General features: G+C 34.3%; 1 protein-coding gene across 1 annotated transcript; it reads left to right on the forward strand.

Moving 5' to 3' along the window:
• Positions 1 to 9,077: 9,077 nt before the first annotated feature.
• LOC128866131 (uncharacterized) lies at positions 9,078 to 39,627 on the forward strand. The gene is made up of 3 exons (XM_054106638.1): positions 9,078 to 9,203; positions 13,424 to 13,527; positions 39,355 to 39,627. The coding sequence occupies exons 2-3, from the start codon at positions 13,504 to 13,506 to the stop codon at positions 39,610 to 39,612; spliced, it is 282 nt and encodes a 93-aa protein (XP_053962613.1). The 5' UTR covers positions 9,078 to 9,203; positions 13,424 to 13,503; the 3' UTR covers positions 39,613 to 39,627.
• Positions 39,628 to 72,089: the final 32,462 nt, after the last annotated feature.

The raw sequence follows: 72,089 nt of genomic DNA on the forward strand, positions 1-72,089 counted from the left end.
AATTCTAAAGGGAATAAAATAAAAGTAATATTTTCTAAAAGAGAAGGGCAGCCAAAGAAACCAGTTATGATGTTAATGACAAATGAGCCCGTTCACATGGTTTTCTGTCCTCAAGTGTAGAAAGACTATTTAGCTGACAACGAGAATAGTAGGGAGGATGGTTCCATGTGTAGAAGTCCACGCAAGTGGGGAAAGTTACTGATCGCCATTCACTAGGGAGTGGCCAGGACGATTCTTCTACATATGGTTCAAACAGCTCACAACGGCCGGGATTAGCCCACGTATCCTCGGGTAGCTTCCGAACACCCGTTCGGGAGTGAGCTATCGTGAGAAGGCGAAGCATTCCAGGATAGCTGGCTGTGCGCTGGGTTTGGGACCCGCCACTTAAAAATCGCCCCCAATGAAAAGTGTAAAAAAGCCTCGGATGCGAACTTCCAACACTGTTGTCGACCCCTGCAAACGAAATAAGGAATATGATTTGAGGGCATGCACCTGGAATGTCCGGTCCCTTAATGGGGAAGGTGCCTCTGCCCGGCTGGTTGATGTCCTCGTGAGAGTAAAGGCTGACATCACTGCCATCCAAGAGATGCGATGGACGGGGCAAGGTAAGAAAACCATAGGACCTTGCGACGTCTACTACAGCTGCCATGTAAAGGAGCGCAAATTCGGTGTCGGATTTGGTGTGGGAGAGAGACTTCGTCGCCAAGTACTGTCGTTCACTCCGGTGGACGAGCGTCTCGCAATAATCCGCATCAAAGCCCGTTTTTTTAACATATCGCTAATTTGCGCCCACGCCCCGACGGAAGAGAAGGACGATGCGACCAAAGATTCTTTCTATGAGCGCTTGGAACGTTCCTATGAGCGCTGCCCCCGCCACGACATAAAAATCGTGCTTGGCGACTTCAACGCCAGGGTGGGCAAGGAGGGAATTTTTGGTCCCACAGTCAGAAAATTCAGCCTGCACAACGAAACATCCGGTAACGGACAGAGGCTGATCGACTTCGCCTGTGCTCGAAACATGGTAGTCTGCAGCACCAGATTCCAGCATAAGAAGATACACCAAGCTACCTGGCTGTCTCCTGATCCGAAAATGCGAAACCAGATCGATCATGTTGTGATAGATGGAAGACACGCTTCTAGTGTATTAGATGTACGTACGATCCGAGGACCCAACATCGACTCGGATCATTCCCTTGTTGCAGCCAAACTGCGCACCCGCCTCTGTGCAGCAAAAAACGTACATCTACCTACGCAAAGAATGTTCGACATCGAAAAGCTGCAATCACAACAGACAGCCAGAAGATTCGCCACTCGACTCTCACTCCTGCTCTCGGAGAGCACTGCCCAACACACCGGTATCCACGAACAATGGAGCAACTTTTCTCGTTCTTTACGTACCGCCGCCGAAGAAGAAATCGGATTCCGGCGAGCCCGAAAAAACAGTTTGTACGACGAGGAATGTCACGCTGCCGCAGAAAGAAAGGATGCTGCCTATAGAGCCACGCTGCGATCGGGCGCAACGCGAACCATGTGGGATCGCTACAAAGAGCTGAAAAAGGAAGAGAGACGTATTATACGAGATGCTGGCCAATAGGAACAACGCCCGAAAATTCTACCAGAAAGTTCGGCGGCTTCCAGAAGGTTTTAAGACCGGGGCGTTTTCCTGTAAGAACAAAGACGGCGACCTGGTGACTGACGTACAGAGCAATCTTAAATTATGGGGGGAACACTTCTCGAGCCTGTTAAACGGTGACAGCTGCGCATGTCATAGAGAATGTGAAGATCCCGATACCCCAATCGTTGACGACGGAATTGTCGTTCCGTTACCCGACCATGACGAGGTGAGAATAGCAATATCACGGCTAAAGAACAACAAAGCCGCGGGCGCCGACGGACTGCCGGGTGAGCTATTCAAACATGGCGTCGAGGAGCTGGTAAGGTGCATGCATCAGCTCCTATGCAAAATATGGTCGGATGACAGCATGCCTGCCGATTGGAATTTAAGTGTGCTCTGCCCAATCCATAAGAAGGACGATCCTGCAATTTGTGCCAATTACCGCGGGATTAGTCTTCTAAATATCGCCTATAAGGTTCTAGCGAGCGTATTGTGTGAAAGGCTGAAGCCCACCGTCAACCAACTGATTGGACCTTATCAGTGTGGCTTCAGACCTGGAAAGTCTACCATCGACCAAATATTCGCAATACGCTAAATCTTGGAAAAGACCCATGAAAGGAGAATCGACACACACCATCTTTTCGTCGACTTCAAAGCTGCATCCGACAGTACGGAAAGGAGTTACCTGTATGCCGCGATGTCTGAATTTGGTATCCCCGCAAAACTAATACGGCTATGTAAGATGACGTTGCTCAACACCAGTAGCGCGGTCAGAATTGGGAAGGACCTCTCCGAGCCGTCTGATACCAGACGAGGTTTCAGACAGGGTGACTTCTTTAACCTGATGTTGGAGAGCATTGTACGAGCCGCAGAACTTAATCGCTCATGCACAATATTTTACAAGAGCGTACAATTGTTGGCGTATGCCGATGATATCGATATCATCGGCCTTAACAACCGCGCTGTTAAAGAGGCAAAGCGAATGGGTTTGGTGGTGAACGAGGACAAAACGAAGTACCTCCTGTCTTCAAACAAACAGTCGGCGCACTCGCGTATCGGCACTCACGTCACTGTAGACAGTTATACTTTCGAGGTTGTAAAAGACTTCGTCTATTTAGGAACCAGCATTAACACCGATAACAATGTCAGCCTTGAAATCCAACGTAGAATCTCTGTTGCCAACAAGTGCTACTTTGGACTAAGTAGGCAACTGAGCAGTAAAGTCCTCTCTCGACGAACAAAACTAACACTCTACAAGACTCTCATCATGCCCGTCCTAACGTATGGCGCAGAAGCTTGGACGATGAAAACATCCGATGAAGCGACGCTTGGAGTGTTCGAGAGAAAGATTCTGCGTAAGATTTTTGGACCTTTGCACGTTGGCAACAGCGAATATCGCAGACGATGGAACGATGAGCAGTATGAGCTTTACGACGACATAGACATAGCGCAGCAAATAAAGATCCAGCGGCTTCGTTGGCTGGGTCATGTCGTCCGAATGGATACAAACGCTCCGGCTTTGAAAGTATTCGATGCGGTACCAGCTGATGGTAGTAGAGGAAGAGGAAGGCCTCCTCTGCGTTGGCAAGCTCAGGTGGAGAAGGACTTGGCTTCACTTGGTGTGTCCAATTGGCGCCGGTTAGCACGAGAAAGAAACGACTGGCGCGCTTTGTTAATCTCGGCCAAAATCGCGTAAGCGGTTATCGCGCCAATTAAGAAAAAGAGAAGTGGTAAAGAAAAATTTAGTGAATGGAGAGCAAATTAAAAAAAGAAATTTTTTGAGCTCGCACAGAGCGGTTAGATAAAATTTTAGTGCAAGGCCTCCAAATAAGCGCTGCATATTCCAGTCTTGACCTAAGCAGTGCACAAAATAAAGATTTCGGTGTGTAGGGACTCGCAAAGGTCTGACAGTTTTGGCGGACCAAAGCTAACTTCGAATACGAGCGCGAAAAAATATAGTCGAGATGATTATTAAACGTCAGCTTGGAATCAAACACAATGCCAGGATTTATCATTTGGTTCACTGATTGTAAGACAGAGCCCGCAGTACATAAGAAGTATGCAAAGTGTTGGTATGCCTACTAAAAGTTGTATGAAAATTTATTCATATTAAGTAGCTCCATTGGTTTAGAGCTCGAAAATTTAAGGTATTTTCAGGATTTTTTTTACAAAAAAAATTAAAAACGATATTTGCATTTTTTTCGGCTTTTTTTAATATCTTTTACATACAAAATGAAAAAAAATTAACTTCTTTTACATACAAAAATAAAAAAAAATGTTTTTTTCATTCTAATAATTTTAAAAATGGCGCTGAAGTTGACCTTCCCGAAAAATTGGGCCTGGACGATGTTGTCCATTTTGGCTCTTCTATTTATTTTAAACACAGAATAAAAAAAAAAAAATTGGCAAAATGGCGCGGTTTTGAATTTTACACTCTAAAAATCGGGTTTTTTCAATTTTTTAAACAAAAAAATACGAAATAATTGAAATAATAATATGATTCTAGTACGGGCGATAGCCATTGATGTTGTGAACAACATATTAAGATTTCAGTCGATTCGGCTGAATTGTTTTTTTTTTTACACCACCAGGCCGAAAAAAGTCGTTTCGAGATAAATGAGCTTAAGGTTTGAGGTACAGGAGCGCGCGGACCGCTCTCTACATAGTTAATGGGCTGTAGAAGCTATAATATTGGGAATTTCCGAATGAAAATTTCACAGTATATTCTTAAGATACTCGTACTATACGTTTGAAATATCGAAAAAACAAAAAATCGATATTTTCACATTTTTAGACCACCGGGTCTCCTTAAGCGTCAACTGATTTTTGCAGCACCATTTATTGACTCTATTTAAGTGGTATTGCAGATAGGCTGAGTGGTGCAAATCTGTGATGGTTGCAAATATTTTTAGGTCATCAGTAAGTAGAAATTGTCAAAATTGAAACATAAACTAATATCATTATTGAAAAGGAGCCCACAAAAAATAGGTGCCCGAGGTTGTTACCATGGGGGACACCTGAGAACGCGATAATTTGTGTTTAAACAACTTTATCAACAGCTGCAAAGCAGCGTCCATCAGTCAAGTGAGATTTAATCCAGGACAAGAATGTTGAATGCAAACCAAACAAGGTCAATTTCAGCAGAGCAAACGATGTGATATTTTGTCAAAAGCTTTCGAGAAGTCAGTGTTGGTAGTATTCACCTGAGATTTATTTTCAAAAGCAAAAATCACCCGATTGTTCAACGTTGGGAGATGGGCGACGAACCCATATTGGCTTATAGAAATGAAATTTGTAACGGCCAAAGACAATTTACATTTTACAACAATTTCAAATAATTAAGAAACCGAAGTTTTTTGTGAAATTAATATAGTTGTGTGAAATAATTCAAAATTTTACACTTTTTCCTTATAAATCATTGTGACAGCAAACAACCGTATACATATGTAAAAAAAATTATTTTTGAATGTATATATAGGGTTATTCAATAGGTGCGCTTCAACTTTTTTTCTGATAGGGACGGCGAACGACGCAATAGATAAGATAGATAAGATAAGAGTTTATTAAGTAGAAAACGTTACAATATGTATGTTATCGCACAATTTACAGAATATGATATAAATCTTAATTCTACATCATTATATTTGTATATTTATCACAGGTTTGGTTTTTTAAACGATTTTTTCTTTTTTTCGAAGGAAAAAACTACTATGAAAAACCTCCGCTATACATCTTATAAGCTAGGGTTGTCTGTACGCATTTAAGTACCAGGGCCTAATTGAACATTAAGAAAGTTCAGTTATTAGTAGATTGTCCGAAAAACTGGAACGAATTTTGAATCTTTTAGTCAAATTTTGTATTTGATCTGACAAAATCTTAGTTTTTGATTCATCATGAAGCTTTCTGGTGGAGAAATGCCATGGGAGTCGTAGCATCATTTTGAGTACCTTATTTTGGCAGATTTGCAGTTTCTTAACATGTGACTTTGCGATACTACTCCAGGCTGGACATGCATATAATATTATTGGCTGAAATATAGACTTATAAATTATTAGCTTATTTTCATCACTTAAGCCTGAGCGTCTATTTATTAGGGGATATAACATTTTAATCGCCAAATTTACTTTCTCCTGTATGTACTTTACATGATCGCAAAAATATACTTTTTTATCAAAAATCACCCCCAGATATCGTACGGTATTGGCCCACGGGATATCATAACTACCTAATTTCAAACCTGTACGACGCAATACTTTTTATTTTTCGCTTGTCGTTTGTAAACTTCATTAGTATACATTTCATGGAACGCTACACACTTGAGCAACGATTGCAAATCGTGCAAATTTTTTATGAAAATAATCGTTCTGTTGCTGCTACTTTAAGAGCATTACGGCCATTTTACGGTCCATTTAACAAGCCGTCCCGTTTTGGGGTTATGTGAAGTCATTGGTCTACAGTAACAAGCCGGCGACGATTTGTAAGCTCAGAGACAATATTGAACGCGAAATTGCTGGAATTTCGGCCGATTTATGCAAAAGAGTGGTCGAAAATTGGGTTCAACGATTGGACTTCGTAAAACGTGCACGCGGTGGTCATGCAAAAGCAATCGAATTTCATACTTAAATGTATATGTTCAAACTCGATAATAAAAAAAAATTAGTTAAAAAAGTCAAACCGTTTGTGTTTTATTCAAAACAGTTCAAAAGTTCTTACTGAAAAACCCTATATAATAAATGCTCCACTAAGTTTATGTGAATAAATAAAAGTTTAAAACAATATACAACTATAGATCAGTTTTTAATAAAACTTATTTATTACTCATTTGCTGCAAGAATTTCATAACCAAAACAAAAAAAATTAAGATAAATAGGCAGAAATGGTCCAAGCTCTTTTTTTATGTTATATAAAAAATTCATGTCGATATCAACAAAGAGTATCTCATTGGGTGAAAATATGTTTGTCTTTACTTTTACTGAGGCAGGCATAGTAAATCTAAAATTTTGAGATCCTTTTTTCGGCATGACTCTTTGGATGGACACTCTCGACGATAATAAAATATATTTTGATGAATATCTTTCTGATAAAAATAATTGGTACTCTCAATTATGGTACTCAACTTTTTATTGTATTTTGGATGAATTCAAAAAAATTTAGTTGCTGGTCTACTCCCGAAGTTTCGGGATCATACAAAAATCACTCTCTAAATATCGGCATGACTTCTAGTGCCACTTTTCATGTAATATTTTAACGTTTATTTTATTAAATACTTTTTTCAATATTTTCACATTTATTTTATTAAAATTAGTGGGCGGAATTTTTGGAACTTTGAAATCCTTTTTCCCAGAAAAATGCAGGTTGACTTTTTGGATATCTTGACGATAATAAAATATAAATTAATGCCTAATTTTCTATTAATTATTATTTTTAGTAATTGCAGAAATCCAGTTTTTATTTAATTTTTAATTAATTCGAAAACAAGTAATTTCGGGACTAGTCGGGATCATAAAAAAATCACCCCCAAAATATAAGCATGACTTCTTCGTTTAATATAATATTTTGACGTTTCATTTTATTGGCGATAATAAAATATATATGAATGAATAATTTTCTAATAAAAATTATTTTTAGTTGTTGCTGTTTTTATTGAAGTTTTAAATAATTCGAAAAAAATTATTTCGGGACTAGTACAAAATATCGGCATGACTTCTAGCGCCTCTTTTAATATAATATTTTAGTATTTTATTTCATTAAAATTTATGTGTGGAATGTTTGGAACTTTGAAATCCTTTTCCGAACTTTGTAAAAAAAATTATTTTTATTTATTTTATTTATTTTTTTGCGGAAATCTAGTTTTTATTGAATCATTAATTACACGTCGTCGTAACCACGAAGCTATTGCCGCTATAGTAAATGTTGCCGGGAACTCTAATTTGTCACTCACACGACCTTTCCCTGAACTCAGGCTCTGCCTATACACTTGATCAAAAATCTTGAGGAAAGATCCAACTCGTAAGGGAATGGAAGTCATTGGTCCATCGATTGCGTCGTATATTCAGGGAATGGAGTGCAAATCAATTGGAAGTTGAATCGAATATCTATGGTGAAATCGTCTTTAGCGATGAAGTAAATTTCTGACTTAATGAATATACGCAAGCTGTATTTGCAGCGAAAGTAATCGATATGAGATCTATTCTTCTTCTTTCTTAACATGACAGTCTTGGGGAACCACTTTTCTGAGACCCATTACATGCCGATAATCTATTTTATTTTTAGCGATCGAGTCACCTATAAAAATTGGCCACCTCGGTATTGAATTGAGAACTTTCAACTGCTTTTTGTAATGGTGCGTCAAACGACTAGTTTGAGCTGATAAATCAACTACAACTGAAGCCTTATTTAGAGCCAGCAATTGGGACTATTAGCGCGGTAAAGCCGATTATACTCCAAAAGGTTGTGCTAAACTAAACCGACCGAGTTGTACATATTTAGAGGACGCAGTCTATGCAGCCATATGACTGAAGTTATATGTACGAGTAAGTGAATAAAAAATTGCATGAAATTTGTAAGCTTATGAAGTAATTTAATGAATTTATTGAGTTTTATTTGAAAAAAATCGATGCCATAAAAATCCACTCACGGTTTAATAACAAAAATTATTATAATATTTGTAATGTTTTTGTAAATTTTATTTAACGTAATATGGTAACATTTTTCTTGCTTCTCTACAAAGAACGTCATTTAGTTAACTAAAAATTTAACTAAATTTAAAATTTAAATTAACTAAATTCCATTTATTAAATTCAACTAAATTTCAAACGGTACCGAAATTTATCCCGGTCATCAATCCTGAAATTTCGAGATTTCACTAAAAATATTTCAAAATTCTGCACCTAGCACGCACATATGCATACCCACATTATGCGGAATATTATAAAGACTGGTCAACGAAGAAAGTGCGAGCATATCTCGCTAATGGAATCTGTGCCGACGTGAGTGGAGACAATTTTCTTATTTATTTCGAATCCACTACATACATTAAAGCAAACATTACAAAAATAAAATATCGTAATTTTTCACAAAACGAAAGCTATATGGCGAATATAATTTTGAAATATTTATCGAAATCACACTGAGTTACAACAACAACAAAATTATAAATTGTAGCAAATCGTAGCACTCAACTGGTTCGCTGGCATTCGATTCGAAATGATCACGATAGTGGCGACAAGAACAAAAATGAACTAAGATACAAAATCCAGCGTAGGTAGGGAAGCTAGCGGTCCGAAGCGAGTGACAGCGTGAGGCAAAGACGTGCAGGCCACCACCGCTAATGACGTCTATGCGGCAGATTTCGAAATAGCATCGCTTGCGCTACACTCGCGCCGTCTTGGCCCGCGCCGTCTTTGTCCTCCCATTTACCGCCTTCGCTGGCGCAGCGCAGCCATGGCACGTCCGCTGGCCGCTATGCTTTGGCAGTTGGACGACGCGACTCATAACGTGATAATCGGGCGGCCGGCCGAACTGCAAAACGCCGAAACTTTCGGAAATTCATTTTTAGTGGAAATATTTAATTGAAACCAATTTTTAAGTAGGTGCAAACTATTTATTGTGAAAAAATTTTATTGTAGATTTAATACAAAAAAAAAAAATACAAATAAAAAAATTACAGAAACAAAGCTAACAATTGTGGTAAAAATAATTTTAAATTGTTTTCTAAGTTGAAAAGTGTCCAAAAATAAATCGAGTCGGAAGCTGGTGACCACAAAAAAGATCTGGAATTTTCCAACTGAAATATGAGACAGCTAATTTTATTTTCAGTCGTACTTTGTTGAAAAGTTGAGAGAATAAAAAATGTTTTTTACGCTGTCTATTATTAAAAAAATAAAGATATAAACAAAACCTTATGCCAACTTAAGAAATGTAGTACACAATAAACTTGTAAATAATTAAAACAGGCTAAGTGAATAAATCTCTGAAATAAATGACATGAAGCAAAAATAATCAACAAGTACCGAAATTGTATTCTCAATTAGTATTTTGGAAAAATAACATAGTTTTCTTGATATTCAGTGGTGCTGATTGTATTTATTGATAATTAAAAAAACAACATATTTTCATAAGAAAAAGACTAAGGATTTGAAATTTAAGCAAGAATTTTGCAATGTTAACCTATTTTTTTTTTAATTTCGTGTTCCAATTTCAAAATTTTTTCAAATACCTATGTGAATTATGGAGTAATTTTCAAATTACAGAAAAAGTTTATTTAGTAAAAGATTAAAACTTCATAATTTTAGTCTATTTACTTTTAAATTTAATACCCTCAAATACATTTTTTTGATATCATATATAAGCATTTAAGTTTGCTTCAGGGATTTTGAAATTTGAATAATAAAAAATTCTAAATTTAAAACGTGGACAAATTTTTTTAGTCCAAAATTTATTATTCATTATAATTTTTCAGTTTAATCAAAAAATTAACTCAAAGATAAATCGTTCAATGTTTTTTTATGTATTTTTTAATGTATTACTTTTCAAAAATTTTTCATATAGCTATACATAGAAAATTACTTGATTTTAAAAAGTTAAAAATTTTTTTTAAATTTGAAACGCTTACATTTTTTTTAAATCTCAAACATAATAGTTAAGTTTTTCACTTTAATCAAAATAATTAACTCAAATTTAAGAGGTTGAACATTTTTCATTTTAAATTTGTTACTTTTTTATTTAGATAAACCTTTTTTTTTTTTTTTTGTTTTTTTGTCGGGACAACTAGCAAGTGCAGCACTCAGACATTAATTGAGTCCATTGTACTACTCTTGGATTCCCTTTTAATTTTCTTTAAATCTACCCGATCTCCGAAGAAATCTGAGTAGATCTTGTGGTGCCAAGGAGCCAAGATGGTCGCTTCTTAACACATTAGTGCCAAAGACCTCTTACTTGATTCGAGCGAAGGCGAGGCAGACGCACAGGAAGTGGTCCGCCGTCTCGTCCTCCTCTTCACAAGCTGGACAGAGTACACTGTCTGAGATGCCCAACCTTTACATGTGCTTTGCCCACAGAAAGTGGCCCGTCATCAGTCCTACCAGCCGTCTGCACTCCCCTCTGCTTAATGACAGAAGGGTTTGCGACAGTCGATCGGACATGACAGGTAACATCAGTTTTGTCCATCTGCAGCCTCTCTCAGCCTGCCAAGCTCGCTTGTGAGCAGTAGTTACCCATTTGCTAACCGTGGCCGTGATGGCCGCAGAGGGGAGTGGCAAAGCGGGCTCTGGGCCATCTTAGCTAAGGAGTCAGAGGTCTCGTTACCCGCAATACCCACGTGTCCCGGGACCCATGTTAGCATCAGGCTATTATGTCTGCCGACATAGTTCAGCCTGGATTTACAGGACTTCACTACCCCTGATGTGGTTTGAGGGCTGTCTAAGGCCATAAGCGCTGCTTGGCTGTCGCTGCAGACACATATAGATCTGCTTCTCCATCGTTTTTCCACAACAAAGTTCATCGCTTCTTGAACTGCATACACCTCCGCTTGAAACACAGATGCATGCATTCCAAGAGCAAAGTGCAGTTCTGTCCCGCTGGATTCCACGTAGACTCCAGCGGGACAGAACTGCACTTTGCTCTTTAGATACATGCAATGCTTACAATTCTTTTATTAATAATTAACACGAAAAATTTAAAACGTTGAAAAACGAATTAAAATTTTAAATTTAAATTTTTTTTTTATTTAAAATGTTGAGAATTTTTTTTGGAATCTAAAACTCATTATTTATTATATTTTTTCGCTTCAATCAAAATAATTAATTCAAACTTAAAAAGTATATTTTTTTCAATTTAAGAAGTCACGAAATTTTTTTTAAACCTAAATTTATTATTTATTATAATTTCTCAGTTGAATCAGAATAATTAGTTGAAGCTTAAAAAGCGAATTTTTTTAATTTAAAAAAAATGCGAATTTTTTTTTATAATTTTAATTTTAATCAGAATAATAAAATCAAACTTACGTTAGGTTAGGTTGACCTGGCTGGCTGAAAGCCATCTCATAGACCTATTGATCCTTAGTGTTACCAGATGGAGCTAGACCTTTACGTTTATTTGTAGTAGACATCTTGTAATACGTCTGCGTCTTTTGCGAATCTAAGTAAACTTTGGAGCTCTATCCCCGAGAGGCATTCCAACTTCTCATATTTCAAAGCTCCTAAGCTTTGTAATCTTTTTCTAGCTAATGCAGGGCAAGAACATAGAAGGTGTTCTAGCGTTTTCCTCTCTTCCAGTTCATTGCAAAAGCTGCAGATATCGTTGCTTGCAATTCCCGTCTTGTATGCGTGCCGCTAGCAAATTGTGGCCTGCCAGCATACCTACGATAGTTCTGTTTTCTTTTCTGGACAGAGCTAGTACGAATCGGATATATTTATCTGCGTTCTGTGTGCACATGATTTTCGCGGTTTTGCAAGTGGCTAGATTATTCTACCTCTATCCGTATTTTCATGTCCGCAGCGATGTCTTTGTATGCCGTATTTAAAGGTTTCTGTATGTCGTTTTCTTGTTCGGATTGTCTGTAAACAGCGCTTTTGGCAATCTCATCTACAATTTCGTTTCCTGCAATGCCCTTATGTCCGGGTACCCAATAGATATGCAACCGTCTGCCTGCAGCTAATCTCTCTATCGCTTCCCTGCTTTTTAGAACATTTTTAGATGAAATTTCATATGAGTTAATTGCTTTTATCACAGCTTGGCTGTCAACGTATATATTTATTTTGGAGTTGCTTGATGTATTTGTAACTGCTATTTCTGCAACCTTTCCTACCGCAAAGACTTCTTCTTGAAAGATACTACAGTGGTCAGAAAGCTTGAATGGCTGCCTGATGCCTAGCTCTGCGCAATAGATCTCTGCCCCTACTCCGTCTAACATTTTCGAGCCATCGGTAAATATATTAAGAGTATTTGGGTTAGGTTTCATTCCATTTTTTCATCCCTCTTCTTCTATTGTTCTTCGGAATTTCTTCATCCAATAACTAATGCCTATTGAGCTATGTCCGAATGTTTTACAGGTAAATTCGCCTGCCGCGCTGAGTCTTACGGCCGATTGAGCTGCTAAGCATTCCGCCGCAATCAAATCTTAAATCAAACTTAAAAAGTTTAATTTTTTTTATGTATAAAAAGTTGCGCTCTTTTTATCAATTTTTTTTATTTATTATAATTTTCCATTTAATCATACATTAATAATACAAATTTAAAAATTTTTTAATTTTTTTAAACCCAAAAACAATTTATTTAAAATGTTTTAATTTACACTTGATTTACCTATATTTTATTAATAGAAAACAATAACCACACACACTCTAATGAATTTATTTATTATTATTTTTTATTACTTTTTTTAATAAATATACCAAAAATGCTTATATCTAAATACAAGCAAAGCGTACCAGTGGCCAGTTCATGCGACTAAGTTTTGATTGATTAGTTAAAAATGTCATTTTTAAATACTATTTATGACATTTTTTATTTTTTTATTAAAATTTGAGTATTGAGTATGGCCGCGCATATAAATATAAATAAGTAAATATTGAGCATATCTTCAAAAGGAAAACATTTAGTGCAAAATTTCTAACAAAGCTCGAGAAATAATTCTCATATAACAAAAAAATATTCCAAAGAAAAACGAAAATAAGTACAATACAATATATAAAAATAAATTAAAAATTAATATCTGTTAATACAAAATTCAGCAAAAAGATTTCATCGAATTAGTCAATTTAATAAATCCTTAATTAACTGAAAATTTTCTCCGTTCAAAAATTCAAGGACTTGAGCTGTTCTCGAAGCCAATAGTTAATTACGTTGTCATTGCTGCGGGCATAATTTGTTAGTCGGAGACAGCCAAAATGCAAGTTTTCGATAATACTATGGTAAGTTTTAGCAATTTCTAACTCAATTTTTATTTTATTTTTCCATTTAAGTATAAAGTGATATTCTTGGTTTCATCTTAAATGATATTCTCGGTTTTAGTTATTCTCCTAACTGAGATTAGTCAAGTTTGTAGTGTCAGCTAGTGTTTGAAAAGCGTGCCAAATATGAGTCTCTTGATACTGCTTCACTCTCAATGACACACTTCACTCACTTATGAGCCTTCAAACCAGCTGATGCCTTCAAATTTGCTGAGAACCGATTATCGATGAATTTAGCCGCATCTTGGCATTTTGTGCATCGTTGATTTTATATACTTCATTGTAATCTATTATAGAGTTGGAAATGTTTCACACTTAATCTTATTTGTTTTTTATTTATTTATTACACATTTATCTTTACTAGACAAAGAGTGAAAATTCTGAGGATTGAATTTGCTTTTTATTTCGATAAGGTTTTATACAAATTCTTTGCTACAATTTAACTTAAAAACTATTCACCAATCTGGTACACTAATCTTAATAGCGGCCTCCGTAGCCGAATGGGTTGGTACGTGACTACCATTCGGAATTCACAGAGAGATCATAGGTTCGAACCTCGGTGAAACATCAAAATTAAGAAACAAAATTTCTAATCGAGGTGGTCCCTTGGCAGGCAATGGCAATTCTCCGAGTGTATTTCTGTCACGAAAAATCTCCTCATAAAAATATCTGCCGTTCGGAGTCGGCTCGAAACTGTAGGTCCCTACATTTGTGGAACAAACTTAAGACGCACACCACAAATAGGAGGAGAAGTTCGGCCAAACACTCAAAAAGGGTGTACCCGCCAATTATATAATTATATATATAATCTGGTTCCAACATTAGTCACGATAAGCTTAATCCCAAAGTTGCACGATGGCATAATTGCATGCACGTTTAGTAAGAGTGGGGCAAATTTTCGATTAAAAATATTGGGATTTTGGGATTGGCATCGCTAATATATATTTACATCCCAAATATTTTCTCCAATTTAATAGAAAAAGTAATTAATGATCCCGTAGTTCTTATCAACTAGTCCCGGGATTAGTCCTGATTTGAAGGGACTCCAAGATTGCATGCATACTCAGATAGGGTAGATGTTCGATACTTGACCAGTTCTGGGGGATTCTGGGATTATCAGTCCAAATATGTTCATATGTACACCCGTATACTTCACACAATTTAACTAGAAACACTTAATAAATTACTTAAACACCATGACTAAAACTCCTGAAGTTGGGATTAGTCCCAATATGAAGGCATATCAATATTACACGGATGTTCCGTAAGGTAGATTCTCGATACTAAAAAAATTCTGGACTTCGGGATTGACGTATCTAATATACAATATATGTACATACATTTGACAACGTTCCTACTATTTCATTTGAAAAAAAAAAAAAACTCGCACCAACTATTCCCGGGTTTAACGTCGAGAATCCCTGCGTCTAGTAAGAAAATATTGGGTATGGGAATAAGTTTCCACCCTCGCAAAAGAGGTGTCGCTGCTGGTACTATTTTTGTGTTCGCTCCAGTCATATACACGTGATTTTAAGGTGTACATGTGAGGTCTCGATCGCAGTAGTTGACATTCGTTCGAAGCGTAAATATCCATTTTTATCTGACGTCATAAATGTCTACGTTCGTCCGAAAAAAACAGCATTTGTGGGAAGTCATGCTTCGTTATTACCTTTTAAAGAAAAGTGCAGCTGAAAATTCGCTCCATCAAATACAACTTGTAAAGGGTGGTTTCGACGCTTCCAAAGTGGCAATTTCGACGTGAGTGATAAAGGTCGCGAAGGCGCACCAAAAAAATTCGACGAATGTAAAGCAATTATTGGATGAAGACGCATGTCGAGCCCTTGATGATACGTTTAAAGAGTTGGATGTTGACAAATCAACCGTCGGTAAACGCTTGCACGCGCTGGGAATAGTTCAGAAAGCACGTAACTGGGTACCACACCAATTGAAGGAGAGTGATATCGACAGACGTGTGACGTGTGAGATAATTCTTGAATGGTATCGTCACTGGCGATGAAAAGTGAATCTGTTATGATAACCCTAAGCATCGAAAATGTTGGAGCCTGCCAGGTGAACCAGGTCCATCGACAGCGAGGAAAAATATTCATGTTTCACACGTTATGTTGTGCATCTGGTGGGATCAGAAGAATGTCATCTATTATGAACTCCTTAAACCATCTAAACCTATCACTGGCGATCGTTACCGACTGCAGCTAATGTGTTTGAATCCAACTCTCAAAGAAAAGGAGAAGAAGGAATGAGACGGTAGACAGGACAAATTTTGTGGCATGATAACACCCGGCGACACGTGGCTAAATCAGTCCAGAAATATTTAGAGGGACCGAATTGGGAAATCCACCCGCCGTATTCCGCAGACATTACACCTTGGGATGGCCATCCGTTCCGATCAATGCAGTCGGACCTTATTGGAGAGCGGTTCGCCTCTTATGAGAGCATCGCAAACTGGCTCAATGAATGATCACGTCAAAGGAAAACGAATTTTTTGTCAGAGGAATCCTCTGCTGCATGAAAAATGGAGTAAAATTGTAGCTTCCAATGTCACATACTTCACATAATGTTACGTATTATTTAGTTGTTTAAATAATTTGTAACTTTGGCTAAGAAAGGACGGAAACTTATTCCTATACCCAATATTTTCAAAAACTTCGGGGCATCGGGATCGGGATTGGTATTGCATGTATGAGAACCAAATTATAAGGCATTTGTTTTTTTTTGTGGGTGAGGAAGGAGTTCAAAATGCCCTCGCACTTACAGTGACCGTCAGCTGCTGCGTCGAGTGCTGTGGCCACTAAAACAATCGCTCCTGTCCTTCTGGGAGGGTTCTTCAAAGTAATCTTTAGACATTAATTAAATACGAGAAAGTTTTTAAAATTAAGAAGATGACCTGAAAATGATTTCCAATTGAGGTCGAAATGTCGACAGATAAATGACAGCAATAACCAAATTGTTGTCTTATTGTTAAAACTGTTAAAAATCCTGACCAAATTGTTAAACAACATACTTAATGTCAAAAGACAGATGTATAAAACAAATGGGGAATAAAAAAAAAAAAAAATGTTAAAACGGCGTTGAGCTCATAAAATAAAAACACGAAAACTTTGTATTTGGGACCACTAAAACAACTTAAATAAAAATTATTAGCACATAAAAATTTCTCATTTCTTTTAATTCCAATTTTGTTAATTTTGTTTTAAGTCCATTTTGTTATCCTTCCTGTTTTCCATCCTTGTAGTTTTTCCATCATGTTTTGTAAGTCCATAATGTTTTTGATATCTCAATCGTTGGCGTTAATTGTCAGAAATTTTCAACCGGCTTCGGAAATTTGGCTTTTATTTTTATGCTGTGTCTATGCAAAGCAAACTCCCCTTCTGATATACTTCTATACCCTCGTATATTACAATAAATTGCACTATTTGTAACTTCTAAGTGTACATGTATGCACTCACACATGCATATGATACCCACGCCTTATATTCTTTTTTGCACATAAAACTTATTTCTTGGCACTCACTTACCAGGAACATCTCCAACTTCACCGCCGCTACAACTTTTCTACCTTGAGCTGGCGTCTGTGCTGGCTTGGCAGATGGGCCAAAAATAGCATAATCCATTTAAAGCTTAAGTAAATTTCGTTGTTAGTACAGTTTACTTAACCCAGTTAACGGCAGACAAGAGAAATGCATGCGCCAGCCGAGAGTAAGAGGGAATATATTTACAATAAGTATTAAAAGGCTGCAGATCAAAGACAAAATGCAGAGATAATTCTGCACACGAAAATTGGAAAAATTTGAAATAATAAACATTGAAGAACCGAAGGTTTTTGCATGTGGGTTAAATTTAATGATGAAAAATTAATGATAGCTTTAGAAAATATTTACAGGCATATGCAAATTGTGAAATGCAAGATTGTGCGGAGATTTTCATAATAAAAGGGTACGAAATTAAAATAATAATTTTAATGTCTCAAAACTATTTTTGAGAATTAATCTAATGAACTAACAGAACGAAAATTAAAAGGCGCCAATCTCCCATATATTTCTGTCAAAAAAAGTTACATCCTTTTAATAGTCGCTTTTCAATGCTCCGGTTTTCATTTGCTATTAAACACTGACATAAATTTTAGATTTTCGAAAATTCCCAAGATTTATTTCTTGCAATATTTACGTGACTATTAATGTCGGTCATATAAAATGCATTTATAGTCTCGCTGTAATCGGACGATTGGAAAGCCGGCCGGCCGGCCGGTGTGATCGTCTACACTATGTAATACACATTGCCGATTTTGTGTTTTCTTTGTTTGTTTTTTGCTGCTCATTATTACAAGAATTTATTTTGGCTAAGACGCTTGACTTAGTCACTGTTGTGCAGTTAATTGTACAAAGTAAGAAACATGTAAAACAAAAAAATGTGTATATATGCAGTTGCACTAGAGCGCATATGTAATGGCCGACAGCCAAGTGGGTCACTATGTTCGGAGGTGGCAAGTGATTGTATTCTATGTATGTATGTATGCACTTTTGTATATGTATGTATGTGCGTGTGTTTTGTTGACGCGCTTTTTTGTTTCTCATGCAACGTACGATTTTTGCTTAGCTGTTGTCTCATTCAGCCGACAATTTCCGGTGCTATGCGATTAGTGCAAAAATTTAATTGATTTACACTTGCACAGCTTTAATGGAAACTCATAAAATTTTAATAAAATCAATAAATTAGCAAATGTGCACGAAATCTCATTAAAATCAGAAATAAATCCAACGTTTCAATTTGTTGTTAACCAGCTTCAGCGCATTAATGACGAACGGTATGAGTGCTGATAGTTTTTTTATTCCATATTTTATTTTACATAAATTTCTTCTATTTTGCGAGTACCACGTTTATATTCGTATCAGCTCGATTTTTGCGCTACTAACAAATTTATGAGATTCAAAATGGAAAAGCTGGTGGGCGCAATGCATTAGAATTGAAGTGTTTTAATTCATCAGTAATTCCATTAGATTTAATTGGCAATAACTATACAGACTATGGGTATATAATGCGCATTGAATTTTTTTGTTTTATGTTTTTGTGATATAATATTTCTTAAAAAAATTGTTTGCAAACTTTTTTTATTTTTTTTTTGCGGAAAATTTTTGTGAGAGATCGGAAGGATGTAGACAATCTAAACTTATGGAATGTTTTGTTTTTTAAGAATATTTTTGGAAATTTTTTTTTGATTTTTTTTTATTTTTTGCGCAAAATTTAGGAAAATTTAAATTTTATTTTGTAATTTTTTTTTAATTTTTTTATTTTTTAGCGCAAACTTTTTGTGAGAGATCGTAGATAGTGTTGACTTATAGAATTTTTTGACTCTTGAAATTTTTTTGGAACATTTGGTTTTTACGCAACATTTTTGTGAGAAATCGGAAAGATAGAGACAATCTAGACTCATGGAATGTTTTTTTTTTATTTAAAAAATATTTTTAAAAATTTTTTTTGCGTTTCTTTATTCTATTTTAGCGCGAAATTTAAGAAAATTTAAATTTAATTTTGGAATTTTTTTTAATTTTTTGCGCAAAATTTTTTGGGAGAAATCGGAAAGATATAGACAATATAAACTTTTGTTTGGAATTTTTTTTTTTTGCGCACACTTTTTGTGAGAGATCGGACGGATGAAGACAGTGTTGACTTATGGAATGTGGTTTTTTTTTTATTTGAAAAATATTTTTGAAAATTTTTTTGGAAAATTTTAATTTAGTTTTGGAAACTTTTTGGGAGAAATCGGAAAGATATAGACAATATAGACTTTTGTCATGTTGTTTTTTTTTTTTTGGAAAATTGTTTATTGGAAAACATTTTTGAAAAATTTTATTTGGATTTTTTTGTTGCGCACACGTTTTGTGAGAGATCGGATGGATGAAGACAGTGTTGACTTATGGAATGTGGTTGTTTTTATTTGAAAACTATTTTTGAAAATTTTTTAGGAAAATTTTAATTTAATTTTGGAATTTTTTTTATTTTTTTGCGCAAAAATTTTTGTGTGAAATCGGAAGGATCAGACAATCTAGACTTATGGAATTCTGTTTTTTGTTATTTTTTTTTTGGAAAATTGTTTATTGGAAATATTTGGAAATTTTTTATATTTTTTTTGCGCAAACGTTTTATGAGAAATCGGACAAACTTATGGTGCCTGAAGACGCGAAGTTCTGGAAATTTTACCAAATGTTTCACATGACTTACTCGAAAATTTCTAAAATTTTTCCTTCAAGTTACAGTTCACCAAATTGTACCTTAAGCGGTGCGTTAGTGAAATGAAATACCTCGGAGTAATGATCGATAACATGCTCTTTTACTAGGCGTATCAGCTATCACCTATACGACATCGAAGTCCTACTCCGTACTAGGTTTAGTAAGGTGTTATGCCTCCAAATTCTCTGATCCGCATACCTAAAAACTTCGCTTTAGATCACACTACTTACGCCGCATTTTGAATAAACATTTTTTTATATAGAGATCGACCAATCAGCTTGCCACCAAGAGGATTGAACGGATTCAAAAAACGTTTGTTAAATTCTCTCTTTGCTCTTTAAACTTTAAGTGATCCCGTACCGCCAAATCTTTCTCGTCTATTACTCATAAATCTTAAATCTCTTCAAACTCGTAGGTCTATCCCAAGGCTTTTCGTTTACTTATAAAATCATCAGTAACGCAATTGATTGTTCGTATTTGTTGGCATGAATCAAATTTAATGTTTCTGAAAGTCCTCTTACTTTCATGGGTGAGTTAAGAGAATTAACTATTCTTCACAGGCATTTGTCGCTCGTTCTACTCGAGAATTTACTGCTATTAGTGAAGCCGACTTCCTTAACTTTGCTTTTTCTGTTTGAAGAACAGCTTTTTCAATCTTTTGAATTCCGCTTTTTAATTTTTTAAATTATTACACACAATTAGTTGTAAGTAGCTTTGCGCTATTCGTAGCCTGTAAGATTATAAATTATTAGACTAAATGAATAAAAATAAATAAAAAATAAAAATTGTATAATTGGCGCTTACACCCTTTTTGTATATTTGGCCGAGCTCCTGCGCCTATTTTTGATGTGTGCCTTGATGCTGTCTCACAAATGAAGGGACCTACATACAGTTTCAATGGGGGGAGCCTGATTTAGAGGGTTCACAAAATCGATTTTTTCGTGGGTTTTTTTGGGAAGGAAAGAAATATTCGATTGAAACGAAACTTTCAGGTTTTATTGTAATATATAACAGTCTTCTTAAATTTTTTCATTAAAATATATGTCATATTATGCCTGGTACAAGCATATTGCCGAGGCGCCTCGAGTTTGCATGTGTCGTGCGGCGAGAAAGATGCAGGTCGCAATTTGCATCTGAAACCAAAAACCCAAAAAGTTTTTATTTTAGCATAGTATAGCTTCTAGTTAAACCAAGAAAATTAAACTAAAAGTGAGAAATTCAAGAATTTTTCGTTAATTACAAACAAAATCATTTTTTTGGAAAAACAAATTCACTTTAGATTGTTTAAAATGTGGGTTAATCATAACTTTCTTAAGGTCTTTTAGGTTCAACGAGAAGAGAATTTAATTCCAAATACAATCAATGTTATCTCGTTTCGATAGGACGTTTAACTTTTTCCCTATCTTTCCCGCCAGTTAGGAAAAATCGTAAAAATAAAAAACCGAGGAATCGAGCGTCAAAGTTTTTGTATATATACCGGCGGCTCGTATACCTGCTCGACGCTTGCTCACAATTTCTTCTGTAACTCCGAAAATATTTTGAATTTGCTTCTGAAATTTTGAAGACACATTTTTGGATAGTTTGGGAAAACATGTATGCAAAAAAAAAATCAATTTTTTGAAGCCTCTAAAGCAGGCTCCCCCGTTAAGCAGACTACAAAAGTCAACTAAATAAATAAATAAATATTTTTAATCACTCACTTCAGCATGCATATCGCACCCTAAATACAAAAGGGTCACAACTTAAAATGTACCTTCTGCTCAAATATGAACTAGACGTTATCAATAAAACGGTCCGGGGATGACATATGGCAGAAATAAATTTTTTGTTTTTTGGTAGAACTGTTATAAGCTTACATGGCAAATTTCAGCGTGATATGTCACATAGTTTGTTTTCTGTGCTACTGTAAACAAGTCAAGCTCGAGTGTGGAAAATTTTGAGTTGTGACCCTTTTGTATTTAGGGTGCGATATGTATGTATATGGTAAATATGGGGAGCCGTCATCTCCGTACGTTGAAAAAAAAAAAGAAATGATATTGAGTGCTGGGAGTCTCTACATATTTCAACCTTTGGGCGCTCCATTGCTTGTCTGTTTGCATGCTGCAGTTCAGAAGTGTCAAATAAAATTTATGTACGATGAAACTGCGAAACATAAAAATCTTCTGATAGAGAGATTAATTTTGCGCCACCTTGTATATGTAGATAAACCAAGAATGCAGCTAAGGTTTAATTTCATACTGACTTTAAAATAAGACTAAAATTCTTAGAAAGATATTTATGCTTACATATCGTCCCCTTAAATTGAAGGGGACGATATGTGCTCATAGGCTATTATTTTTTTATTGAATTTTTGGATTCTCCATCGTCGATTTTATATGTGGCCAAAATTTTGTCAACTTCTAGTTCCACAAAGTGGGTCAAAACGTCAGTCAAAAAATAATAAATATTTACAGACATACCGAGATTTGAGTGAGAGCTACTTTCGACAAAAAGTTTGAAATTCATTTTCTCAAAACATCAAAAAATTTATAGGCTATTTTAATACTAAGGGGACGATATGTACATATGTAGGTATGTATGTATATAACTCGGTATATGTACATAATTATGAAAAGAAATCTGTTATTATTACTGCGAAAAAATGTTCCATCGTAATCTTTATATTTCCACCGTTGTTGGCACAAGCATTTTTTCATATACACAAATTGTTTTTTTAATGCATTTTGTTTGAATTTTCCCATAATTTGTTTGTTGAAAAATACGTAGAGCTTCTAGAATGATTGCAACGGTCAATTAAGCACAAAGAGATTTAAAAGCAAATCTACGAAACATTTGGATATATTTTAAAAATATTTAAACATATACAAACATACATGCAAACATAGATATCTATTTGCGTGATTTCTACATTCAAAACACTTTGATACATTTGTGTATTTGTGGATAATTAATGAGTCGCGGCATCCCGTTAATGCCCGGACAAAGCAGAAAAAAGAGAATTTTTTACGCAAGATGAGCTACTGAAAAATTGTAAAATTAGAATATTTCGTAAATTTTGGATACTAAGATTCTCAAAATCAAACAATTTGGAAATATTTCAAAACAGATGTATGTATGTAGACTATTTTCAAAGCGTACACATACATATACATACTTGTAGAACATTTGTTTTATTTGCCACAACTGCAAAGGCCATCGATCAGCTACACTTGAGACTTCACTGCTGCCAGCGAACTTGACTGATGAGCGGTGCAGCGTGATATATGTATGTATAAGTATATTATATATACTAGATGTATATGTGAGTACCTACAAATATAAATGTATTTATGTGAATAGAGCATGTGTGAGCCCAACAGAGCTACTCTTAGCTATTTACGTGTAATCGATAAACTTTTATATTTGTACGCAGTTCCATTGAATTGCTGGCCGCCGAAGCGACATATTTACGACTACAGAAAAGTCCACTCACACACATGAAAATAGCTCAAGCAAAACTAGAGAAGATGTATATAAATAAATTTAAATTAGTCATATAAATTTTTAAACTGCAAACAGATACAAAAGCATGGTACAGTGGCTCACACGCCCCGTTGTTGCAAAATCTAATTTTTAAAACCTAGAATGCGACTAACGGCAAATAAAACACACTTTTCGCAAAATAAATATGCCAGTTGGTAATACAACATGTTTTTATTTGAAATGAAAAAAAGAAATAATTTTGTATGATCACGAAAAGTTCCTCATAAGAAATCGTCTGCCATTCGGAGGCGGCGTAAAATTGTAGATCATCGCCTTAGTGAAAAACATCAACACATACACGGAGAACGGCTAAATACTCACAAAAGTTTTACGCGTACTATAGTAATAAAAAACTTAAGGTTAACTAATATTTGTGAGGCATCTTCTTCTGTCAATACCAGTTTGGAGCCTCTTTGGAAACGATTCCACCCACTTTTTAGTACATTCAGAAGAAATTTTTAGCAAACCTTTTTTGCGCCTTTTTGAGATCAGATTGGTTTAGAATTTCATGTGCTTGGATATTTTTTATCTAGAACAGACTACAGTTTCTCAATAAACTTTAAATCTGGCAGTTGTGCTGGTGTTTAGATAATATGCGGGAAGCTCCAAATGAGCCAATTCTACAAGTATAAAATCGCCGATTTATCCTTCGGGTCGATATTTTGATAGCAGCAAAAATTGTCTGAATGTTAAATTTCGTGTGAAATTTGTAACAAATTTTTCGTGCAAATACCTAAATACTTTCTTATACTTTCAATCAAAATTATATCTCCTGTTGCTTTAAGTGTCATGCATACACGAACCATTACATGTCCTTCATCCTGCTCGGCTTTTGTGGTTGCAGCTCCGCATTTGGTTTTCTCCATATGAAAGTTTTGTCATCTGATCTGCTTTCGTCAGCAAAAATAATGGTGGTCTAGAAGTGTTCGACTTCAGTTAGATGGTCTCCTGCAAACTTCAATCTGCCATTACGGTTTTTGGCTCTGATAAATGGCTTATTGCGGGCTGGACCCACAGTTGAAATCAGCTTCTTTTAGAACTCTGTGCGCATGCTCGCTGAAGCATAAGAATTGGATAAGCAAGATTGAGTATAGTGTAGTACGATAAATTCGCTTAAAAATTACAATAAAAATGAAAAAAAAAATCCAATTATCATCAGCAAACCAGCCGATTTGATCAAATTCAGCCATTTCAGAGGATCATGACATTTTACTTCTTCTACTTTGGACCTCCGACTGAATTAATTTCCACAGCGAAAATAATTTAGAAAGTGTGGCCAACATCAGACCATTAACAGGTTCCCAGCGATTTTGAAGTAACCAGCTAATTTGCTTACGTCATGCGAGTTATAATGGCGGTTTGTTTACGAAAAAACTGAGATTGTGTTTGGTGGCATACGAAAAAAAAGTCCGCACAGCCTCTGCTTAAGACACTTCGTTGCCGTCTAAGCAACAAACTGATTGGACGAGCGTGTGAATACGTATGAATTGAACGGGCAGAAACACTACTGCCAAATCTCAGGTGACGTGGCAGCCGAAGTTACTCTTACAATTTTGCTTCGTATGACCACAAACCCTGTAATCTACCATCCTTGCTTCATACAACCAAAAATCATTAAGTTTGTTGCATAAGCAGATTACTTCCCTGCTCATGGGAAGATGGAAAAAACGCCATTTCATGACTTTTCATTTCGGAGCTCTTAACATATCACGACAAAAATTGGATTTGATAAAAATTAAAATTTTCGTAGGCAAGAAGAAAACTGGTCATCTGGTCTGGATATGGAATTTTAATTAGTTGTATACCGATTGAGCCAGAAATGAGCCGCATCGTTAAAGAAGATTTCAAGGCCAAAAGCTACTTGAACTTCTGGTGCCATTTCTGAACAAATACCAAAGGTATAACGCTTACGAAGGTCCATTGGTTTCAATTTCTTCCCTAATTAAATTTTGCACGGGCCTAAGCTGAAATGTTTATCCAAAATCTTTCAGTTCATTTGCGAGCAGGGGCTAAAGGAACTTATTTTTACAAAGGCAATAGGCAGAACGAGAGTTTTACTCGTATTAGTTAATATCGAGTGTTTTTTTAGCTGCATGAAAACTATCTACATCGTTAAGAATGGTTTCACAGCTGAGAATGGACAACTGTGTTGACATTTAGGTTTAGTAAAGTTTGACAAGTCATCATGAATTGTTCAACGCCAGAACAATACTTCCAAATGGCGGAAATTAAGCGAAGTTCATAGAGCACTGGCGACATCATCGGTGCTTATTTCTCTGGAAATGAGGAAGGAGCTGCCGTTACTGTGAATTGCGAGCACTATCGAGCCATGCTAACTGAACTTTTGTTTCCAAAAATTAATTAGCTAAACATCGACGACATTTGATTCCAACAAGACGGCACAACTTACGCTTAACAATCGATTTATAATAATCAAAACCCCATTGACAGCCACAAATTGAACTGATCGAATGGACCATGTAACTCGTAACCGCGGCGGACATATGCCGAATATCATATTGATAAAACAAATTAATGCCATGTAACTGCATACCAGCTTAAAATAAAAAAAAAATATTCCAACAATATTTCTGTCTTCTGCCGCGGCCTCGGTATTCTAGCGTAAGTGTACTAGCCTGCCATCTCAGAGGCTGCGGGTTCGAATCCCACATAAAGCACGGTCCTCGTTTCCAAATTTACCGACTTTTCCTGTTTCTAAAAACAAAAATCTCATTCTTCAACCCCAAAAACCCCATCCTTACTCCCGCACAATAGTCAGCACATTATTTGCATTGTGGCTGCTAAAAAATAGTAAAAACAAAGAAAATCACACAGTTACATTGCGTAAAGTGACGCCAGCAAGAGGAAGCGGGCAACCGCGGTAATAGCGCAGACACACCACTTTAGTGAAGTCCTCAACCATATGTACGATCCTTCTGCCAGAAAAGTGTGACGCGCAGATGGCGCTCCAAGCAGTAAGAAGGCGATGTTCTTAAGCAACGACAGGTGGGCATTCCCACTACTTAGGACTGATAGCGGTAGGCTAATCACCTACCCTGTCAGAAATCAAATAGATTAACGAAACCAACAAATCTTGTCGAGGCTCTATGCTCCCGAGAGGAGTGAATGAGGGAAAAAAAATTTGTGTCTTACATTATCATGTTATGGTCTCAAGCTTTTAAAAATAACCAATATTATCCGCAAAAAATCATTGGCGAGCACAACTTAGTGCTTTTTTATAATTATTTACAGTGATTTTCGAGATAGAATTTATTCATTATTTAAAAACGTATAACTAATGTTCGTTCTTTAATAGAAATCGAATAAATAAACCCTTAAATTTCTATACACAATTTAGAAAAGTTCAGCAAATTTTTATCTAAGCTTAGAGTGTTTTAAGCTGAGTTTTTACAAAAATTTCGAGTGTGCAGTTAATTTAGTATGCAGAATTTGGTTGGAATAGATTTTTTATGTTCGAAGTATTTGGAGGAAATGTTTTTTGTGTTTTTGAAAAAATTTTAAACATTAAATATATCTCAAAGTTGTAAAATCTTCTTCAAAGTTTTTCTGTTTTCCAGTTTTTGAAAACAAAACAAATTTTTGAAAACAAAAAAAGGTATGTTTTAACTTTAAGCAAACAAACTGTTTGAAAAATTTTCAACTTTAAATAAATCTCAAAATTATTAATTTTATTCAAAGTTTTTTTCTGTTTAATTCTTTTTTTGAAAAAAATTAAATTTTTTTGGTTGTTTTTGGCAAAATTTTTTTTGATATTTGGAAAATTTTCAACTTTAAATAAATTTCAAAATTATTAATTTTATTCAAAGTTGTTGAATTCTAAATACAACTCTGCAAACCAATCCTACTCTCTTATAGTTCACTTACATGGAACTTTGAACTTGTACAATTATACGTTAGATAGTAGGCGATGCCAAAAAGAACTTTGTACTTTTTATACGTTAGATAGTAGGCTATGACAAAAAATGTAAAAACGGCAGTTAGAATAAAAACGTGAATTACATCGGCACGAGTTTTTCTTTCTCTGCGCGGAAATACTGCTTCAAATGGTTATGGGCCCAGGTATCGATTTGGGTTTCTAAGTTCACGGTCAACATACATAAATAGAAGTTGTAATAATTCGGTTGATTTGCTTATCCGGTGTTAAAAGCAATAGTCGCGGTAAAATGGCTAACGCTTTAGCCAACATCGAAAAATTAAGTGGGGAAAATTATACCACTTGGAGTATTCAGTTAAAGAGTTTACTGATTACTCTAGATTTGTGGAGTGCAGTCGTTGATAAGTGCCCGGAGGAGGAGCCTGGAAAGACCATCTGGATAGTATGCGACAGGAAGGCTCTCGCTACTATAACGTTGAGCGTCAAGCCAAGTGAACTGATACATATTAAAAACTGTACCACAGCAAAAAGTGCATGGGACACGTTGAACGCGCTCTACAAGGCAGATACAGCGTGTAGGAAAGTGAACCTATTTAAAAAACTGATCCGATTTCAATTCAGAAGCAGCGAGAAGTTTTCAGCTCAATTGAAGGAGTTCTGCTGTATTGTAGATGACTTAAAAGAAGTTGGCATATCCATGGAGGACGACTTTTTATCAATTTTGTTGCTTTGCTCATTACCAGACGAAATGGAGAATTTTGTGGTGGCAATCGAGAGCAGGGACGCATTGCCCAAATTGGATAATCTCGTCGCGAAGATTCTGGAAGAGGAGCAAAGGCACGGCGACAAATGCAGTAGCGCAGAAACGGCTTTTTCGGCAAACGAATCGAAAAGGCGCGTTGGATTTTTTCGAAATAAAAGCAGCGGCGGCAGAGGCGTAAGGAGTGAGGTTGGTGTAGGTAGCGGCAGAGGCGCTGGCAGCGGTAACAGCAGCAGAACAAGACAAAAGGAAAATGGAAGAGCGAACGAAAGCAAAACTTTCAGTAGGTACAACAATAACAACATAAAGTGTTTTAAGTGTGGACGGAGAGGTCATATACGTTCTCAGTGCAGTTTTCAATCTAATAATTCACTCGTAGATGATAAAGCTTGGTCGTTAGTAGAGAAAGCGGAGAATTTGAGCGAGACTTGGATAATCGACAGTGGCGCAACGTCTCACATGTGCAAAGATGCAAAATTGTTTAGTTCTCTTGTTTGTGTGAAACATAGAATAGTTTTAGCTTCAGGTGCTTGCGTTTATGCACGCGGAAAGGGCACGGTTAATCTGAAAACAAAATACACAACTGTTAATTTGAGAGACGTTTGGTATGTACCTGATCTACATTCCAATTTTTTTTCCATCGCTAAAGCTGCAGAGAGTGGAAATGTCATCACATTTACAGAAAATAATGCCATAATGCAAAACAAAAACAAAAAAACAATTCTTACTGGTGCATTGGAAAATGGCATATATGTTGCTAACGTTTCAGTGAACAAAAGTGCGGACTGTGTAAATGGGGTTAGTGATGACGCGAGTGATTGGCATAGGCGGTTTGGCCACATAAATACAAATGATTTAAATAAACTTTCAAGAATGAATATGGTAAATGGTTTGAACTTTAAAATTTCAAAAAACATTGAATGCTTTACGTGCGCGGTATGCAAAATCCATAGTAAGCCTTATGTGAAATATAACGAGCATGAAGAACATGAAAGAGCTGAGACTGAGTCTGATTACGAGGAGGCTGTTGCTGTAAACAATAACAAGAGGAAGCGAGGAAGGCCAAAAATGGTGCATACAGGAGGTGTAGGAAGGCCAAGAAAAGTCTATTGTACAGAGGCTGGTCCGGAGATGCTGAACTTTGTTATTGAAAATCCGAACACGGTCAGTGAGGCGCTAAACTCTAAAGATGCTGACAGGTGGAAAGAGGCAATGAGAGTAGAGTATGAATCGTTGGTGCGGAACGCAACATGGGACTTGGTAGATCGACCAGCTCATAAAAATGTTATCGGCTGTAAATGGGTTTTCGCAATAAAACGTAATCCGGATGGCTCAATTGAGAAGTTTAAGGCGAGGCTAGTTGCGATGGGTTGCGCACAAAAATACAATGTGGATTACTGCGAAACATTTGCTCCGGTGGTACGTCATTCAACAATTCGCCTAATTTTGGCATTGGCAGCGAAACACAAATTGCTGGTTAATCACATAGACATTGTTGCTGCATACTTGAACGGCGATTTGGAGGAGACGGTTTATATGTGTCAGCCACCCATGTTTGGAGATTCGAAAAATGTTAATAAGGTATGCAGACTTAAAAAGGCCTTATATGGCCTGAAGCAAGCTGGTCGGGAATGGAACCGGAAAGTTACGCAAATATTGCTGAAGATGGGATTCGTAAGGTGCAAGTCGGACCCATCGGTTTATATTCGTCGTGGTTATGCGAATGTTAGCATTATTGCTCTCTACGTAGACGATATGATCTTGGCATGCTCAAACAAGCATGAGATGCGGAGTATAATAGAAGCGTTGAATCAATACATTGAAGCGGTCGATCGCGGGCAGATATCATTTTATTTGGGGATGGAAGTTGAACGGGATGGTGATCGAGGTGACATCACTATACATCAGAAGCGATATGTCGAGCAACTTCTTCAACAATGGGGCATGGAAGATTGTAAACCAGCGGCAACTCCATGGGCTCCAGGCACGGTGCTTCATAAATGTGACAAGCAGTGCAGTGACTTGAAGGCGAAGGACTACCAAAGTCTTATTGGCGGGCTGATGTATCTGGCTGTCATATCTCGTCCGGATATTGCACATGTGGTGTCAAAGTTATCTCAATATAACTCACATCCGCATACAGAGCACATGCAGGCGGCAAAATACGTTCTTCGATATTTGAAGAAAACACCTTATGGTAAATTAACTTTTTCTGCTAATTTTGAGAATTTTGTGTGTTTCACAGACGCTGACTGGGGTAGCGACAGCTTGGACAGGAAGTCCTATACAGGTTATTTTGTTACAATGGCTGGTGGAGCAATAGCTTGGGAGTCGCGAAAGCAGTCTGTGGTTGCGTTAAGTTCGATGGAAGCTGAGTACATAGCATTATGCCAAGGTACTAAAGAAATAGTCTTTCTTCGTGGTCTGTTGAATGAGTTGGGTTACCTGGAATATACAAGAGGCCCTACTTTGATTTTGTGTGGCAACCAGAGTGCGCAATTTATGGTGAAAAGTCCCATGGTGCAGAAACGAAGCAAACACATCGACATTCGATACCATTATATACGAGAGAAACACGAATGCGGACAAATTGAGGTCGAGTATGTTCCGACAAATGAGAATGCAGCCGACATACTTACCAAAGCGTTGGGGAAGCAGAAGCATATTGAGAATTGTAACTTAATGAATATTGAAATGTAAACTTGAATTTTTAAATGTACAGGCTTGGTTTGAAGGGGCGTTTGTTGAATTCTAAATACAACTCTGCAAACCAATCCTACTCTCTTATAGTTCACTTACATGGAACTTTGAACTTGTACAATTATACGTTAGATAGTAGGCGATGCCAAAAAGAACTTTGTACTTTTTATACGTTAGATAGTAGGCTATGACAAAAAATGTAAAAACGGCAGTTAGAATAAAAACGTGAATTACATCGGCACGAGTTTTTCTTTCTCTGCGCGGAAATACTGCTTCAAAAGTTTCTTTTCTGTTTAATTCTTTTTTTGAAAAAAAAAATTTAATTTGTTTGGACAATTTTTTTTTGATGTTTGAAAAATTTTCAACTTTAAATAAATCTCAAAATTATTAATTTTATTCAAAGTTTTTTTCTGTTCAATTCTTTTTTTGAAAAAAATTAAATTTTTTTGGTTGTTTTTGGCAAAATTTTTTTTGATATTTGGAAAATTTTCAACTTTAAATAAATTTCAAAATTATTAATTTTATTCAAAGTTTCTTTTCTGTTTAATTCTTTTTTTGAAAAAAAAAATTTAATTTGTTTGGACAATTTTTTTTTGATGTTTGAAAAATTTTCAACTTTAAATAAATCTCAAAATTATTAATTTTATTCAAAGTTTTTTTCTGTTCAATTCTTTTTTTGAAAAAAATTAAATTTTTTTGGTTGTTTTTGGCAAAATTTTTTTTGATATTTGGAAAATTTTCAACTTTAAATAAATTTCAAAATTATTAATTTTATTCAAAGTTTCTTTTCTGTTTAATTCTTTTTTTGAAAAAAAAAATTTAATTTGTTTGGACAATTTTTTTTTGATGTTTGAAAAATTTTCAACTTTAAATAAATCTCAAAATTATTAATTTTATTCAAAGTTTTTTTTCTGTTTAATTCTTTTTTTGAAAAAAATTAAATTTTTTTGGTTGTTTTTGGCAACATTTTTTTTGATATTTGGAAAATTTTCAACTTTAAATAAATTTCAAAATTATTAATTTTATTCAAAGTTTCTTTTCTGTTTAACTCCTTTTTTGAAAAAAATTTAATTTGTTTGGACAATTTTTTTTTGATGTTTGAAAAATTTTCAACTTTAAATAAATCTCAAAATTATTAATTTTATTCAAAGTTTTTTTTCTGTTTAATTCTTTTTTTGAAAAAAATTAAATTTTTTGGTTGTTTTTGGCAAATTTTTTTTTGATATTTGGAAAATTTTCAACTTTAAATAAATTTCAAAATTATTAATTTTATTCAAAGTTTCTTTTCTGTTTAATTCTTTTTTTGAAAAAAAAAATTTAATTTGTTTGGACAATTTTTTTTTGATGTTTGAAAAATTTTCAACTTTAAATAAATCTCAAAATTATTAATTTTATTCAAAGTTTTTTTTCTGTTTAATTCTTTTTTTGAAAAAAATTAAATTTTTTTGGTTGTTTTTGGCAAAATTTTCTTTGACATTTGGAAAATTTTCAACTTTAAATAAATTTCAAAATTATTAATTTTATTCAAAGTTTCTTTTCTGTTTAATTCTTTTTTTGAAAAAAAAAATTTAATTTGTTTGGACAATTTTTTTTTTGATGTTTGAAAAATTTTCAACTTTAAATAAATCTCAAAATTCTTAATTTTATTCAAAGTTTTTTTTCTGTTTAATTCTTTTTTTGAAAAAAATTAAATTTTTTGGTTGTTTTTGGCAAATTTTTTTTTGATATTTGGAAAATTTTCAACTTTAAATAAATTTCAAAATTATTAATTTTATTCAAAGTTTCTTTTCTGTTTAACTCCTTTTTTGAAAAAAATTTAATTTGTTTGGACAATTTTTTTTTGATGTTTGAAAAATTTTCAACTTTAAATAAATCTCAAAACTATTAATAATATTCAAAGTTCTTTTTCTGTTTAATTCTTTTTTTGAAACAAATTAAATTTTTTGGTTATTTTTGGCAAATTTTTTTTGATATTTGGAAAATTTTCAACTTTAAATAAATTTCAAAATTATTAATTTTATTCAAAGTTTATTTTCTGTTTAATTCTTTTTTTGAAAAAAAATTAATTTGTTTGAACAATTTTTTTTTTGATGTTTGAAAAATTTTCAACTTTAAATAAATCTAAAAATTATTAATTTTATTCAAAGTTTTTTTTCTGTTTAATTCATTTTGTGAAAAAAAATTAAAATTTTTTGGTTGTTTTTGGCAACATTTTTTTGATGTATGTAACATTTTGAGAGTTTTTTTCATGACAGCTGTTCCGGTTTTTATATAAAGTGCAATTTACAAAAACTGGAGTTCATTATATTTAATTTTTCTTTTTGCAAATGGTCTTGCGAATGTTCTTTCACAAGAAATTAATTTTTATGGGCAATAAAGTGGTAAAAGCGTGATGGTTTTGTTAAACAGCGGAGAATATTAAAAAAAAAAAACCTATGGAAAAGTTCTAACTCGAAAAATATTCTAAACATTAAAAAACACCCGAAAAATTCTAACTCGAAAAATATTCTAAATATAAAAAAGGCAAAAAACGGAGAAATTCTCACTTGAAAACTTTTCTAAATATTAAAAACCATTATCACGCACTCAGTTTCGCTCGCGATTGTATATTCACCCATCACATAACATTTAAGCTGTCCACAGGGCAAAGTGATTTACCAGTTTGGCGCCCATAAAATGGACTCTGTTTATAAAGGAATCTTTACAATTTGTAACTATATCCCAGATGCAAGTTTGGTAGCTCATCATAGATAAGTGAATAAAAATTAAAAAAATCTTAGAGATACAAAACTTTATACATTAAAAAAACACCCATTATATATTCACTTTAAATCAATAGGAGCTCACTATTATCATTAGCAACAGCATCAATACGTCAAAGCGTTTTCAAACTTAATCGGAAAAGCGAGCAAATGCAAATGATGGATAGGCAAAAAAAAACTTTAATTGAATGCATTAAGAGAACAAACGAAAGATTTCAAAAACATGAAAACATACGAGTAATTAAAAGTTCATAATACGCGTATTAGAGCGAACGAAATTCTTTTTTGCCACCCGTAAATTTTAATGGAAAACATAGTAAACAAATCGGTGAAGAGTAAGCGAAAAAGCCACAAAATTTTTATTTTTTATATTCTTTTTAATTCAATGCCATTCATTGGAGAATCTACGATATCTGCGCTCGCTTTGGTAAACAAAACTTTTCGAATTTACACTTGCTCGTAATCGAACATATGATATTTATTTGGCTTGATTTTATGGCAAGCGGGAGAAATTGTGGGTTTCCAAGTTAAATAAACAGCTTTGGTAGATTGCAATAACTACGCGGTTTATACTATCAGTGGGGTGGCAAAACTATTGAGCTGATTTACGTTTTCGAATTTTTTTATTATTGTAAATAAGAATTTACTGCTTTGAATTGATTGTTTGTGCTTCGACTTTTTATGAACAATTCAGTTATGTTTATTCAGTATAACGCTGGGAATTCAATAAAAAGTGAAATGAGTTAGTAATCGGTAAAGTATGAACGCCAAGTGCAGGTAGTTTTATTAGAGAAAATATAAAATTAATTTGATAAAACGAAATGTTATATATTATATAAATAATATACATATGTACTTATATGACTTATATGTTAACATACGAATTTTCCTTGCAACGCGTCTAGGCCCGAAAAGATGATGATTTTCAATAATTTTTTTGCTAGTCAATTGATTTATTTTACAAAAATAAAAACATTGCAATAATATATCTTGTTTTGACTTCACTTTAGCTAAATTCCAAAAAAAAAAAAACACAATTAATAATTGTAAAAGTTATCGCTGTTTGTGTGGAGCCCGTTTCACACGCCTTTGGAGATTCAGCTGACATTAATCGAACAAGATAATTAGTTTTGTTAATAGATAATCACAGCTGATCAAAGGTTTTTTTCAAAACTAACAAAATGGCGACCTCAGGAAATATTTTGCCGATTTTAGAGAAAAAACCGACTATTATTTGTTTGAAAAAAGTCATAGTTTTTCAAAAAAGATCCTGCGATCAGGCACGAGATTTTTATGTTTTTCAAAAGCAGTACAAACTTTATTGAAATCTACCAAACGGCTTTTAAGCTACAGTGATCACCAGCTCAAAAAACATAGTCTTGAGAAAAACGCATTTAAAGTTTTGCTATCGAGCTATAGAGCGCCCGAGCGCCCTTTCTTAACTGTTGAATAACTCGAAAAGTATTTGTCGGATTCACTTCAAATTTTCACACAATATTTTTAAGATATTATTAGGTGTGCAACTGCAGTTCTCGCTTCTTCTTTTTATGAAAATACAGGTTTATTCTAAAAAAATGGTTACAGGTGAATCACTGAAAGTATTACCCATCGCTGGCTACTACTTTTTCCCCTCTTTCTAGTAGATCTCGTATACCGTCGCGGTAAAACTATTCATCTTTTGAGGCTATCCACCGATCAAGCCATTTTTTATGTCTTCGTGGAATGGAACTGCTGGTCAGCTAGACCAATGCCATCGATCGGAACAGGTGATAATCGGACGGCGCAATATCTGGAGAATATGGCCAGTGGGGTAGGATTTCCCATTTCAGTGCTTCCAGGAAGGTTTTAACGGGTTTGGCAACGTGAGGCTGAGCGTTTTCATGTTGTCACTTTTTCATGCCTCTCCGCGTATTGTGCCTGCTTCTCGCGCAGTGCTCAGCTCAATCGCATCAATTGAAGTCGATACCGATCCCCAGTTATGGTTTCGCTTGGTTTTAACAGTTCATAATAAATAACACCAACCAAATACATAGCATAACATTCGCAGCGTGAATATTCGACCGAGGCGACGACGTAGAAGCATGGCCAGGCAGTCCCCATGACTTTCCTCTCTTTGGATTGCTGTAATGAATCCATTTTTCATCACCCGTCACGATGCGATGAAAAAAACCCTTCCTTTTTTGCCGCTGGAGTAGTTGTTCACAGGTGAAACACCGACGTTCAACATCCTTTTAACTCATAAGGAACCCAAGTCCACTGTTTCCGAATCATTCCCAAAGCATGCAATCGCTTGGAAATGGATTGGCGTGTAACTCCTAATACTGAAGCAAGCTCTTCTTGCATTTGACACGGATCCTCATTGAGCAATGCCTCCAATTCAGCGCCTTTGAAAGTTTTTGGCCTTCCTTCACGCGGACGGTCGTCAACATTAAAATCACCGTCTTTGAAGCAACGGAACCAATCTCGGCACGTTGTTTCACTTAAAGCAGCATCTCCATAAACTTTTTGTAGCTCTCGATGCGCTTCAGCCGCCATTTTTTTCGAATGAAAGAGGAAAATCATCTACCAGTTCATTTTTATTCTCAACAGAACCAGTTTCTTCAAACGTGTTCATCAATTCTTAAGTTGTCAACTCATTCGGATGATTATTTGCACCGAAAAATTCACGAATTATGCGACGTGTTGTTCTTAAAGATCGATCATTTTCATAATAATTTTTAGTAATTTTTAGGCGTTGTTCTATCATGCAAAAATCCACATTTATCCAATTGACAAATATCAAAGATGACATAGAAAAACAAGGTACCGCCTAGGTGTTATTCCACACTGACATCTAGGCGTCAGTTTTGACAGATCCTTTGCAAAATTCAGAGTCTGAATGAGTCTGAGAAAACAAAAAACTACAAACGTTTCGCATAAAATGGTTTTATTAAACCTGCTCTATGGCTACTAAAAAATGTTTATTACGAAAAAATGTAAATAATAATCTTCAACTTGAATATGGCTTGAATTTATATTAGTTTTTTAAAAGCACAGAAAAAAATTCATACTAAAAACAGACCAGCACATGCTTACATACATTCATTGTATATACTGAGGTCTCTAATGGTAGCCATTTAATGGGTGTCGATTAACATTAACACTGGGTAGGCAAAAAAATGCATGCGCATCTACATTCAAATGCGATTTAGACGCGATGGCGATGGATTTATTTTTAATTTGGCAAAAAAAAGTTGTTCAGGCATCTATATATAAATATATAAGTGCGTATATATGCATGTGTGTATGTGTGCTCATACACATTTATCTATCACACCTATTAACGCATAAATATACAATAGTTTTTATTGCTGCGTTTATTTATTTGCTTTTATTCTTCAGCATAAATTGGCTATCATTAACACTAGGCTGGTCAAAAAAAATGTATTTTATGCCACTCCATAAATTTGTTTTATAACCAAAACACACACCATTTATTTCTTTTGTTTTAGTTTTACCGTGCCGCCAACGCTTTGCAACTTGTCATTGAATTCCAATGGGAAAGTGGATTTTTCTGTTTATTTTGTAGAAAATGTTGACAGATCGATATTATTAAATTTCCCTTCCTAGAAGTCTAAAAAACTATTTCTTCTGTTTTAGTTAAAAAATAATAACTTGAACTATTTTATGCAGGGATCCTGAAAATCGTGGAAACTTAAAAAATATTTATCTCGTTTTTTATTTTTACTTTGTGAATGCCCAATGGATCAATATTACGATACAAGTCCCATAATTTATGCAAAATTTAGCAAGTATTTGCCAAAATTTCATAACAAATCCACTAAATTTTTTTGTATAGAGAAATACGAAACACCGTCGAGAGGAAAAAATTATCAAAAATTAAAGAGAATTTTGAGCCTCTTGAAATTTTTCAAATATTCGTGTAAAGTTTCAATTTATATATAGTTTTTTTTATTAAATAATAAGCTAAGCTTTTACAAGGTGAAGTCCAAAATAAACCAGACTGAGCTAAAATAAAAACGACAGGAGCTTTGTTCGGATAACCTCGAGTTTAGATATTTATTCAAAATCGTCCCCTCGGGCCTCGATACACTATTTTGCGCGATCTAAAGGCTTTTCGAAAGAGTCTTTCATGTCATTGACCGGAATATCCTTCAGGATGTCGGTACAAGCCTTTTGGTCGGCTTCCACGGACGCAAAACGATTTCCTTTCATGGCCAAATGCAATTTTCCGAATAGATAGAGGTCGCAGGGAGCCATATCAGGTGAATACGGGGAATGATTGATGGTTAAAATGTGATTTCTGGTCAAAAAATCAGTCACAAGAGTGGATCGATGAGATGGTGGATTGTCATGCAATAAGCGCCAGCTTCCTACTTCGCGGTATTCAGGGCGAATTCGACAAACGCTTGAAAATGCCAAGTTAGAAAATTGCATTGACGGTTTGGCCCATTGGCACAAACTCCTTGTGGACAATTCGTTGGAATCGTAAAAACAAATGAGCATCGACTTGATTTTTGACTTCTCCAAACGCAATTTTTTGGGTGGGTGTTCGTCTGGGGCCTTCCACTTTCAGGTTCATGTTGGAAACCCTACGTTTGATCACCAGTTACAATGTTGCAAAATAAGTTCTCCTCTTTTCTCGCCTCTTTAATGAGGTCTTTGGATTGTTGAATTTTGAGCAATTTTTGATCATTGTGCGGAAAGGAACGTGCACAGACCTTTCGTAAGCCCAAATGATCAATTAAAATGCGATAAATCGATGTTTTGAAAATATTCAACTCCGACTCCATGAATTTCAACGATGATTTCATTTCACTCTTGATAAATTTACCAACAATTTCCCTGCAGTTTTCGGTGATTACTGATTTTCATTTATGTCCTCACAACCATCTCTAAAACGTGTAAACCACTCATGAGCTCGGGCACGAGATCGACAATCATCGTCATTAACTTTTTTCATCAGATCAAATATTTCGGTAAGCGTTTTACCGATTTAAAAAAAAAATTGATATTAGCTTTTGGTTCGAAACTCATTTTGGTACCGATGACACAAACAAACTGACACTTTAGATGCAATATCTTCGCTTCCACTGAACCGAATGTCACCAAGCTTTCACTGGAAGTCAGCTAGGGATGTAACTTTCAAAACCATTTTTATGATGCCAGTCTCGTTTATTTTGGACTTCACCTTCTATAAACAAAATAATGAACAAAAACAAAAAACAAAAAATATTCAAAGCTGGTCAAAATATTTAGATGATATAATTTTTTTGCGAGCTGTAGTCGGTTTAAATTATTCTTTACAATCTTAAGTGATGGGCGACTATTAGAGCAATCAAAGGTCCTGAAATCCTGCCTTTGCGCTCAGTTCACTTAAGAGCCGTGCATCAAAAAATGTTTTCTTCTCTGTCGTTGTTCGGAGCAACCACAGGGTATATGACCGAGGCTTTTTGGCTGTTCTACAGCAATGTAGCTTCTATCTAAGTCATTTTGATTGTACTTATGAGCCGATATGTGGTGTTAAATAGCCTCCTGCTTTTGAATTCTTCAATTCCATTTAGCTATTGTAGTTTCTCTAGCTAGTAGAGCTCCACTCCAGTGCTGTGAGTTAGAATGTTGTAAAGGTACTAAAAAGTTTCGGTCTCTAAAAAAGAGCTTGCAAACAGCGAGAGTCCCACCTTAACTCTACCAGGTCAAGGAAAGTGGTTCGGAAGTATGCTCTCTTCCGAACTCATCTGCCTACCTGTCCTATTTGTTATTAAATATTTTTATATTTATCGTTAAACATTTTATTTAATTGAATTCCATCCATTTACTTCATTTTGATGATTTTAAAGAGCTCTGTAAACATTTTTTATCTCTTTATATTTTTTGTCTTCTCTTTTTCCCCAAAAACACAGCGCCGTGCATCAAGACGCGCCTCCCTGCGTCGCGGCTCCATTTCAGTGCTGCCACAAAAGTCTGCCGAAATTCCATGGGACATTCTGGAGCGTCTATTCATGCCATTCCTGTTCTGCCATGCCGCCGCATTGATAATCTCAACTCTACTGCATGCGCTGGACATTTCGCATGTTTCAACATTTGCGGTGTTTGTTTGGTTTGCGTTGTCGACAGTTGGAGCGGTGCTCTTCTATCATTTCGTTAAGGTGAGTGGATGAAAAACTAAGAAAATTTAGTAAATTGAAAAAAGAAAACAAAATTTAAATGTTTGTAAGTTCTTTAATATATTTTAAATTTAAAACTAAGTTTAGATGGCAGAAATTAAAGAATTAAAAAAAAAAAAAAAAAAACTATTAAAAAAACTAGAGAAATGCAATTGTTTTCTTAATAAATTTATTTGAAATTTTATTTCAGAATTTCCTCATATTTTGAGTTTTCGTTTTATAGTAAATTTATTTAGTATAGGTTTTAAATTAAAAGATTAATTAGTATGCAAATATGTAGTAGTTTTCACGAGCTTATCTTGTTTTTAAATTAAATTTTTTTTTTAATATCTAATTTTTAATTTTAAACAAAGTTTTTCTTAGACTCCACTTAGGCTCTATAATATAGAGCGAAATATATTAGACGTACTAAATATTAAAAAAATTATAAAAATTAAATTCTCGTAAATATTTCTTATATTTGGGACTTTTACTTCTTTAATTTAATTTTTTGTTAAAAAAAACGTGCAAGAAAAGGGAAAGGCACTAAATTAACAAAAAAAAAGTGTAGTGAATACAAATATGGAAACGTAATTTTTTATAAACGCATTTAATCATTTTTAGTAACTTTTTTATATTAAAATTTTTTTTTGCCAGAAACCAAGAAATTAAAAAAAAAAGATTAATATAATTATGGAATTCGATTTATTCATAAATTTATTTAAATAATCTGATTTTTGTTTGCCAAATAAAGTACATAATACATAATAACAAATTCAGTTTTTGTAAAATTTAATTTTTTTCTGTTTTTTTTTTTTTTTTTTTTTGTTAAACGTATTCAATAAATATGCATTTTGTCATTTTCTTTTAATTAAATAAAGTTTATTAAAAAAAGCAAATAAAATAAAAATCGTAATACTAAAATGATTATGAAAAAAAATGTTCATTGATTTATTTAAGTAGTCGAGTTTTTTATACTTCTTTTTATTTCATTTTATGTTTTTCATTTTCACATGATAATCAAAACGAATTCCTTTTTCTTAAATTTGTATTTTTTTTTTTTTTTGAAATTTTGATAAACTTCTGTTTTAAACTAAGCAGCAGCAAATAATTATAAATCTCTTGAACAAAAAATTTATGACGCCGTTATATGTTTTTAATTTTCATTTCAAACTAAGCTCATTTAGTAGAAGCACTAAATTGAAAATTAAAAATAAATTAAAAATTTGCATTTAAATTTATTTAATAAATTTAAATTTTATTCAATAGATTGTTCTTTTTTTAATTTTTAATTATCGTTTAAAACAACTTTTATTTAGTAGAAGAATATATGATTGTGTTATTTTTTTTTTAAGTTTATATCATGGTTTTCGTTGGGTTTTTAAAAACGAATACTAGAAATTGAAAACCCTAGTATTCGTTTTAAACGAAATTAATTTGGTGGAATAATATTCAAAACTCTGTATAATTAAATGCATTTTTTTAAATTTATTTAATGCTTTTATCCATTTTTTAATTGCCTTTTAAACAGGCCAGACGAGCCAAAAAAAAAACAAAAATAAATAAATAAATATTCGAAAATTTAGCACAAAATTTTTTTCTAATTTCCTTTTCAAACTAAGTTTCTTTAGCAAAAGCAAAAAAATTAAAAAAAAATTAAATGTATTCAACAAATGTACGAATCTTTATTTAGAAGGAACAAAAAAAAAGCCAATTAAAGAATATTCGAAAAAATATCACAACGTTTTTTTTCTATTTTGCGTTTCCAACTATGTTTTTTTAGCAAAAGCAAACAAAACAACTAAAAACTTTACGAAATTGTTTTTCCCCCTCAATGTTTTTTTCTCATTTCCTTTTAATACTAAGTTTATTTAGCATTCAAAAAATTTACGACATTTTTTCCCCCTCAATGTTTATTCCTAATTTTCATTTCAAACTAAATTTATTTAGAGAAAGCAAACAAACACAGCCAATTAAACAATATACGAAAATATATTATATCACAAGAGGTGTTTTTCTATTTTCCGTTTCCAACTAAAAACTTTACGAAATGTTTTTTCCCCTTCAATGTTTTTTTCTAATTTTCGTTTCAAAGTAAGTTAATTTAGCAAAGGCAAAAAAATTTAAAAAATATATATGCATTTAAAAAAAGTCGGTTTGTTGACAAAGAAAAAATTAAAATTCAAAATATATTAATAAAATTCGTGAAAATGCAATCTTTTGCATAAATATTGGCAATTTTTATTTTTAAATTTTTTTTATAATTTTATTTTTTTACTATTCGTTATTTTTATTTTTAAATTTTTTATAATTCTATTTTTTTTACTAATTGTTATTTTTATTTTTATTTTACTTTATTTATTATGAAAAGGTAAAAAATTTAAAAATATAGTCCATACTCGCAATAACTAAATTTAAAAAGTCGTTTACTCTGAGATATATTTTTGTCTAATATTTCCTTCTATTTATTCTTTTGATATTTTTTGGTCATACCAATTGTTCTATATTTTCATAGATCAATTTTAGATTGCCATGAAGCTGTAGATTAATATTCAATTAATATCTTATATATTTAAAAAGCAATTCAACCATTAGAAATGATTTTTTTTATAAAATATTCTCTAAATTAATAATAATTTGTTTGTTTTTTCAACCATCAACATTTTTTGTCAGTAAAATTCACAGATGTCCATATACTCACCCATGTAGCACAGCGAATTATATCTGTATTAATTTTTTAAGCAAATCACAGAAACCTACCCAAAACACAACTGACATTAATATATAAATATTTTACACAGAAACAAAATTTATCTCTAAAGCCAGCTAAGCAAAAAACAAAAATGACTGATGGTGAGAAATATAGGGGAACAAAAAATGTCCAAAACAAAAATAATAATTTTGTGAAATATTATTGGGCAGCAGAAAATTATAGACTGCCATCGAAAGCATTTTTTCGCATAACAATAAATAAATATGTACTTATGTGCGTATTTAAGATGACCGCTAAATATAGACTATCTAATAAATAAGTCGAGCAACAACTGCAATGAAAAGCTAAAAAAGTAAAAACGTATAAATTCAACATAATCCAGCAATAAAAATAATAAAAGGGAAAAAAGGAAAGAAAAAGCTTTCAACTTGCAATAATTTGTTTCAAATAAAAACATTTTAAATACTTATAAATGAAAATTTTGATAATCACAGGGTGGGGCACGAATCGTGCTACAAAAACAAAACGTAATAACTTTTTTTCTAATCAATGTATTTAACTTTTTGTTTTTTTATTGTATAGATAATTCAATTTTATTTTATGTAACTAATTAGTTTTGAAAATAATAGAACGTAAATGACCTCCATGCTCATTCACGCATATGCGACACCTGATGAGAAAATTGTTCATTGCGCACTGAAGGGTTGAAGTCGGGATCGCCTCAATTATTGTTGTGATGGACTGCTTCAATTCAGTCAAATTACTTGGTTTTGCTTTATACACCTCTTGTTTGAGATAACCCCATAAAAAAAATCTGGTGCAGTGAGGTCAGGTGACCTTGGGGGCCAGCGGAAAGTGGAATTTCTGGATATCAATTTATTTCTAAATTTTCGTTGGAGCTCCTCCATAACCGGTCTGGCTATATGTGCAGTTGCTCCATCTTGCTGGAACCAAATGCTGTTAAAAGGGATACGTCTTCGCCGCAGTTCTGGATAAAAAAACTCCTTCAACATGTTTAAATAACGGTCCCCATTTACAGTCGCTGTTACACCGTTTTCTTCGAAGAAGTATGGCCCGACAATGCACCTTGATGAAACTGCGCACCACACTGTGACTCGTTCTGGGTGCAGTTCCATCTCATGGAGTATTTGCGGATTTGATTGACTCCATATACGGCAATTTTGCTTGTTTACATTGCCGTTTAGATCAAAATGGGCCTCATCAGACATAAACAAGCAATTTATGAAGTTGTTGTCTTCTTCGGCCATTTCAATAATTTTTTGGCAAAATTCCAGGCGAATAGGCAAATCCAGAGGGTTTAATTTGCTTGTGATTTGAACTTTGTACGGAAACAAGTTTAAGTCATCATGAACTATCCGCTGCAATGACCGTCTGCTAACTCCAATTTGCGCCGACAAGTTACGAGTCGAAACTCTTGGGTTTGCCTGAATTGACGATGCTACAGCCGCGATTGTGGGTTCGACCCGAACATGGGGATCTCGATGGTACGGCCTGCGTGCGATGCTTCCAGATTCAGCAAACATGTTCACCAGCCTCATAATGGTCCATCTGCTCGGGGGAGTGCCGCCAAACTCCCGCCTAAATTCCCTTTGGACGGAAATGATGGACTGCAAATCATGGTACCGCTGCACTATCCAAATCCTCTTTTCGGTATCCCAAGCCTCCATTTTTTGTAAATCTAAATACTAATCTGCAAAATAAAAAAAATAAAAACAGCCGATTACTCACACAGAAAAAAAGTTATTACGTTTTGTTTTTGTAGCACGATTCGTGCGCCACCCTGTACAAATGCAGTTTAAGGCAAAATAAATACAAAATTTGAGTCACAATAAAAGTAGATAAAAAAAATGTATAAAAAGAATCTGCTTGAAAATCAACAAAATAGAAGCAAAAAAAATCCCATTTGATAAATTTTTCCATTCTGCTGCTAATGCCGCTTTTTTATTTTCTTGAATATTTTTGTTTTTATCTTCTTCTCATTATATGAAAAAAATACACTTTGTGAACGCATTACAGGTTTAGTGTTTAAAATGTTTGTGTTAGCTATCAATCCTTTTTACAAAAATTTGTGAATATCTGTTGGCGTATTGAAAATTTTTTAGTATTATTTGCCTATTTCTAGAGTGATCAAATTATTGATATACAAAAATGCGTTCATTCATACATACATTTGGAAAGTAATGTATGTACATATTTGCTTCCAAAAGGCAATAACAACCAATAAAATATTTGTTCGCCTAAAAGCAATTACGCGCATTTTCAGCTTCATATGAGCCAAAAGCTGAAGTTATTGGCCGAAGTGGTAAATTTACAGTGATAGCCAATGTAATATAACCCAAACTTCTCAAACTTCCCGATAAGTTACCCGTGCACTGCAACCCTCTGCAGGAGTTGGCTCATTCCAATTACATTCCTCTCATTCGGATAGCAGATTACAGGGGCATAGAAAAAAAATTATGGTAATGAATTAGCAAGGATTGGTAGGCATGAAGAAGTAGATTTCCAGATTTTCTTATTTTCGTTAAATATGTATATATGTATACCCTTTACCAGTAAAAAAGAGCTACTTAAGGCTCAGAAGCGCCGAAAGTGCTCATGGATTTAGACCACCTTGAAGCATTGCTCGGTGCATCCCAGTCATCAATGGGGCCGCAACCTGATCCAGCGCAGGTAGTGCGATATTTTACAACAAGCCGATATATGTAGATATAGAGAGATAGAGCCAATTCTGTAGGAAAGGTTAAGTGTTTCATAAAAATATACCTTAAAATAAGATAATTTTTTTTTAAACAAACTAAGTAAGTTTAAGGAACTAAGGAAGGAAACACGTTCGGTTTATGGTCGTTATTATTACAGCACACAGTCCATGAAGTCAGCATATGACCACCATTGGAATCATCGAGTACCCGATGTGCATGTCTTGCTTGGAGGAGGCGGATAGCACTGAGCACTTTCTCTGTGAGCATCCTGCCTTTGCCAGAGCAAGGCTACGAGTTTTGGTTTCCGATGTCGTGAGAGGAACTAAAACTGGAGGATATTTAGAGATTTCCCAAAGAATCTGGAAAATTCTCACAGGACTAACTACATCCGTATCTATTTTTATTCTTTCTCATCTCTTTCTCTGATACTTTTGTCCTGCCCTCCTTGACTATCTACACTCTTTCCAGAGCTGTACATACAATGTGCTATTTAGCCTGAGTGTTTTAGGAACCACAAAATCTCTTGGTGCTCCTTGGCTCGACCTGAAATTTCGAGCACTAGCTCTGCTGTTTCGACGACCTACCTACAAGTCTAAGTTAGGTTCGGTTAAATTAGGTTGAGTTGAATTCTCTTCTGCACGGTGTATGTATGCAAATGCGCACTTAGTTCGATTCCTAAGATAATTCCACCTTCACTTCTTTTCAAGTTTTCATTAAGTGTAACCTTTTAGAATGCCTTACAGATCATGAAAAGTTCTGATTGTTCACCTCATCTAGATCTACTTAGAGTAATTAAGATATAATTTTTGAAGTACTAGAGTACCACCTTGGCAAGAGCTTGTCCTCGGTGAAGCTAATATTTAATACTCTTTACTTCACCTTGACGTTGAGGCTACGGCAGAAGTCGTTTGATGAGTAGTAGAGAGTTGTATTGGGGCAGTTGCTTTACTCTCCACTTCCTCTTTGGCTCTGTGACCGTCGTAGAAGTAGTTTTACATTATTCTCCGCCTGGGTAGAAATACAGGTCTGACTTAGTTTCGATGAAAAAAGATTTATATTAATATATTTCTGCATGTCTAGTAATTGTCGACATGAGGAGGATGGATGGATTGGTTGAACACTACCTCTGCCATTTGCACGCTCTGGCAAAAACGCGATATCTCAACCTTGCCAAGTATTACTCTGCATATCGAGCAGGCTTCAAGTCAATTCGTTTTTAAGAGAAACTAATTGGTAATTATACCAAACGCAGAGTCAGCATTAAAGTCAACGCACAACTCTTTAATCTTTTACCTCTAAATTTCTTTCCATATACACGCAGTCAGTTTATACCAGATCTTAAAAAAAGAGAAGCGAAATATTAATGATAGCAATAATTTGGACTAAACGGAGCAAAATATCGTAGCAAATATGGGTCTACAAACCAATGGCTTTGACGATATTGCAAGTTAATATTTTCTCTATTACTTTGATTTCGTTCTAAATTTTGCCAATGTCCATTTCTATAAAATTGTTTCCTCCTTTTTTTGTACTTCTTAAATGCTTTTGCTTTCAAACCCAAGACGAAATAAAATTGAATTTGACAAAGCCAAGAAATTGAAAATGTATAAAACTTCAAGCATAAATTACGCGCTAATCACTACTACAAATCCCCAACCATCAGCGTATATACATAAATATGTTTGGATGTGATATACTTGGTAAAAAATACGATTCGATGTTATCTACAAAGCAATTTAATCCTTTCACTCTTTCACACAAAGTATTTGTGGGATTGTGCTAATCTACAAGAAAAACCAGCAACGTACAACGTATTTATGTCCAAATGTATTAGTGTGTGAGTGTGTGTGTAAGTAGGTATTGGTCTACATCTATCGAGATAGCGCAAAAGACGACTACAGAAGTGGGTAACGCACAGCTTGTCTTGCCTAATCCTATTAGCCTGAAAAAGGATTTCACATTTTATGCTACTTCAGCACCACAATCACCCCAAAGTCAGGACTTTGAACGGAAGGCAGCTGCTAAGCCAAATAGCCATGAAACCCATCACAGATGTCATATGCTAAAACGCCGAAGCATTGTAAATGTAGGTACCACTCCAGCCGCCGTGTGCGGTTCAATTTTGGCTCCTGCAATCCCTTAGCAACACTGGAATCGATTGTGTTCCTCTACTAGCAGTCGAGCAGTTTTGTCTATCGCGTTTCATTTCTTTTTCTTTTACTTTTATCAAATATTTGAATATCCATAATAAATTTAATGTTGAATTTTCTTGATTGTGCGCGCCAAACCACACAGTGGTATCCTTTTCGCTGACACATGACACATTCTCTGGCCGCCGCGAGTTTTCAACAAATAACGCCAAATGGCAAACATTTAAGTAGAGAAAGGGAGAGAGAGAAAGGGGGAGAGAGAAAAATGGTGCAAGCAGCGTGCTAAATTGGAGTGGCTTATTAATAGGGAAGGCATTGCAAATTTGAAATTAAAGCCAGGAAAGTAAATAATGGAAAAAATTAAAACAGGAGAAGTTGAAAAAATAAGTTACACAAAAAAACACAAGCAACAAAAAAAAAAACAATTTTCCAAACATATGTATTGCATATTTTTTTTAATATTAAAAAACTCTAGTACAATATTTAGATAAAACAATAATATTACTTTAAAAAACTATTGAAAAATTAAATATTAAAAAAATCCTGCACAATATTCAAAAAAAACATAAATTAAGTAAAATAACGTTAAAAAATGTATCAAGAAAATTAAATATTAAAGCAATTTATGTTTAAATATTAAATATCTGAAATTTTGTTGTTAATATTGTAATATACTATTTAAAAAAATGTTGCAAAGTACTAAAAAAAATCGGAAAATTTTAAAATCCAATATAATAAAATTAAAAAACTAATATATATATTTATACATATACAATATTAAATATTAAAAAGATTTTTTTTTAATTAACAAAACATGTGTGCAAAATATAAAAAACAAATTAAAAAAACAAAACCAATTTAAATAAAATTATAAGCAAAAATAACAAATTTAATATTTAAGTTATTAATATATAAAATTTTATTATAAAAAATATTTAAAAAAAATTTTAAGGAAATTTAAATATTAAAAAAACATGCAAAATATTTAAAAAAATTTACAAAATATTAAATTTGTTTTTTAATTATTAATAGTAAGTATTTATTAATACCGTAATTAATATTTATTAATATTAAAATTCAGTATTTATAATATTAAAAAACTATATATTTAAACAAAAATTAAATATTAAAAGAAAATTTGTTTAATTAAAATATGTGTGCAAAATATTAAAAACAGTTTACATTACATTAAAATAAAAATTAAATATTTAATGCTTGTTGCCAAATATATTATTAAAAATTTAAATAATATCAAAAAAAATTTCAATAATAATAAAACATATTAACACAAGTTTAATATTTAAGTAATTAGTTTTCCAAAATTTATTATTAATTATTTAAAAAATATATATTTTAAGGAATACTAAATATCTGGTCAGTTCATAAGTTCGTGCGTTTTTTTAAAGGTGGTTTTAAAATTAATAAAAAAGATGTTTAAAGTATTTATTAATCAATAATATATTTTCCTTCATTATTTACAATGTCTTCTCAACATTTAGGCAAATTTTTAATTCCCTGCCCATAAATTTGTTGTCCTTGGAGCCAAAATACGCTTTCATATCCCTTTTTATATTCTTTTGAGGAGTAGTTCTTGTTACTCATATGGGATTGAAGTACACGAAAAAGGTGATAATCACAAGGTGCAATATCCGGAGAGTATGGTGGATGCGGCATTAGCTCCCATCCGAGCTCGTTCAGCTTGCCGAATGTTTGCCTTGCGGTATGAGGTCTTGCGATGTCGTGATGAAACAAAACTTTGCACCTATTCACTAATGACGGTCGATTTTTGTTAAATGCCTCATTCAGGTTTGATAGCTGATGGGAATAATAATCAGCAGTTTGGTTACAGAAGATCATAATAGACAGGAGAATCTTCTTGGGGTGAAGGCCATCTCTAGGGATCGGTTCAGGTGTTTCATCTTTATCTAACCATTGGCATTTGTGAACAGCGAACAGGATTATTGTAAAGGACCCATTTTTCATCACCAGTAACGATATGGTTCAAAAAATTTTCATTTTCAAGCCGTTGCAGCAGCTGAGAACACACATTCACTCTCTGCTGAAGGTTGGCGACGGAAAGTCTATGCGGACCCCATTTTCCCAGCCTTGAAACCTTTCCCAACTGAACCAGGTGCCTGTGAACTGTTCCATGCGATGAATTTAACCTCTGAGCTATCATATCGACCTCCAAATTTGGCTCAGCTTCCACGAGTTCGAGCAAGGTGTCGGAGTTAAAGACTTCAGGACGACCAGCGGGCGGATCATCCTCCACGTCGCAGTTACCACTTCGGAATTTTGAGAACCACTTTTGCGCAGCCCTTTACTCACGGTATCCTCTCCGTGAACAGTGTTTATTTCTTCAGCAGCAGTTGTTTCAGTTTTACCTCTTTTATAAAAAAAAAATACAAAATATGCCTCTTATACGCGCTTGAAGATTCCATTTTATTTCTTAACAAAACATGCTTTTATCCGCGATTAAAATCACTTGTTGAATGCGCAATACATCAAAGAAAATATAAATAGTTCCATTATATTCCGCGAATAATTTTTTGTATGCAAAAATCGTACAAAAGTGAAATTATGGGTAAAATACGCACGAACTTATGGACTGACCTGATATTAAAAGAAAACTTCTTGTACAAGCCGCCGTAGCCGAATGGGTTGGTGCGTGATTACCATTCGGAATTCACAGAGAGGTCGTTGGTTCGAATCTCGGTGAAAGCAAAATTAATAAAAACATTTTTCTAATAGCGGTCGCCCCTCGGCAGGCAATGGCAAACCTCCGAGTGTATTTCTGCCATGAAAAAGCTCCTCATAAAAATATCTGCCGTTCGGAGTCGGCTTGAAACATCAAGACGCGCACCACAAATAGGAGGAGCACGGCCAAACACCTAGCAAAAGTGTACGCGCCAATTATATATATATATATTCTTGTACAATAAAAAAAATGCAAAATATTGAAAATATTAAATTCTTTTCATCAAATAATAATAAAAAAATTAAATATTGACACAAATATTAAAATTCTTTTCTCAATAATATTAAAAAATGTATTTTAAGAAAAAATAAATATTAAAACAAAATTTTTTAAATATCAAAATCAAATTTTGCAAAATATTAAAAATAAGTTCGCAATATATATTGTAATATTAAATCTTTTCTAGAATACCTAATGTTAAAACGACTTTCAAATATTAAACATTAAAAACAAATTTTGCAAAATATTAAATTTCTTTCTTAATAACATTAAAAAAATATATATTTTAGGAAAAACTAAATATTATATCAAAAATTTTTAAATATTAAAGACGGTTTTTTCAAAATATTCGAAATATTGAAAAAAATGTTCAAAAAAATTTTTTTTCAATACTAAATATTTAAAATTTTCAAAATATTACGAGGAAAAAACTTTAATTAAACAAAATTTGAATATACACTTTTATAAGAAAACATGCGCTACTCTCCATTTATCCACCAGCTTTACGGCAATGTTAAAATTAATTAATCAGACATGCAAAAATCTCATTACTTCAAATCTTTCCTAACATAACCTAGTTCGGAGATTTCTTTATCCAAAGAAGTCCAAATTTGGCATTTAATTGTGGAATATAATGTAAGCGTTTCAATTTGAACAAAAAAAATTACATTCATTATTGTTGTTATTATTGCTCGCTTAGCCTTTTAGCATTGAGTTGATGCTCACACCTAACAGGCTGAGTTGAAAACTCCAGGCGGGCCTTACGGCAGGCATCCCATTCCGCGGATAAATTCTAACCCCCTGGCGTTACATTCATTATTCCGAAAATTAAGTAAAACAGATATAGAGTTACACTCTTTCCAATAGAAGTTAGTACGCGCATCTGCTTTGATTTCCTCTACAGGGAACGAAATGCGCCTAAGTATTATAAAATAGTACCCCTTGACTTTATAAGGCCATTGGTATAATCTTAAATGTATCTATAAAGTTATCAATAGAACTACGGCTATGATTTTTCACTATATACTTACATAGAATTCTTTCACAATAGATCCGCAACGGTCTAAGTGAGTTGGTTGAGAAACCGACTGCCACTTCTATCTACACACATAGCATACTTGCACACAAACAAAAAATAAAATAAAATAATCTTTAATTTGGGTCTCTGAAATGGCAAATATTCCAGCAAACAAGCAATAGAAAGCAGCAGAATGATTTCAAGTTGTCTACAGTACGAAGAAAAGTAAAAAAAAATATATTAAGAATATAACACAATAATTGGCAGTTACTGCGCCGAAGGAAAGTAGCTACGTTTTCTTAAATAATGGGTTCTTAAATAGGACCATAACTATTTTATATTTACATACAAATGCAGATTTGGTAATGTCAAAAAGTGATTCAAGGCTTGGATTTTTAATTTTCGTAATGTCAAAAAGCGACTCAAGGCTTGAAATTTTGCATTGGTGCAGTTTGCGAAAGCGCAACGTTTATTGAAAAGTAGTTATTATAATTATGAATTATAAAAAATTAGCAACGATTGATTTTTGATTGAGTGTTTAGTTTTTTATTTCATGAACTTACTTCTTCTTCCTCTTATTCATCTTTCTTTAGGACTAAGTCCTGGTTAAAAACTACATTTAACAATAAACGACTAACTATTAATAAATCTTAAAATAGATAAAATTTACAATACAGAAATTCAGAATATAGGTATATGAAATTCAAAATATAATAAATATTATTATTCGTATATGGAGCCTGATGGCCAACATTCATGCCATCTTCCAAAAGGTCTTCCAACTTCCATGACGGTCTTGATGCGGTGGGTCTTTCCACATTGGCTGATTTCACGAGTTACTCTGTGGGCATTCTTTCAAAGTGTTTTTTCTATTTTTTTCGGCTTTTCTACTCCATTCGGTTACGTCCTCAATTTCATATGTGCGTCTTATATCCTCGTTCCTCTGGTGGTCAAGTCTGAAACAAACTTCGCTAATCATCCACTGAAGCGGATGTGCCTGCTATGACAAATAAATTCAGTTCAATATATTCGTTACTGATTTTTTCTATGTCAGCGCGGCAAATAAAGTACCGAAATTGTTATTTATCTATTTATTTAGCGAAATGGACAAAATTCTTGCTGACTTTCGAACAAAACTATGATACTTGGAAATATTTGAAAATAGTTATTGTATATAAAGGCTACAATGCAGTGATGGATCCAAACCAGTAACATTATTTACCTCAGATAGGACTTTAGTCAAAGAAGCAAATTTAATAAAATTTTACTTTGGAATTCCAACATGAAATACTGAGACCCAAAGCAGGTTACGTATGAGAATATGGAAGCTAATATTTTCAAAAACGTAAGGCAGGTGACTGAATTATTAAGAACGCGAATAATAAAACAACAGTCAGGAAAGGCTGCAATGGATAGCTAAACTATAAGGCTACTATTCAACTATGCAGAGATTTTAAATTTATTAGGTAGCAACGCGATTCATAAGACAGTAGCGATGCTCTACAGTTCAACGGACGGAGCGAAAAAGTAATAACTATTTTTTCAATTCGACCTACAAATAAAGGTAGCATAATCAAGTATAGATCTTACAAAGGAGGTATATGACATCTTCGGAGTATACGGATCGGAAAAAGATAGGCTCTTACGGGGGACAAAATCTAGCATTGCATTTCGAATTATTATAATTGAAATGCGTCACGAGGCTTAGTTTCAAAATATACACCAAAATATGATAACTCATACTTAAGAGAATAAACCTTCTAAAGGGTGGTTAAGTTTTAAGGGCCGGGGTTGATTTTGAATAAAATACATTTTTTTAGAAAATTATTATCATTTCTCTTTATTATGATAATATTGGTATATCTGAACTACGTACTAAAAGAAATATTGGCCAAATGGTTGCCGCGGCCTCGGCGGCACACCTCCATCCGATAGTTCAAATTTTCGATGACGCTGAGGCATAATTGAGGTTCTATGCCGTTAATGTGCCGAATTATCTCATCCTTTAGCTCTTGAATTGTTGCTGGCTTATCGACGTTCACCTTTCCTTTCAAATAACCCCAAAGAAAGAAGTCCAACGGTGTCATTGACGTTTAGGTGTGGTTCACATTCAACATCGGCCCTTGAAATTTAACCACCAAAGTAGCACACGAACACTTATTCACTTATAGAATAAGATGATTATAAGTACGCCAAGACTATAGCTAATGAAACTAAGCTTAAAGAATAATGGAATCAGGCAAATCCCTCGTTATAGAGTTTCACTTGAGGTCATCTGCATATAACTGCTATTTCTATGATGAGGAAATAAGAACCGATGCCATTAAGGAATGACTGAAGCAGCGATCCCAATAGGTTGCCTTGAGAATGCCGCGATAAATGGCTCAGTAGAGATAATGTCAAGCCAGCAGCCACAAAATATCTATGACCTAATGCACTCAAGGAAAATATAGTGAGAACCAAGATTATTTAATTTAGCTACTAAAATCTCAAGCAAAAATCTAATGAATGCTATCGAAAAGTCAATAAAAGTTAACTTCTTGAAAGGCAGCAAAACAGTCTCCAGTAAAAATCCATGTTTTACACATTCCTAACGCCCCGCTAAGGCGCAAAGGACCACACAAACCCCTGTTGGGTTTAATAACAATTTCTCCTTAAAGGTGGAAGCAAAGATTTTGGGTAAGGTGGACAATTTAGAAACCGGTTTGTAGTTGGCAACGTGATTCATATTGAGGCTATTGAAAATTGGTGTTATGGCAGCGCTTTTCCAGTCAGCAGTCATAAGTGATTATATGCAAAATGTGTTAAAGCTGTTGATTCCACGCTATTCACAGAAATTGTTCATTGTTAACCCATTTTGTGGCAAAGCTCCTGACCTACAACCCTTAAAATACAAAACTAACTCAATAATGCAGACACATCTTTCTCATTTGCAGCGCTAAAATGTCTCTGATGGCGTTCTACTAAAGTCAAAGTGTTTCTATATTGGAAAACCCTATATTTTCTAAAAATAAGTCTGCAGAATTAATGCCCAAAATATGTAGATGTAAACAAATATTCAACTTCATACACACACGCACACATATACAAGTATATGTGGTATGCAGACAAAAGGACAATTGTGAATAAGTAAGTGAGCATAGTCAGATGACTTGAGCAGGCAAATCTAAAGTGGCCACAGATCCAGCAGCTAGCAAAGCTAAATTTAGGCGTACTACCACACATACAGTGAGGGAAATTCACTTAGGCACAGCCAAATTCTTCATAGCATTAGTTAATCTCAACCGAAATAAAATATCCAAAAAGTAAATATGAAAGTAATAGTTAATCAAAAGTAATTATGCTCATTATTTATTTTTTCTATGAATGCGAAATTAACTTAGACGCAATGTAAAAATGAATAAAGAAAGTATTATCAAAGGTGGCGTCCTTTCGACCCTACTTTGGCTAGTTGCTATTAACGAAGTCCTGCTAATGCTAAATAAGGGACTAGCATACGCCGATGACTTGATCCTAATGGTATCGGGACCGTTCCCCTCAGTCATGGCTGAGATTTTGGAAAGGTCACTGAGTGCACTCAGTCACTGGGCTGCCACTTGCAGCTTCCGAGTCAAATCTGACAAAACGGAACTGGTGCTATTTAGCAAAAAATATAAACCTCCACCCTTTCGACTACCCAAATTAAACAACCACGCTCTCCCGCTCTCATCGGAAGTTAGGTATCTTGGAGTGATACTTGACTCCAAACTCCATTGGAAGCTACACATTGAAAATCGGGTAAAGAAGGCCAATATAGCCTTCTACTCCTGTAAATCTATGTTCGGTTATGAATGGGGACTCAAGCCACAGGTCGTGCTGTGGATGTACAACGCAGTGGTTTTGCCAATTTTATCGTATGGATGCCTTGTTTAGTGGGAGGCTCTTCGGAGGGGCTATAATAACACTAAACTGGGGAGGGTGCAAGGGACTGCATGCATTGGCATCACCGGAGCATATAAAACTTGCCCCAGAGCTGCCCTGAATGTCGTTTTGCACTTTCCATCGCAGCTCAAAGTGCAATCAGGTTAAGGAAGGTTGGTCACTGGGTGATCCTTTCTTCGACAGCCTGGGGCAGTGCGCCACCTTAAGTCCCATCAATCTTCCCCATCATATCAATAGCTCTAGCTGGCTGTAGATATCTGCCTGTTGGAGGTCTCATAATGGTATCAAAACGGTGCTTTAGTGCTACTTGAGGAGTGCCCGAGTGGCACATAAGTAAAGCCAAAGATACTTTTGTCTCTCTTAAAGATGTCTGGAAATCCTCTTTGATCACTCGTAACACCAAAATTAAAATATTCAACTCTAATGTGAAGTACACCCCTTATGTACGGCTCCGAAGCTTGGAATTTTGCAGTCACAGACTAGCAGCGCTTATAAGTATTTGTGAACCGTTACCTCTGTGTAGCATCTTTTGGCCTTACACCAACTCCAACCAAAACTTATGGGCTTTGACGCACCAAACTACAACGCGAAAGGAAATACTCAAAAAGAACTGCGGATAGCTTGGACACATTTTAAGAAGAGATCCCAACGACATCACCCGAAAGGCGATTGATTGGTAGCCGACGCAGAACCAGACCATCACTAACATTGAGAAGAACCTTGGAAACGGAAATAGTAAGGAAAAACAAATGTTGGAACGAACTAAAGTGGCTGGTGTCCGACAGAACTGAATAGCGGAAGCTTGTTGTGGCTCTTTGTGCCCTCGCGGAACCATACGAACTTATATAGTTTTAGTTCTAATACTTAATTTAAACTCCTTGCAGACGCACGATTCCTAAATAATATTTAGAAGTGTGAGTTTACTAATTTTTTCCACATTTGCATCGATAAGTTAAACTGGGCTGTCAAAACGACAGTTTTCAGCTCGGCTATCGGCAAATATTGTTTACTGTTTTCACCAGAGAGGATTCCCCGTATATTTTATATATATCCGATTTAAGTCCTTTGACTCGTAGATCAGTCCAAAATTGGTATTTGGCTTGAGCTAAAGAAGCCCTTTAAGTGCAGCGAAACATGTTTGGGCACATTATCCTGGTGGAACGTAAATTCTATGTGAGTGTGATTTTCCAATATGGGCGGCCGCCGTAACCGAATGGGTTGGTGCGTGACTACCATTCAGAATTCGGAGAAAACGTTGGTTCGAATCTCGGTGAAAGACAAAAATGAAAGACCTCCGAATGTATTTCTGTCGAACTCGGCATGAAAGTATAGGTCCCTCCATTTGTGGAACAAAATTAAGACGCACGCCACAAATATGAGAGGGAGCTCGGTCAAACACCCAAAAAGGGTGTACGCGTCGATTATATATATATACATATTAGGGCGGGTCGATTTAAAAATCGCTCATTGCTCTGTGAAAATCGTGTTCAAGGGATCAAAATAAGAAACTTTGCCGAAGGAACCATACCTCTAAAACGAATTGTGATGTCCCCCAATTTGGGTCGAACGAAAAATCCCACTTTGACCCATTTAGAGTGCTCCAATCGAGTCCAAATGTATGACCGACCCCCACTAACTTTGGACGGCCGATCCACCCATGCCAGTGGCACACCCCCTGGAACTTCCCTGGGGGGTTCCCCGTACAATCATTTCAAAATATCACCATTTTTGGCCTTTAGGTGAGAAAAGAAACTAAAAAGTTCGACCCAAATTGGGGGACATCAGAATTCGTTTTAGAGGTATGGTTCCTTCGGCAAAGTTTCTTATTTTGATCCATAGAATATGATTTTCACAGAGCAATTGGCGATTTTTTTGTCTCCCCACAAATCGACCCGGCCTAATACATATGTATATATACAATGTCTCAAAAATATTGTATGAAAATTGGAAGTGAAACCGACAAACACTTTTCGAGTTATTAAACAATTAAGAAAGGGCGCTCGGACGCTACATAAACCACACATATATATATATCTTCCCATAAAGCAGTATACATTTTTGAGGCCATTCATGGAACAAAAATTAATATTTCCTGGCCTTCAGGAGAATATAATTTTTTATACTTAATTTGCAAGTTGCCATAGGAATTCCCATATTGGCGCTGTTTGCTAGCAGTAAAAGATGAATTTAGAGCTGCCTTCCTGAGCAACCTTTGATTTTAGCATAACTGCCTCCATTGATTTTATGCCCGCTTGGTTGTCCGAAAAGATATTTATCCTAATTTTTGTTACGGCGTGTGTGTTAAGGTACACAGTTACCTCCTTTATGGCTAACATTTCTGCCTGATAGACGCTCTCTCTCTCTTTCATGTAAAAATTTTAGCCCCCAGTCGAGTTATCCCCGCAGCAAACTGCAGCCAATTGGCCGAGTCTAAGTAAATTTCGCTCACTGTAAACCCGCCATACGCTCGCCATAAGCCCTGACTAATGTGTGCCTGAATGCTTTTAGTTCACACACATACTTATATACATATGCACGTACATTTGCAAGACGCCGCTTTCAAGTGATCGCCTACCCACTTCAGCTACGACAACAAGCACTTACACTTACCCATACATCCACAAAAGTATGTAGTATCCCTGCCGGACATGTAACTACTTACGAGTATCAGCAAGTAGCCTAAAATAACAAAAGGTTATTATTGTCATGAAATCTTATTTGAGTGCGGACACGTACACATGCACACATCATATGAATACTCGTGTGCATATTTACATATACATACATATTTGTATACGGATTACTATGCGTGTTGGCTTAACGAAAATGTTTACTCGCATAAATATAAATTTGCTTATATGTTTGTGCGCATGCAAATTCTGGAATGTGTGAGTGTTGGAGTATGTGTGTGTGCGTGTGCGCTCGCTTAATACTGCTATATGCTCTCTCATTGCCCATTAACTGACCGTAGCATTTGGAATTGCTTAGCCACATCGCACTCATTCTATTTAATGCAGATGTGATTGTAATTATTTGGTTAACTATGAGTACTTAGGGGTACTTTTGTGTAGTTCATTCGTATGAATGCATTGCTTGCTGATTATTGGGGCAGTTTGCTTAACAGAACTCTGAATATACAAGGTGGCGCAAAGTAGTAATCCTACTTTGTTTTTGAATAACTCTTTTAATAAATAAACAAAAATTATTTTGAGTGAAGAAATCTTTATTTTGAGCTTTTCAATGCTTCTTCAAAGCGGTCGATCTTGAGCTTTTGCTTCGCAGTTACGTGGGTCCCAAATACTTGAGATTGTTCTCCTCTGCGTCTATCCGTCAGTTTCTCGGTGTGCTTTTGGCCTTTACGCTCATTAGCTTTCCTGTCATGGTTTTCTTCGGGACACATTCTGCAGGCATCCGGGCAATATAACCTAGCCATCTTATGTGTTGCGCTTTAAGAAAACGCATAGCAGTCTCGTTTTGAGTGAGATCAATTAGTTCGGAGTTGATTTTACTCGGAGCACATAGTTAACTTTGTAGTTTTAGACAAGAGCCGGGACTTGAACAAGTTAAAGTGGGCATAATACGTTTTGTTGACGGTGTTTATGTGGTCCCTGACTGCCGAAATTGACCTTGTTGACTTCCTTTACGATGAAGTGAAGCATCAAATTAAATATAATATGACAGCTAAGAAGGCATCATCTGGTTTTACACCTGTTTCAATAGAGTGAGAATCTGTGAGCTTCTCTTGAATGATCACTTTTGTTTTTGTATTTGTAAGCGTTGCGATAACGCGCCTTATTAGTTTGGCTGGCCATTCAATGCTAAGCAATGTATGGTGAATCCTGTTTCTTTAAACACTGACGACGGCTTGCTTAGAATAAACGAAAAGGCAGTGAATATCTAGCCAATTTTAGTTAGGTTTTCAAACATTTGACTTAGAACATTAGTCGATTGTTGATTTTACTCAACGAAATCCGCATTGGTAGTCATCAATAAGGATTTCTGCATATTCGTTAATTTATTCCTAGAGAATATCTATAGACACCTTTTGTTTTGGAAGGCCGTAGAAATCAAAATGTCAGAAACATCTCAGAGGTGCCGTCACACTAATGGTATGTGGGGCATGCTCCTACTAATACTATAACAGTCCTCCACCTCGGCTAATTCTACCCTGGGATCACACGGGTAGAGCCGCGTTTATGTCCGACGACACAACAGGTACCTGCGTCCAGGTTCCTCTCCTGCAGGCAAATGAAGGCTAGACACCGTCGATATTCCCAATTACTCCCACTGTGTTTATAGGTGGTTCCAAATCAAAGGAGACATCGGAAAAGTTGCTGTAGTGTTATACTAACTCACTACCGTCTTGTCTTCTGTACGATACTGTATTGAGTATTTCACTCAAGCGACTGTGCTTGTTGTCGGTTCGTCAGAAACTCTCCGCCTTCTCTGCTGCTGCAACTGTTACTGCATCACTTTGCGTTTGCAATCAATATGGCGAAGTCGCGTCATGATCTAACCTGCGATCGTTTGCGCTGCCTCCCACTTATCGCTGGCTGTGCACATATCTCGTAAGAGGGTGTTGGGGGATGGTTGATGACCCAGGGCTTGTTCCTGGATAGCTCGTTCCTCTCTGAAACGGTCGCAGTAAAACATGACGTGTTCTGCGTTTTCGTCAATATTCGGACGCTTTGTACAGAAGAGGCTGTCAGCCAGTTTAAAAAGGTGTGGGTATTCCTGAAAACAGCCATTTGTAAACCGTAAACACCTTGGAAACCGTGCTAAGCACCGATATACCACGATAGTTATCGCATACGCTCTAATCTCCTTTCTTGTGTATTTTAAAGATTATGCAGCCTAGCCAATCAGGTGGTATGGATTCTTTTTCCCAAACGTCTATTATTAAGTGGTCAAGGTACTTATGTAGTTCCGCAACATCACCTTCTTTTAAGAGTTCGGCCGCTATAGAGCCCTCAGCGCTTGCCTTTCCATTTCGCAGTTTTTTTGAGAGTCACGATGATTTTGTCAAATGCTCTGATGGGATATTGTTTTGAGCTATAGGTTCTCAAGTTGGATACACGTCTTGATGCTTATTACTTAGAAGACTGCCAAAATATTTTCGTCGTCTGTCTAAGATTTCATGGTCTGTTTGTAGTAAATCGTCATTTTCAGATAATCACATATTTATTCCAGGCTGAAATGCTGTCGTTTGGTTTTTAATTTGCCAATAGAACTGACCCGTATTACACTTTGCATTTAGTTCTTCTTTCTTTATTTTATCTTTGCCCAGTTCACAAGTGTTAAATTTTATTGACGTATGAAGATAATTTGCTAAAATTATAAATAAGAGTAAATAATTTTGCGCCACCTTGTGTATAAGTATCCTTATACTTGTTAGTCCTGAGTGGCTCAGCCCGCTCAGTTGCGTTGACTGGACAATGACTGCCATAAATTGGATATTGCCCTATCCATTGCATTGTACTTAGAAATCTGTGCAATACACAAATTAGCCTCTTACGTTATTGTAAGCGTGGAGTGAAGTATTTGTTACACATGCATATCTTTGCACATACATAAACGAATTTTGGTGAATGCCATGTAAATGTCATGGAAGTATTAGTAGGTAGAGGCACTCGAAGTAATAGCAGTGCGGCATATTGCAAAGTGTGGATTATTTATTTCTTTTTATTTAATTTTTTTTTTTAATTTATATTTATTTTTTTAAATATAACTAATTCACTTCACACGAATTATTTTGCTTTAACACGATTTTCAATATTTATTTTCAATATTATATTTTATTTATTTTTTTCTTGAATCTCATAGAGCAAATAATCAGATTTTTCGACGCATGTACGAAGCGTTTAAATTAGTCTCAGGAAAAGCCTCTGAGACTTGGTAGATTTTGCTTTCGTCTTTTAATAGTTTATAAAATTAACTCTTAAGTGAGCTCTAAATTCAAAGATTTTTTCAATATGGTTTTCACCTGATTCTCTTTTCATAAGAATTTTTTTACACGAATATTTTCACACATTTACATACATACATCCATACATACTACAACAAAAACCTAATAACTCAATATTACAAAATTTTTCGAAAGAAAGTTAGAAAAATTCTGGGTACGCAATTTTGTAGCTCTCAATTTTGATTTCCCCACTTTAACGTAGCACAAAATTCGTTTATGTTGTGACATTTTTTTTTTTATTAATAAATTTTTTTTTCGTTCAGTGTTTCTTGTTTTAATTATTTATATGAAGCAAATGCGCAATACCTTCAGGGTAAAAATTGTAAAAAACCCAAGAGAATTTTATGTCAATTTGAAAATACGTTTTCTTACACCAAATTTAAGTGGCTATAAAACTGCGTACCCAATTTGGTTTTTTTTTTTTGACTCTGAAGAAAAATTTAAAAATTTCATATTCGCATTTATTTTTTACAAAAACCCAACGAGAATTTGGTGCCAATTCGAAATTCCGCTCTTTTACACCAAATTTAATCGGCTATAAAACTGTGTACCCATATTTTGTTTTTAAACTTTGATGAACAATTTTAAAATTTAACAAATCATAAGCAATTTTATTGAAAAATGTAATTTTTTTCCGAAAATTTTATGAATTTTTATAAATAGCCTACAAATTCTGAAATTTTGATAGAAATGGTATTTTTCGCAGAAGGAGTTTTATTTTTATTTTTACAAAAAATTAATCAAAATTAAAAAAGGGGAAAAAGTAGTCGTACATACGTATATACATATGTGTAAGTATGCATATATAAAAAAATCATTGAAATCAATCTATATTTTGAAATTAATTGGAGCCTAACATAGAACGTTTGCTGCATAGATTTCCCATACCAAATATTTTGAGCTCGAATATTCGATACAATTTTTTTCCCACCTTTCATACCTGCCTTTGACCTACAATACCGCCTACACGCAAGTTGAAATATTTCATTACATATTTCATTTCTAATTGCTGATTTTTGCACAAATTAAGTAGTAGGCAGCCCAAAATTAATGTCAGGTTAAATGCCACATAAATCATCACATACACAATTGTCAAATATTGGCTTAATGCGAAACAACACCCGCACTAGTAAACAAGTAAACACATGTACCAAGAGATAAATGAAGTAAAGGCAAAGTAAATACAAGTAGGCACAGCAAAATTAGTAAGACAGTTAATGAGGCTGGTTGAGAAAGAGCGCAGGCAGGGAGAGTGAGGTTTGCAGTAATGAATGCGCGCCAAATGCTATAGGCCAGCAGCTTAGGCGACCAACACTAATTCGTCCAACTTGCGCATGTATACATTCACACCTACACAAATAAATTTTATTAAATGTCGTTTGAGTCTATAGAGGCGCTCACAATAATAACAGTGAGGCATGTGGCAAAATTTTTACTAGTAATTCAGTTTTTCCTTATTTTATGAAAATAATTTTAAAAGTAAAAATAAATTTTAAAAATTTTCATAAATTTGATATAAAAAAATGGTTTATAAAATTTTTATAAAAATTTTGTTAATAATTTAGATATAGAAATATTTCATAAATTTAAATATATTGTAAGAAATTTTTTTATAAAATTTTCATAAAAAATTATTTAAAAAAAAAATTTGTTAAAAATAGTTTTATACAATTTTTATAAAAAGTATTTAATAAAAAAGTTGTATACAATTTTTTTTTTAAATATATATATTTTTTTAATATTATAAATCGTTTTTTATATCTAAATTTATGAAACATTTCTCAATCTAAATTTATGAAAAATAATTTTTTTATGAAAACATGGTTCATTCATCTCAAATTTTCAAATTTTTGGTCAGAATTGAGAAAAAGAAAATCGAACATTCCCTGAATAGAAGAAAATAAAAAAACATCAATAAAAAAAATGTATTTTATGTATAAAAAATATTTTTAAAATTTTATAAAAATTTTGTTAATAACTTAGATATAGAGATATTTCAGTAAGAGCGCTTCAACTTTTGAACTTTTTTGAATAAAACACAAACGGTTTGACTTTTTTAACTAATTTTTTTTTTTATTATCGAGTTTGAACATATACATTTAAGTATGAAATTCGATTTGCAATCGTTGCTCAAGTGTGTAGCGTTCCATTATGAAATGTATACTAATGAAGTTTACAAATGACAAAGCGCACCTATTGAACAACCCTATATAAGAAAATTTTTTATAAAATTTAAAAAAAAATTATTTTTAAAAATATTTTGTTTAAAAAAGTTTCATAAAATGTTTATAAATATTATACAATAAAAAGCTGTATAAATTGTTTTAAAAATTACATTTTTTATAAAAATATTATAAAACTTTTTTGTTGTATAATTTTTATAAAAATTGTAAAATAAAGTTTTATAAATTTCTTTTTAATTATATTTTTTATAAAAATATTATAAAACTTTTTTTATATCTAAATTTATGAAATATTTCTCTATCTAAATTTATGAAAAATATATTTTTTTACAAAAATATGGTTCATTCTGTAATAAAACCTTATATCTAAAATTTTACAGTTTTTAGTCAGGAATTTCAAAACTAATTTCGAGCATTCCCGTATATGGAAGAAAATAAAAAAAACCATCAATAAAAAAAATTATCAAAAATCAAAATGGGTTTCAGTTACTTGACACTTCCGCTTTTAATTTGCTACAAAACTGCATACGCACTTTTTGTTTTTTGAAACTTGAATTAATACGGTCTTTGCTATAGAGAGATTTATATTTTTATAAAAAACAATATTTTTCATTAAAAACTAATTAAATAAATAGTTAAAACTTAAGAAAAAACAAATAGTTAAGCTCAATACGTGATTTTATAAATTTCATTTTATCTTAATAGTAATATTTAATGATAAAAATGCTTTCACAAGGAAAACTCGGCTTACTAAGCCATTCTGAGATATTTGGCCGAGCTTCGCTTCTATTTTGTGATAAGAATCCTAAAGCTGTCTAATAAGGTGAAATTCACAGTCTATATTGCCCCCGAATGACAGATGGTGTTTTATCACAACCTTTTTTCAGGTAGTAGAGCAACCTATAATTTTCCATTGCCTGCCGAGCGTCGGCCTATTTCAGACAACTTTTACTACAGTTTAATGTTCATGGTGTTCATGGCGAGCGTCAAGCCCTAAACCAAGCGAATGCTACCCTCACACAACTCAGCGAAAAAAGAATTGTTAAAAATCAACGCAGGTTCTGAGTCACTTGAAACTCAATTATAGCAAAATTAAATGAGCAGTAAAATGGCATACCCAGAATTATTCTAAAGACTATGGCTATAAAGCTTGAAATTTTGAGTTACATAGCTTTTGTTATAGTATAGACTATATTTTCATATAAAAATATTTATAAAAGCAAAAAAATATAGAAAAAAATAATAGGACTATGAATAAGTTCGTGCGGTTTTACAACAGATGGCGTAACTTGATTATTATTCCATCGATCCACATTTCCAAACATTCATTGGAGAGCTACTGTCGTAAGGGCACAAACGTCAGTATAAGTTTTTTATTTGAAGCGTAAACAACAATATTTTTACCACACTTGAAAATGTCGAATTTCGTGCCAAATAATGTGTTTTTGCGGGGAATTCTTCTTCATTATTTTAATATGAAGAAAAAAGCAGCCGAAAGTCATCGTATCTTGGTGGAAGTTTATGGTGAGCATGCTCTATCTGAGCGAACGTGCCAGAAGTGGTTTGCACGCTTTAAAAGTGGTGATTTTGGCTTGGAAGACGAAGAACGCGAGGGTGCGCCGCCAAAGTTCATGGATACCGAATTGGAGGAATTGCTCGATCAAGATCCGGCTCAAACGCAAGAAGAGGTTGCAAAAACTTTGGGAGTTGATCAATCAACCATTTCCAAACGTTTAAAAGCCATGGGAATGATCCGAAAGGTAGGCCATTGGGTGCCGTATGAATTGAAGCCAAGAGACGTTGAACGCCGTTTTATGGCATGCGAACAACTGCTTCAACGGCACAAAAGAAAGGGTTTTTTGCATCGAATTGTGACTGGCGATGAAAAGTGGGTCCATTACGACAATCCAAAACGTTGGGCAACGTATGGATACCCTGGCCATGCTTCAACATCGACGTCGGCGCAGAATATTCATGGCCTGAAGGTTATGCTGTGTATCTGGTGGGACCAGCTTGGTGTTGTGTATTATGAGCTACTGAAACCGAATGAAACGATTACGGGGGATGTCTACCGACGACAATTGATGCGTTTGAGCCGAGCACTGCGAGAAAAACGGCCGCAATACGCCGATAGACACGACAAAGTTATTTTGCAACATGACAATGCTCGGCCACATGTTGCACAAGTGGTCAAAACATACTTAGAAACGCTCAAATGGGATGTCCTACCCCACCCGCCGTATAGTCCAGACCTTGCGCCATCCGATTACTATCTCTTCCGATCGATGCAACATGGCCTGGCTGACCAGCACTTCCGTAATTACGATGAAGTCAAAAAATGGATCGATTCGTGGATTGCGGCAAAACCGACCGAATTTTTCACAAAGGGAATCCGTGAATTGCCAGAAAGATGGGAAAAAGTAGTAGTAAGCGATGGACAATATTTTGAATATTAAATTTGTAACCATTTTACGTCAATAAAGTTTCAAATTTCGAAAAAAAACCGCACGAACTTATTCATAGTCCTATTAATTAAATAAAAAATAAATAATAGTCAATATTTTGCCATGTGTTACCCTGCCATTATTGTGTGCGCCTCTGTAAATGTATGTACGTATAGGCAGGTTGTCAGGCGTAAGCCGAGCTGTGTCTGTATTATGACAATCCGCAGCTAAATAATTAAATAACACTGACTGAGATAATACGAATATAGCCGGCTAGAGGTAAGAATTGGTCAACACATTCAGGTCAACAAAGCCAGTCCAGACGTCAATGAAAGTTAAGCAAATTAACGTAGTCATAAAACCACAAAGTAATAAAATCGAATAAACACATAGAAGTAAATACGAACCCTTAGCTGGTGAAGTCGCATGGGCAGTGTTGCGAAGGTTAGCGAATTAGACATGAAAACAAACAAGAAAAAAAGAATAAAAGATGAAAAAATTGGCATCAAAATGGCTAGGTCAGACGGGTAACTAGTTGGTTGCTTAGTAATAAACTCTCAATGGACATTTTTACGCATGAAATGATCAGAACGAGAATATAAACAAAATAACAATACAACAATAAGCACAACCACTACAACGCACACAAATGCAAATAAGCAAACAAGGCGCTTTAAAGGCATAAATATTTATAACAAACAAAGTAACAACACGACGACACGCACACACACACACGCATACACATATTTACCTTGAGTAAGCAACAGGATGAGAAGGTCACAGGCGAAAGCACAATCGAAAAGGGAGCACCAACAGCATTAACAGGACAAAGAAGGAAAAATGAAATAAAATGAAAAACGAAAACAAAAACAAAAACAAAAACAAAAAGAAAAACAAAAATAAAAACCGTACATATCTAAAAAATGATACATACAAAACTCACAGATATGGATGCTGAGAGCTGACCAACAGCCCTGACCCGGGCAAATGTAAGCAAACCAAACCGACCGCCAACAACCGACAACCGACATATTATAGCTACAGCACACACATACCCACACAATATTAACACTATAGAATAACAAGGCTTGCATATAAAAAAGGGACGCTGCTTGCAGAAAACAGGCGCATTACTGGGACGGAGGGATAGCTGAGTAGTTTGGTATACAGCCGTCGAAAAAAAACCCGCACCACTTGTGATTCCAAAATTTAACACTTTATTTGTTTACTTCAACTTTAACTTTAACTAGTTTTCAGTAAAAATTTAGCTCTTCTTTTAACGAAGTCCTTGTGAATCAAAGTTTCTAACTTTAAACTAAATTTAAAAAAATGCATCAAATTTTCATCGATGTTCCCAACTTTTTCAGCAGAATTTTTAGCAAACTGTTGGGTATGCAGTTTTACAGCCCATGCCATTTTAATACAGTAAAGTGAGGGCTTGAAGTGTTTATTTGAAAATGGTCGCAATTCAATAAAATTCAAGAAAAGTTCAACATTTTTCCTCCATATGAAAAATATTGGAAGAAAATTCCAACTACCAACAACAAATTTTTTTTTTAAATCAACGCGGTTTTTAAAGCACAACAAATTCGCTCTTTGTTATATCTATTAGAATTAAATGGGATATATAAATGCGTACTCAAAAGTTTTATAAAAATTCTTACTAAAGAGTTTGAAATTTGATGAAATTTTTGGAAAATTTTCCGAATTTTCGACAAAGTTTGGAACATTGGTGAATTTGGTTTATTTTTAGATATGACCTGTATTTTTTTTTATGAAATTTGTGGAATTTTCTACAAAGTTTGGAACATTTATGAATTTGGTTTATTTTCAGGAATAACTGTATTTTTTATTGAAAATTACAATAGTTAAAATTAAATTCAGACAATTCGGGCAAAAAAGTTAAATATTTTGATACAATTTTCTGAATTTTCTCCAAAGTTGGGAACCTAAGTTGATTTGTCTTATTTTCAACCATGAACTTCTATTTTTATTGAAAATTAATTAAAATTAAATTGAGAAAATGATGTCTAAAAAGTTTGAAATTTTTAGAAAAATTTTATGAAATTTTCCGAATTTTCTACGAAGGTTGGAACAAATTCGCACTTTGTTATATCTACATACTAGAATTAAATGGGATATATAAATGCGTACTCAAAAGTTTTATAAAAACTCTTATTAAAAAACTTGAAATTTGATGAAATTTTTGGAAAATTTTCAGAATTTTCTACAAAGTTTGGAATATTGGTGAATTTGGTTTATTTTCAGATATGAACTGTATATTTTATTGAAAATTAATAGGACTATGAATAAGTTCGTGCGGTTTTTTTTTCGAAATTTGAAACTTTATTGACGTAAAATGGTTACAAATTTAATATTCAAAATATTGTCCATCGCTTACTACTACTTTTTCCCATCTTTCTGGCAATTCACGGATTCCCTTTGTGAAAAATTCGGTCGGTTTTGCCGCAATCCACGAATCGATCCATTTTTTGACTTCATCGTAATTACGGAAGTGCTGGTCAGCCAGGCCATGTTGCATCGATCGGAAGAGATAGTAATCGGATGGCGCAAGGTCTGGACTATACGGCGGGTGGGGTAGGACATCCCATTTGAGCGTTTCTAAGTATGTTTTGACCACTTGTGCAACATGTGGCCGAGCATTGTCATGTTGCAAAATAACTTTGTCGTGTCTATCGGCGTATTGCGGCCGTTTTTCTCGCAGTGCTCGGCTCAAACGCATGAATTGTCGTCGGTAGACATCCCCCGTAATCGTTTCATTCGGTTTCAGTAGCTCATAATACACAACACCCAGCTGGTCCCACCAGATACACAGCATAACCTTCAGGCCATGAATATTCTGCGCCGACGTCGATGTTGAAGCATGGCCAGGGTATCCATACGTTGCCCGACGTTTTGGATTGTCGTAATGGACCCACTTTTCATCGCCAGTCACAATTCGATGCAAAAAACCCTTTCTTTTGTGCCGTTGAAGCAGTTGTTCGCATGCCATAAAACGGCGTTCAACGCCTCTTGGCTTCAATTCATACGGCACCCAATGGCCTACCTTTCGGATCATTCCCATGGCTTTTAAACGTTTGGAAATGGTTGATTGATCAACTCCCAAAGTTTTTGCAACCTCTTCTTGCGTTTGAGCCGGATCTTGATCGAGCAATTCCTCCAATTCGGTATCCATGAACTTTGGCGGCGCACCCTCGCGTTCTTCGTCTTCCAAGCCAAAATCACCACTTTTAAAGCGTGCAAACCACTTCTGGCACGTTCGCTCAGATAGAGCATGCTCACCATAAACTTCCACCAAGATACGATGACTTTCGGCTGCTTTTTTCTTCATATTAAAATAATGAAGAAGAATTCCCCGCAAAAACACATTATTTGGCACGAAATTCGACATTTTCAAGTGTGGTAAAAATATTGTTGTTTACGCTTCAAATAAAAAACTTATACTGACGTTTGTGCCTTACGACAGTAGCTCTCCAATGAATGTTTGGAAATGTGGATCGATGGAATAATAATCAAGTTACGCCATCTGTTGTAAAACCGTAACGAATTTATTCATAGTCCTATTAGTTAAATTAAATAAAAAAGTTCTCCTTAAAAATTTTGAAATTTTGTTCAAAATTTTGAACTAAATTGAGAAAATTCTGTCTAAAAGTTTGACATTTTGTATGCAATTTTTTAAGAAATTTGCTGGACTTTTTACAAAGTTTGGAACCTTCATTCATTTGGTTTGCGCTCAAGAATCATTTGAATTTTTGTTGAAAATTACATGAAATTAAATTGACAAAATTCTTACTAAAAAGTTTGAAATTTTGATCAAATTTTTCAAATTTTCTACACAGTTTGTAACTGGTGAATTTGGTTTATTTTCAGATGTGAACTGTATTTTTTATTGAAAATTAGATAAAATTAAATAAATAAATTCTGTCTAAAAACTTAGAAATTTGAATAAAATTTTTATGAAATTTTTTTAGTTTTCTGCAAAGTTTTAAGCCTTAGCATTGCATTATGTTCAATATGGTTTATGTTCAATAATGAACGTTACTTTTAGTGATAAAAAGTTAAAATTAAATTGAAAAAATCCTATCTAAAAAGTTTGAAATATTCATGAAATTTTCTGAATTTTCTACAAAGTTTAGAAAAGTGGTTTATTTAAGAATGCGCGACATATATTTTTATTAAAAATTAGTTCAAACTAAATGTTAAAACTTCTAATAACAAGTGATGCGGGTTTTTTTCGATAAGTGTATATGTGTATGTTTGTATGTAGCAAGAAGATTCTGCACAGAATATTGAGCCACTTACAATTTCTTAGCAAGAAATTTTTTGCTGCCCTCTAGCACCTACTCTCCGCCGCAGGCACTCACTTAGTGTAAATGAGGAGGTGTACGAGCCTTGTAAAATCAATTCTTTGAATTGTTCTATAGACTACTCTATTAGAATATAAAGTAATGCACTGACCAACTGGTGCATACTCGTACAAGGCAACAACGTTTTCGCCTCATTTCGCATGCAATAAACGAAGCGTGGCTGATTTTCTTCTTTAAAGTAAGCTTATGAAAAGCGAGCAAAGCGAAGCAGTTCCAAAAATAGGCCACTTAAAGTGCAAACATACATTTGTACTGATGTTTGGTTCTAAATTGCAGAATGGGCAATCGAGAAATTCACCTCAATTGGGGATGGGTAGCGCTGTAGTACTTTAAATTGCTAAGTCTTGGCTAGCGAATCCATAGAAGAGGAGGGGGAGCGCGAAGTGGTATGTGTCAAACTTAATTAGTTGTAAGTTACTGCCGAGTGACAATTTTTCTAGCACGTCGACCTTTGTGGAGCAGAAACTATGAAGGTGTACAATAAATTATTCTTCCTCTTTTTAACTAATATACATTTTTCTGCTCTATTTTCGTGCTCTGCTTTAATTTCGTTTTCTATTTTCGTTTCTTATTCAAGTTTAATTATGTATTCAGAAGAGAAAAAATGAGAAAACAAGTGCCGCTAAATTCGTTTGTGCATCGACTAAGTTCACTTTCACTCGCTGAGTTGTGCAACAAAAAAGTATTCTCTACAAATTTAGCTTCGCTCGCCTGTGAGCTAATCCCATTAATAGCGTCTCATTAATATTGACTATGTTTAGTAGAGGAACCCTTAGCTGCACTTTTTCTATTTTCATCTATCTGATCAAGCAAGGATGAGGAAAACTCTCAACGCCATATCACTCTTCTTCTTTCTTAGCATGACAGTCCTGTGTGGACCACTGCCTCCGCACACTAGTGAATTGTAATGTCATAAAATTCCTGCTCATGGTGCCCTATAAGGATGTATTTTTTTATTTTCTGCATTGATCATTTTTCAACATACATAAATTTTAGTTTAACTATTCCCTTTTGGTTTGTTACTAATAAAATAATTTTAATTTTAAATAAAAAACTTTTATTTGATTGAACACGCGTTAAATGAAAAAAAGCTTCTTTTTTACACGAATTATTTTGTTTTCACACGATTTTCAATATTTTATGAATTTGTTTTGAATATCGTAGAGCAAATAGAGTGAGATTTTTCGAAGCATTTAAATTAGTCGCAGGAAAAGCCTCTGAGACTCTGTAGATTTTGCTCTCTCCAAATTTTTGGAAATGTATCTATCCTGTAAAAAGAAAACTAGGTGTGTTTTTAAGTTAAGTTGCTGCAAAATAATGAATATCTAAATCTCGAGACTGAACTCCGGATCCCGAAATTGTGATAACGACACCCGAAAGTCTCGGGAAATATTTGGATCCGTTGCATTTGCGTCATTTGCGCTGACTACGGAAAATAAACTGCTTATGATTTCAAGATTTAGACCAGGTTTTTTACTTGCATTTCCTGATACGAAATCATAGCTATATGGAAGTTATCTGTAAAGCCAATAAACTAGCTTCCCTAGATCAAACTAAAAATCAAACCTACAAACGTTAAGCTCTGACAAAGAAACCTGCAAATTTTGAAGAAATAATTTCCTAATCTAAATTGCAGAATTAATCACTGTATGGGGAGATTTCCAAACTCAAAATTTGATGATTAATTTTGTGCCACCTTATACAATCTCAGCCAAATCATATTTAATAAAAAAAGTTATTCAAACTCAAAATTGGATGATTAATTTTGTGCCACCTTATACAATCTCAGCCAAATTATATTTAATAAAAAAGTTATTCAAACTCAAAATTGGATGATTAATTTTGTGCCCCCTTACACAATCTCAACCAAAACTTATTTAGTAAAAAAATTATTTATTCAAACTCAATATTGGATGATTAATTTTGTGCCACGTTATACAATCTCAGCCAAATCATATTTATTTAATAAAAAAGTTATTCAAACTCAAAATTGGATGATTAATTTTGTGCCAC

The sequence above is a fragment of the Anastrepha ludens genome, chromosome 6, assembly GCF_028408465.1.
Source record: "Anastrepha ludens isolate Willacy chromosome 6, idAnaLude1.1, whole genome shotgun sequence".
NCBI classification, from domain to species: Eukaryota; Metazoa; Arthropoda; class Insecta; order Diptera; family Tephritidae; genus Anastrepha; species Anastrepha ludens.

Excerpts from the sequence above, each read along its gene's own strand:
- LOC128866131 (XM_054106638.1), top strand. The coding sequence starts at position 13,504 with ATGCAAGTTTTCGATAATACTATG. Across the intron at positions 13,528-39,354 it reads AAGTTTTCGATAATACTATG|CGCCGTGCATCAAGACGCGC; the intron begins GTAAGTTTTAGC and ends CCAAAAACACAG.